The sequence below is a fragment of the Typha latifolia genome, chromosome 3, assembly GCF_019914945.1.
Source record: "Typha latifolia isolate L0001 chromosome 3, TyphaL0001v2, whole genome shotgun sequence".
Classification (NCBI taxonomy): Eukaryota; Viridiplantae; Streptophyta; class Magnoliopsida; order Poales; family Typhaceae; genus Typha; species Typha latifolia.
In genome coordinates, this window is record NC_133088.1 from 7,439,122 (window position 1) to 7,511,210 (window position 72,089).

Consider the following 72,089-nt stretch of genomic DNA (forward strand, 5'->3'; position numbering starts at 1 on the left):
GTGCTAACCACATTTTGATTATCAAATGAATATTGAACTCATTGGCTTTGCCGCAGGACGCTTCTCCCTTGCATGCAACCTCTCTCTCTCGCCGAGCTTCATCCTCGGCCATCGTTAACATTGTTGCCGCCTTTGTCTTACATTAGATTGTCCCCTCTCATCCCTAGGAGTACAGTCTACTTCTCCTCCTGCGTCTAGCTTGATGCTTTACCCCATGACTATTGCCATGTGCACCTTTCAAAACCCAACCCTTAGCCATTATTCCACCTTCCACCTTCCACGTCCATATGGCTATCTACTAACCATTTGTTAGTATTTCTACCATAACTTCTGATCTACATCTCTAATCTTCTTGATTCTAGTTGCATTGGATTTTTGAGTTTTATGGTAACAATGTACCATAATTTTAAGCCTTTTGGATAATTAGATCGGTCAACATTGCCCTCCAAATGTTCGATTCCAAAACTTTCTTGACTGGTCCTTTGTTGTGATCACAACCACCCCGAAGGTCATTGTAATAAACTTGGCATTAGAGCATGTCATTTCTTACATCACACGCATAGATTACAACCATCGATCTAATCTAGATCTGTACTCAACCATGGAGTCCTTCATGCTAGAGATGATAAGGACAAAGAACTGAAATAGTTCAACTCCTTACGCCCAAGGTTGTGAATTAAACGAGAGCGGCGACTAGCAGGATCAAGCCCCAATGCTGCAACCATTAATCCTTACAAGCCGAGGGCATGGTCAGGATTGCAAGAGGAGGATAAGGGTCATCAAGTGAACTAGAATGCTGACCCATTGGCTAGACTCAAATCCGAGTACGAGCACGAGTTAGCCAAACCACGAAGACATGCACCGATTTAGAGACCACTTAACCAGCCACATGTGGTGCATCGGTTGGGTTTAGGTCTGGCCCAAACTGAGAGAACGCACTCAAGTCTCAAACCGCAAGGCTCAACATCTCCAAGTACAATGAAGGTGATCCTTTTGAGTGGATCTTCAAGGTGGAGCAATTCTTCTAATTCCAAGGGATACTCGAGGAACACAAGGTTGTCACGACATCATTCCATCTCGAGGATACCCCACTGCAATGGATTCACTCAACAAGATCCTCTCGGCAATTCCGAACCTAGACCGAGTTCACTGAGGCCTTGTGCAAGTGGTTTGGCCTAACCACATACGACAACTTCCACGCGGAAGAGTTTGAGTGCATCCATAGCTGATGCGATCCACCATAGATCCAAGATGATGTAGTGCCTTCCACTTGGGTCTTCATGGCGATATCCAAGATGATGTTAAGGTCATAAGGCCTAGTACCATGGAGGAGATGGTGGAGGATGCACTACTTACGGAGAAGAAGCACTGCTAGTTAATGTTGCACTAGCCGACGAAGCACAACCATCAGGAATGCTGCAACTGATTGGAGGACACGGATGACTGCTACTACATCGAGGGTTCCCTTAAGGCTCTCTAATGAAGCATCCACTTAGACCCCTTATTAGAGCAGCTCAACTATTTAAAGAGGTCATCTTCCACAAGGGCGCAATGGAGGAGCAGCAACGTCGCTAGCAACATGGTATTTTTCCAAACTCGAGTTACCAACTTTTGTCTACTAAAATTTGGTGACCCGAGGTGGGATAGGTGGGAAAAATGCTCCCTTGTTAGCAAGAAAGACCCTAAGGAGGCATGGCGCCAGATTGAGATCAAGCTTGAGCAGAATCAATTTAAGGCACTAATCCTTGAGGAAGAACCGATGGTGGAAAAGCAAGGAAGCGGTGGCTGCATCGAAGACCGTGTTTTTCCCAAATTTGGGTGTCAATTACCTCAAAGTGCATCAAGGATGGGAGAACTGAGTGGATCAGTTGAGAGAGGAGTTATCGAAGGGAGACAAGGTCTAACCAATTTCTCGGATTAGACCCATGAAGGCAATCAGCTTGGTTGCTTCAAGCCATTTGAAGGGTGCTCAAGAAGATCATACGGCCGGGAGCTCGGAAGAGGTGGCTACGCTGGTGATTGAATGTCATCTCAACTTGGATGGTCAACCATATTCAATCAGCAAAGCATGGGCCATCAAGAGCAGGATAGAAAACCATCGATGGTGACCACCAAATTCGCACCTTGAGGTCAATGTGATAGAAGAGTGATGGAAGGATATGACTAGGGTCAACCTAGTCATCTCAGCTTAACTAGATAAGGGTCGAAACCCCATAGATTGATTAGATTTGTTTGTGTGCTTTTGTAATTTAGTTCTTATTCAAGTTAATCAAGTTGAGCTCTTAAAGTTGGTTGGTTGAGTCAAGTTAGGTAGCAACCAACTTGTGGTGCGCACTTGACCTAGCACTGATGTTAGACTCATTTGCTTTCAGCTTAGTTGATTTGGATTGATACAGTCGAGTTAGCTGAGCCAGTCTGTATTGTAGCCACCTATAAATATTTAGGTGATGTCCGCATTTTGATTATCGAATGAATATTGAACCCATTGGCTTTGCTGCAAGATTTTTCTCCCTCACTCTCCCTCTCGTACAACCTCCCTCTCTCTCATTAAGCTTTATCCTTGACCATGGTTAACGTCGTCGCCGCCCTTCCTTATGTTTGATCGTCCCCTCTTATCCGTGAGAGTACGGTCCACTCCACCCTCTTCCTTTAGCTTTATGCTTTATCCCAACTACCGTTTCCATATCCATCTTTCAAAACCCTAATTTTAGCTATTATTCCACCTGCCACCTTCCATGTCCATATTGCCACCTACTGATGCTTGGTTAGTATTTCTAACATAACTTCCGATCTACACCTTCGATTGTTGTGATATTAGTTGTGTTGGTTTTCTAACCTCTAGGGGAACAAACTACGAGATTTTCATGCCTTTTGGATTGCTAGATCAGTCAGTATTGTCCTCCAAATGTCTAGTTTTAAAACTATCTTGAGTTGTTCTTTTATTGCAATCAGAACCACCCTGAGATTTATCGTAATAAAGTACTCTTCAAGATCGACTTCAACTAGCCCCAAACTCAATTGCATATGCATTAGAATTTTTCTTAGTAGGGTTGTACCATGGTCTTCTAGGTTAATTTGGTAAGGATGGCTTGAAAATCTTCCTAATTAGACGGCCCAAACCAAACACACCAAACTTTCACAAATTTGAAATCGATAGATTTTCTTTGCTACTTGGTACCATCATATGGCCATCTCTACTAAGTGGAAGGAGACCAAGAGGACCTTCTTAACCTTTAGCATTGATGCGAATAAGATTAGATCAGATTGTATCATGAGGACATTGGGCTCGATAGATTGAGCTTATTTATCTTTTAGTTGATTCATGTTTATATAAGCCCATGAGGCAAGTCTAGTTAAGTCATGTAAGCCACAAAGATAAATTTAATTAAGTCATGTAAGCATCTAAAGCAAGTCCTGGTTTGAGTCATATAGGCTTTTAAAGCTAAGTCTGAGTAGGGCTTATTGTACCAAATCTCTATATAGGGGTTGGGCTTCTTTGTTTATTCGTTTAGGAATCCAAGCATCCAAGCATTGATAAATTATTTTAGTTTTGAATTTATTTTAGAAGTAAGACTAAGATAATATGAGAGTAGAAGTAACTCAATCATAGCCATTTATTTTTCTAGGAGTAGATCGAAGTTTTAACCCTAGAAATAATTAACCCTAGAAATAATGAATTCTCGCCGATCGTGTTCGAACACGCATTTCGTGTTCTTTGTCGATACAAACGTATGAAGGAGTTTGCACGCAGGCGATCGAATGGGGTTTGTGCGTTCGAACGCACAATTTGCGTTCTGTGTTGATATGAATGCCTGCAGGCATTTGCAAGGGGTGTTCGAACCGCATCCCCTCTTGCGTTCGAGCGCAACATATAAAATCCTTATTTTTTAGAAATAAATAACTAAAACACAATAAAGAAGACTCCCATAGGGTGTATCGATGCTCAAGACGACTCAATGGGGTCCAAATCACATCAAGATGGAGCACACGACCCTCCTAAGGTCACCATCTCAATCACATCTGCGAGATCCCATGGAGCCTTGTTGATCTACCACAAACCATTGCTTCCATGGTGCAGGCGATGGCAGCAATGCAAGCAACTCTCGCTAACATAAATCATCGTCTACTAGGACATGTACTTGATCTTACCACTTCCAGGATGAACCAACAAGGCGGCACGCCAGCTAGAACCAGCGCACCCATCGATCTAGATCCACCAGCGATGGCTGCAGCTTTTGCGGCTCCTCCACCAACACCAGTTCAACTAGATCGACGTTTGTTCCGTCATGACCATCATCAAAGACTAGAGGAGCTTCCCTTACCAAAGGAGCGAGTCCAGTAAGGACTGATCTTGGCCCCATACCTAGAGGAGGAACCTTGGGAGGAGTGGGAGGAGTCCCCATATCAACCAAGTCCAACAACATAAGCCGCTTCACTGAGGATGCGAGAACGGATGCCATCAAATGCTACAAACCTGAATAGTTTAGTGAAGGCGACTCGTTGGATTGGATCTATAGGCAATTTTTCACCTATCAAGGGACACTTGACCACCAAAAGGTGCTTCTAAGCTCATTCTACCTTTGAGGTGGTTTCAAGCAGCACATCGCGCACTCGCCTTCACTACTTAGGAGTTTTTCGATGCGCTTTGTGTGCATGTCAGATCATTCGACTATGAAGACTTTCAAGTCACCCTATCAAAGCTGACCCAAAAGACATCCGTAAGAGCCTACCAAGAAGAGTTTGAAAGAATTAGCAACTAAGTCCAAGGATGGTTCGATTCAGCCCTCAAAAGCATCTTCATTTCAGTCTTCGACGAGACATACAAGCAGAAGTCAAAGCCACTCATCCTACCACCTTACTAGAGGTTTTCTTAGTGGCACAAATGATGGAGGAAAATATACGAGAGTTGAAGACAATACACCAACCAAAGTGGACCCACATTGGAGTCGACAACTATGGATCAAACGCTGTGGAGCAACTCGAGACCGCCAGCCTCGGGTATGCCATATTTAAGACAGGCTTAGCCAAATCCAAGTGGGTCAGCCCCACCTCGAACTAGACCAGACCCTAAGGATCAGTCGAGGTTGAAGATCGGCGCTCAAAAAGCCTATGCTTCTATTGCGATGAGCGCTTCATACCAGGCCATAAATGTGCTAAATAGCCTGTTACCATTATGCTCATGGAGGAGACAATCAAAGATGATTTGGAGGGCGACATGGAGGACCAATCGTGGGAAGAGCATGGACAAACCGAAAAGGATGCACAACGATGAAGCAACTACATATGGCTTGGAAACCACCATGGACACCTTGAGGACAAAGTGATTAGAAACGTGGTGGATTGAGTTTATTTATTTTATCTTCTCTTATAGTTTAATTAGAGTCTTAGTAGGATAGAACTTTATTTAATTAGTTAAATCTTAGAAAAATATTTAGAAGATATTCTTAACGTCTCCGAATATTATGAAACCACTTACATAAGATCGGCGACATCCTAATTTATAACTTTAACATTTAAGGTTTCTCGAGATTCAGAATCTACCTATGGAGAAATGAAGGGCTAATCCGAAAAGGTTAAGGAAGACTGGTTTAGTAAAGTTTGTTAGGGACTCTTAATATTTTATTCTCTATAAATAGGGTCTTATGGCTTATATCTTAGGTATGCATGAAATAAAGATTAATTAACTTTTGCTCTTGCATCCCTAGTATCTCCCCTCTCAATTTGGCCGCTAGCCTCAACATCTCCCTTCTTCTTCTTTACCAACCAATGCTGCCTCTCCTATCAGAATGGTATCGTCTTACTTCTAATCTCCCTCGTTACCGATCCCCTTAGTCCCTTAGGGAAGGCCTACTTCTCCCCCTTCTTATCTCCTACAGTATCAATCTACCTAACCACCCGGCCATCTCCACTTCTAAACCGCAATCACCACCACACTCGCCACCAGCACCAACATCGACATTCTGTCCAGAGTAGACCCAGATATCATCCTTCTCTGGAAAATGTCTGAATATAAAAAGGCTAGATTCGGAAGTTACAAAATTGTTACAACTAGTTTCGTAATTTTCTGACATTAATAGAATATTTAGTGAATATTCTCCCTCAACTGTGCAGAACTATCTATGATTTGAATCGACCTCAAGTTAGTTCGTATCACACCATCACCTCTAGCAACCACCCTATCTTGCGGCCATCCATTACCATCCTTGGCCATCCGCCCCCACTCAAATAACTGCTGTAATATCGGATATTTACCATTTTGCTCAGTTCTGACCTTGATCCATAATTTTATTTATATCATTTTGTCTTGACCTTTGATTTACATGAAACCAGATCTGCTTTGTATCTTAGTATCAGAGCTGACCCTCTAACCTTCATCCACTTTTCTGAAAATATCTTCTAATCTAGCCATCAGATCTACAAATATCTTTTCCAAGGCTATAACCTATCAAAATTTCATATCAATCCAATGACCAGATCTACAAAAACTCTCTTAAAAAGTTTCATACAAATTTCTATCCAAAAACTGATTTGAATTGCGTAAAGCTGGTTTGTATCAAATTGGTATTAGAGCCAACGTTCCTTAGACAATGGTGAAAACATGATCCAAAGTTAACCTAGGAGAGATCATGGCCATAGAGGACCAAAAACTCATCTCCATCTAATAGGCTCTGATACCACTTGATAAGCTCTGATACCACTTTGATAAGATTTGGAACCAAAGATAGGCTACGCTACGATTTCTTTAAGATTTGAATGTATTACAGGAATCAGTCCGTGTAACTATGAGAAAATATTAGTTAGATATTCTCCAGTAGTTAGAAAATTATGAAACTAATTGGGTTAGATCCATAACTTCCTAATCAACAATTTTTGTATTTATTTCCTTCACAGATTCGAACGGTAGCAGGGACGAAAACATGGAATAACGTGGGTGATGGTGGTGGTGATGGGCGGAGTGGATGTTAGGGTTATGGATAGAGATGGAGGTGAAGGTGGATGGTGGATGTGATTAAGGGAGGTAGACGAAGGGAATGAAGTGGTCGAGATCCCAAAGAATAGGGGTGGCTCGACAATCGAGGGAGATTAGAAGTTAGGAGAAATCTTACCAACTATAGAGGTGGAAGGATGGTAAAGAGGGAGGAGGGAGAAGTCTAAAGAGAAGATAGGAGACAAGAAATCAATAATCCAATTGCATAATAAAGTTGGCTGCCATCCACATATTTATAGAGGCTAGCAACAAGTCTTAAAACAATATGAAACCTTAATTCTAGAGGATTCTCATCGATCGTGTTCGAATGCGCCCGATCGCGTTCGAACGCACTCAAAAAGCTCCATCTCTGTCTGTGCAAACGCGATACAGGCGTTCAAACTCGCTCGACCGTGTTCGAACACACAATATGCGTTTCTTGTATTTGCGAACCTGATGCAGACGTTCGTAAGGGCGTTCGAACATGACCCCTCTTGGGTTCGAACACGACCTATAGAAATTTTATTTTAATGAAAATAAACACCTAATGTAATAAGAAAAGATCCTAACTAAGTGTATCACCATCCCTGTAAAGGTTTCCTCGGCACCACCGGCAACTGTCGGTGATGAGCCACTAGTGTGGGCGAAGACGATATTTAAATAATATTGACCGAATTGAAGGTGAATTTGAAGGAGATCCAAATCCCCAACAAGGACAAGACCATATGGATATCGAGGAGATCCAGTTCGAGAATGACAAAAAGTATGAAAACTATCATGGACATCTTCAGGACAAGGTGGTCAGAAACATGGTGGATTGATGCGAATCAGGTCAGATTGAATCATATTATGAGGACATTAAGCTCAATGGATTGAGCCTATTATCTTTTAATTGATTCAAGATAAGTCTAGTTAAGTCATATCAACCACAAATGCAAATTTAATTAAGTCTTGTAAGCCACTAAGGTAAGTTTAATTAAGTCATATAAGTCTCTAAGGCAAGTCCTAGTTCAGGTAGTATAAGTCTTTAGAGCTAAGTCCGAGTATGACTCATTATACTCGACCTCTATATATATAGGGGTTGGACTTCTTTGTTTATTCATTCAAAAATTCAAGCATCCAATTATTGAGAAATTATTTTAATTTTGATTTTATTTTAGGAGTAAGAATAAAATAATCTAGGAGTAGAAGTAACTTAATCATAACCATTTATTTTTCTAGGAATAGATCTAAGTTTCAAACCCTAATTCTACCTCCAACTTATAGCCAACATCACCTCCAGAAGCTACCCTACTTTATGGCCATCCACCACCACCCTTAGTCATCCCCCTCACCTCCGACAACTACTGCAACATTGGATATTTACCAATCTATCCTATTCTAACATTCATCCACTATTTTATTTATATCTTTTCATCTCAACCTTTGATTTATTCATATCTATAACCATTAGACCCTATCTTCCGAGGCTAACACTATATTTTTTATAAATTTTTTACGTTTGAATCAGTCTATATCTATATCATAATAAGCATGCACAAGTATTTGAAGAACTATTCAATGCGGTAGATCTAATCAAGTGGATCTTCTCACTTCAGAAAATTCAGCCACATGGTTCTCCCTTGGATCCCCATTCCTTGTTCTTCTTCTTGAGGATATGCTCTTCATCATCTGAAGTAGTCACTAGTGGTCCTTGATTTAGGCCATCGAGGCACTAGATCCTCAAGATCTACCCATGAACCATCCTCCTCAAAGTGTGGAATCATTGATGGCCTATAACAGCTCGTCGCTAAATCGACTCTCCTTAGTGTTGGTGTGGACAATGTTGGACTTCTACGGCGTGGATCCATGAAATATTCCTAATTTTCCTCAAATTCAATGGGTGATGGAGGTGGAGGAGCCGTTGCTCGAACTGGGGCAATTGTTATTACATTATGGTTTCGGCCTGATCTAACAGCTAATCGAGGGCTAGCACTTATCACCTATGGAGTGCCTCCATGTGGATCATCAAGATGTCTCCATGTGATCTACAAAAGGTTGTCGTGGAAGTCCAACATCATGGTCTGTAACGTAGTGAAGAAGACCTGACGTTTCTCTTAAAGTCCATATCTAGTTCATAATAAGTCCAACATCATGGTCGCATTGGTGAGGCCAATGGTGACGAAGGCCTCATCATGGGTTCTAAATTGAGTTCTACAACCATGGAATCTCCCCCTATTGTCGAGCAGTCGTAGATTTGGTTGTAGCCATGTGTCTGAGGAACCAACTCTAATACTAGATGATGAAGACAGATCTCGGGGTGTATTCACAATGATAGTGGTGGGCAGTTTGGTGATGACAATGATAGAGATGATGAGATCTAGATGGCAAAGATGGAGGATTAATGGTGTTGAGAGAAAGGATAATGATAACTTCAAAAGGGAAGAGGAGGGAGGAGTGAGCCGGTCCTATGGGAATCATTGGTCAAGGAGGGAGGAGGTGGCATTGGCCTTGGCTTGAGAACATGAGGAGGGCAGAAATGAGAGAGAGAGAGGGAAGAGTTAGGGATAGAGACAAGCTAAATATTCTTTGATACTATAGATTAGGTTGTTCTTCACATATATATATACAAAGACTAAACTAAACTGACTTGAACTCAGATTCCCATTACATCAATCATTTTGACCATACCAAATTAACGATTAAGTTCATATTTGGGAGGTACCGAAGTTTGAAGCTCTACTAAAATAGTAGGTGATCTGAAAATAACAAGTGACTAAACCAAGATAAATAGGTTTATTCCAACAAACCCAATATCTCCCATGGTGATCTTGAGTTCTAGCCACATCAATACATGCTAATAAGCATGTACCTTTGAAGGGTAGTATTATAATTATGATTCTTGATATATGGTCTATACAGCACATTCATTTAGAGCCAGTAAAAATGTATCAACGTATATAAAATTTTTCATAATTCGGTAAATCGGTATTAGTTACATAATTTTTGCCCACATCTTCCCAAAATTGCGTCGTCTAGTCTTAAGCTTAACAGTGTAAGACTCGTAATGCTATTAGCTCTCGTCTAAATACGAGTTTTATTGCAGACGTTGTCGCACGTCCTTTAGGTTCGTCACAATTGAATAGTTTTCCCATCCATTCAGTTTCTTGTAAACAAATTACCTGGACTCTTCTTCTAAACATATCTATTAACTCCATAGTTTTCCCTAAGTCTCTACTGCTCGACTAACTTAAAATTTCTTGATAAAAGTTTTTGCACTAGCTGTCAAACTACATAATTAATCCTCCTCTTATCCGGGATTGGGACTGTAGCATGCGACCAGTTAGGGATATACATGCAAATAATGATCATTGTCTGCACGTAAATTGATAGTTGCAAATGGCATGTTTGAAAACAAACGATTGTGAGTTTATCCCACATTGTTTCTTCACATAAGCATCAGTAAAACCAATTCAGATACATGGCGTCAGTATCAATCAACACGGACCCTCAAGTCTTTGAATTGGACACCAGAATCAGGAAACAAGTAATCATGCACCACTGAACACTAGGATCTTAAACTAAATTATACAAAGAAAAGGTTAATGCTGCTATAACTGGGGCGTAGATATTACGAAGAAGAAATAGTTTCTCATGCTAAGAGAGCACAAGAACTGTAAACATCCCAATATGTAGGCCAAAGCATAGGATTCAAGAAAAGAAAGAAGAAAACTAATCAGTACCTAAAATTGATGAACTTCACTAACAATGTATAATTTAGTCCCCCCCAGCTTATTAATGTTTTATTCGTGTTCAAGCAGTTCAACATCAAGAAAAGATTTTCATGGATCCTACTATGTCATCACTCCAGTGAGAAATCAAAAAGCATCATGTGCTTGTACCTCTCACCAGGCTGAACTACAACAGATGGAAAGTTACGCTGATTTATGGCATTAGGAAATCCCTGAGTCTCTAAGCACACTCCTGAATGCTTTCCATATACAGCGCCACCTTTACCCATAACACCGTTAACATAGTTTCCTGTGTAGAACTGGAGACCAGGTGCATCAGTCCATAGGTTTAGAACCCTTGAGCTTGAAGGATTTCTCAGCTTCACCGCTCGTCTCAAGCCAAACTTCTCTTCTCCGCAGTCCAGCACGTAGTTGTGATCATACCCTCCAGGGATTTCATGAATTCTGCTTCCTATTTTTCTTTCAGTTGTGAAATCAAACGGCGTACCTTTAACTGGCATTATTTCGCCGGTTGGAACTGTGTACGCGTCCACAGGGGTTATGTGACATCCCCATATTTGGATCGAGTGATCCAGGACATTTCCAGACTTGTGACCAGCTAAGTTCCAGTAGGTGTGCTGAGCCAAGGAAATAGGAGTAGCCTTACTCTTGGCCACTGCTTCCATGTCTAGCTTCAGCATCATGTCTGAAGGAAGAGAGTAAGTTGCAGTAACACTGACATCTCCAGGATAACCTGCAACATATACAAGGGCAACGCAAGTCAAAAGTATATTCCCCATCGACCAGTGATTTACTAAATATCTTTTCTTTATTAAAAAAGAAAGAAAATAAATTGGTGTTACCTTCCTTCCTATCTCTGCTGTGATGCATGAAAGTAATTGATGGGATTTCACCATTATTATATTCTGAAACCTCCCATAACACTTTGTCAAAACCCTTAAATCCACCTGAAGAAATCAATGCAATAATATCAAGTAATGACAAAATGAAATTAACCGGATGAAGAATTATTTTATAGCTTAAATACTTGTGAATACAAATTTCACATTAATTAAACACATAAACAGCAGCGTAGGAAATGAAATGACATGGAGAATCTGATGGTTGGCTTGCTGCTAATGATTACTGCATAAACAAAAGCATTAGCTTTCAATGGAGAATAAAGGGAACAATATGCCATGTTTTGGAATATTTTGATTTCACAAACAGCATGATGCAATTGAATTTACTCTATATAATAATCTTTAATTCTATTGTGAATAAGAGAACAATTTTGCCTTCAGAAAATCTACAGAATTTGCACCAGATTTCTCTTTGTCATACATTTGAAAGGAAATAGAGAGAACAGACAGCATCTACTAGGACAATGAAATGTATTCTTCCATGACAATTCTCCAAAACATGAGTTCGTTACCAGATGAAAATATTCATAGTTTATTAAAGGCAAACATCATTGTGGCAAGAGGCTGATGTTCTGATATTTGTTGTTTTTGGAAAACATGATACATGGGTTTCAAGGTACAGTGAATGAGAAAAGATTTACAATTTGCAAGACATATACTTCCCACCTATTGTGCACAGGCTATACAAGTTAACCAACTACGAATACAAAACTATGCACCAGCATTCTTAGTAAATATATCAGTTAGTATCTTGCAATACCCAACTGACATGGCAAATATTTATTCGTTATCGGTGAAATTTTTTCTTATTAACCAGTAACTAATTGAGAAACTTGCAGAGAATGACTAATTTCTTATCACTCTGAGAATGAAAATAAAATCCGTTACATATCGTACCATGAAGACTGTTAGGTGGCCTGTTGAGAGGCAAGGTGTACTCTACTCCATTTAGACTAAACCTCCCGTCCTTAATTCTATTTGCCACTCGGCCTACAATGCAGCCAAAATACGGCGCAACACCTTTCTGAAGAAAATATAATTAACTGTTAGTGTCAAGCTGTAATAAAAGAAAATTACATCAAGTCTATATGCGTGTGTGCGCACGTGCATGCCGGAGGGTGTGTGCAGGTGTACTTGCATGTGTGTATAGATATGGAGATATAAATGTTCTTCTTTTGCCACCATGAGAGCATATAAAATAAATCTTTTCTCCGTAAAATTATTTGATGCCAACTTTATATTATGACTCTCTATTCGTGTGCAGTAAGATCCAGAGTCTTTGTCATAGAAATCTTAATATTATTTGATGCCAACCTTTTCTTTCCTCTTAATTTCTTTTTAAGCCTTGTTAGTTTAGTTCGTCCCTGTTTTTTTTCCTTTTCTTTTTCTTTCTTTGCTGAGAGAAGGGTCATTGCCTTTTTTCTGAATTCAAGTGAGTTAATGAATCAGCTAATTACAATCATGGAATTACAATCTCCATAGGAGTCCAGAAAGAGGACATGTAAATAAATCACAAGGGATAGAGTCACCGTCTTTAACAAAAACAAAAAAACACTGTTCAGTATGTCTTCTATGGTTGACAGCCAAGTCTCTGTTCTGTGTGCCTGCTATGATTTGCAGCTTAGTCTGTCGCAGTATTTTATTCGTGGTAGACATGAGATATAATAACATGGGCTAAGTCTTTGGCCAGTTCTATGAAGAGCCTGACGACATTTTGGATTCGCTGTGGATGCTCCTCTTGTAGTTGAGGATGACCACGGGTGAAGCCGAATCACAATCAAGATATTTATTATGAAAGAAAGATAGCAGATGGGTGGGGAGGGAATGGGGAGAGGATGGGAGAGGGGTTGGTTACATGTTAATGAAGAGGACAATTGTTCAAAGCTAACTAGGGAAGATTAAGGCAGAATTTTCCCCTTTTCACTTAATCCACATTACCTGAATGGCCATTCTGAAATTGGACATGGTCAAGGTCTCCATAAAAAATTTGTTATTTTTTTCCTTCTAAGTAAACCACCGAAGGATTCATAGGCCTCCTTGAGCTTCATTTGACTTCTCAGTCACTCCAGTATTCAACAAGTTCAAGGATCAAATGTTGGTTTAACTCCTACCTTTATCTATTTCTCAAGGCAAAACGCCTTACCCATTCATAACTTAGTTTGGATCATGACTTTCTAGGCAAGCAAAGCAGTACTCATTTAAAAGATTGGTGTGGACATCACATTTAGGCACATGTACTCACGTAGATGCAGGATGGAAGCTCATCTAGAAGGCTTTGGTTAGCTGACGATTCGTGAGGGAGAGATTTCACATGAGGGTATTTTAGTCTTTTGCTTGAGAGGCTTTTTAAGTCTTTTGTTTTTTTACGGTTTGCCTATATAAAGGTGTGTTATGTTATCATTTGGATTGATGAATATTATGATATTCTAAGATTTCTACTTTTCCTTCTCTTTCGTTGGTGAATTCCACACCCTATAGGTGGATTCCATATGTTTGTCATTTTATTCTTCTTTATTATCTTCTTCTTTCTCCAATGAAACTACGGTTCTACATCAATTTTGGTATCAAACCTAAAAGTTCATAGTCTATCAAAGCCAAATGTTAAATTTTGGTCCCGTCTCCCGAATTCTATGCCACGCTACATTTATTCTTTGCTCAATCGATCGCCCCACGAATACCAAAATTACGCACATATAGCATTCACGACCTTTATTATTATGTGTTGATAAATAAAATTCAAACACCAGTATGATTTTAATTATAATTCTTACAACCACTTATGATGAAAAAAACAAGAGCTCTACGAAGTTCAACACACAAAGCATGACAAGTTCCGAATCTGAATTGCACAAGGAGATCACTATTAGAGAATGATACGAAGAATCCATCACCACCACAAAATCTTCATGTGAGACTTCGAAAATCATCAAAGTTGTGTTATTCTCGAAAATCATCAAAAGTTGTTATGTTATTCTTGAAAATCATCAAAAGTTGTTATGTTATTCAATAGATCAATCTCTCTTCTCATTGTAGATTAAAGAAAACTCCAAAATTCAGTTTTATTGTTTCCGTTTATCTCTGAATTTTGAATTTCAAAATTTCAAAAATCAGATTTAGAAGATTTTTTTCCTTAATTATCTCAACAATTTTCTTAATTTTTGGTTAAGTCCTATTTTATCAAAAGTTCCCAAACAACCAAACCATTCAAATAACCTTTTCTTTTCCCTTTTCAAGTTTCAAAATTCAGACCCAAATCAATTCCAACACAAAACCAAAGCCACTAGCCTAAACTAAACCCAATCATCCATTCAAACCAGATTCAACCCATAGCTAAAACCCATCAACTATCGGTTAAGCCAAACCCCCACTCAAACCCACTAACCCAAACCCATCAACACTCACTTAAGCCAACCCCACTTAACCCATTAACCTAAACCTATCAACTTCTCTTCTAACTTAAATCATTAACCCATTAACCCACTCATGTGTTCCACGTGACCCTCAACCCAAACCTCACCTTCTTCCTCCGATCTCCCTTCCCCACATCAACCAAGCCGCCGTTATCCTTCTTCCACCGAGCAGAGTTACCCACCTTGACCCCGCTTCATTGAGTTTGTCATCGGCACTAACTGGCCGAGATCTTTGTCACTGCCAACATCATCGCACCCTCAAACTATACATGATCTTCATCGATGGCCAAGATCTTTATTCAAGGCCAACAAACTTTGCATTCGTTGTACATCTATACATGATTTCCTAGTTTGGGAAATTCACGTTGGTGGTCTTTCAGGACATTTTGGATGGGATAAAAACATGGAAGAAGTAAAATATCAATTTTCCAAAATAATCAGTCAATATTGTACTTGTCAATATGCTAAACATCGCAAACAAAACACTGACCTATACACTCCACTTTTTTTACTCGATCGCCTATGGCAATATGTGAGTATGAATTTGTACTTAGTTTACCATGTACTTTTCGCTAGCATAGATCTATCTTTGTGGTGGTAGATCATTTTTCTAGAATAGCTCATTTCACTCCATGCAATAAATCTCTAACATTTCAAACATTGTGAAACTCTATTTTGATCATCTGATCAAACTATATGGTTTAACTGAAACTATTGTGTTGGATTAGGATGTCTGATTTATAAGTTATTTTTAGAAAATTTAATGGCATATGGTAGGCACAAAACTGATATTTTCAACAGCCTATCATTCTCAAACTGAGAATTAGACAGAAGATGCCAATCGTAGCTTGCGAAATCTTTTATGTTGTCTTGTAGGTGATCATAATAGAAACTAGGATTGCATTCTTTCTATAGCACAGTTTGCATATAACAACTCTATTAATAGGTCTATAGGGCATAAATCCATTTGAGGTTGTCCATGAGTATAAAGCTCATAAAACCTTTAGACTTTCTTCCTATGTCTCCGCATTCTAAATTATCAGAATCTGCAAAAGAATTTGCATATCATATCAATTTATTGCATCAAGAGATTAGTAAGTGAATCAAAACTAGTAATCTTCAATATAAATTACAAGCCGATTTGGGAATTCCGAGTTAGAGATTATGTCATGATTTGTATCAGACCCAAGTGGTTTCCTTTGGGTACCGCGAGAAATTACAAGCCTGTAGTGAAACATGTTGGACATAATACTTATTTATAGATATTTTCTCTGATTATGGCATTAGTTCCACTTTGAATATCGATGATTTTATGGATTATAAACCTCTTGCATCCATTCTCGACGATCTATATGACAACTATTTCTAACCCTCAAGATATGCATACTTTAAACCCTGCCACTTACCCTACTCCATTTGCGCAAAAAGAAAAGATATCATTTTAGATGAACAGGTAAATCTGACGCTAATAGAGGTGTTCATTGATTCCTAGTCCAATAGAGAGACTGCCCAGAGTCTAATAGCACATGAATCACTCGTGAGGAGCTTCAGCAAATAACTCCTAACCTTCAAGTGTTCTACTAGAGTCGCCCTCAGCAACACTCGAGAGAGTCGACTTTTTCTCACCCCGGGGGAGTTGGTGCAAACAACACATTCAGACATGTGTACTTGTGCAAATGTGAGAGGGCAGCTCATCTAGTGATGCTTTGGTTGGGCGACACTTCGTGAGGGAGAGACTTCACATGAGGGTATTTTAGACTTTTAGTCTTTTGTTTGAGGGACTTTTTAGTATTCTCCCTTTTCTAGGGTTTGCCTATATAAAGGCATGTGTTATCATTTAGATTGATGAATATTATGATATTTTGAGATTTCTACTTTTCCTTCTTTTTTGTTAGTGGATTCGAACACCCCGTAGGTGGATTCCATAGGTTCGCCATTTTATTCTTCTCTGTCTTCTTTTTTCTCTATTGAAATTTTAGTTCTATATCAAAGATCTTAGAAGTTGATCTCTCCTCTCCCTTGTTGTTCTCTTTATGTTCTCTTAGATAAATAATCGACCAAAAAGCTTTCGCATTAGGAAACAACTATTAAAGTATTTTGACTTAGCATGGCCAATGAGAAGGGGTGAAAATGGGTCAGATGAACATCCACCCGATCCCTTATCCGACCCGAGTTAGACCAGATTCGAAAAAAAAATCCTACCCAACTCGAATATGCATTCGAATACAAGTAGGCATTTTGAGAAAAGCCCTGATATAGATACGGATACGAGTCAAGTAATTTTTCTTGGATACGGATACAGATATCGGATATCTGTTTACCCGCAATATATAAATAACTCAATACTCCATGCTAGTAAGTTGATTACTTGATACTACCTTGACCTGATATACTAACCCTACCCAGCTCCATTTCTCTCTTCTTGAATCTCTCTTTATCGACCGCCTCTATCACCAAAGAAATGACAAAACCTAGGTCATTCTCATCTCTCCCTCAGAACTCAGCCTCTCTTCATCTTTCGGCTTCATCACTAAGAACAAGAAGGAAGAAGATGCATTTGATTTTGGGTGAGGAGATGGTGAGGAAGGAGGCAGAGGAATGGGGGAGACAATGGCCAATAATTTCTCGAGTGTGGACAGGAGGTGGCGGTGGTGATAGAAGGACAAGAAAATGGGTGACAATATAGGCAAAATGTGTGATTTAGGGGGGGCGCCTGTCGCATGTCGGTGTCATCGTGCCCCTCACCTCGAATTACCTAGGGCTATATTTGGTTTGAGGCTAAGCCTCAAACTTTATTAGGTGAGCCAAATTTAGGTACCTTTAATTAGGCTAAAAAAATAATGAACTAGACTAAAATGTAATTATTAATTTTGATGTGATACGAAAAAGTGAAAAATATTAGTTTTAGAGGAAAATAAATGATATATAAAATTAATGAACAAAAATGCCCTTTGACTTTAATGATAAAAGTGATAGATTTAAATCATGTCAATGGTAAAACTGAAATTAATTTGAATTTATATTATTTATTAGGAGTGAACTTGGTTAGGGATAAAAAAAAAAGATAAAAAGATGTTTAGTTATTGAACTTTGCTAGGGGTCTTTGACCAACTTCAGGGAACCCTCATGAGTTCAAAGCAAACAAGAGCCTATAGATACAGAGACCCGAAGTAGGAATCATGACCAGCCATGCATCTCAATATGCTTGAGATGCACGAAGCCTTATTAATACTCTCTCCGTGTACGATGACAAAAATAAATAAATAAAATGAGAATGTGCTTTATTAAATTTTATAACTAATTGCAATGAAGATAGAAAAAAAAACAATGTTAATGTTTTTGAGTCTCTAAATTGAATAAATAAAACTTCTAATCTAAAGCACAAAATCTAAAAGAGCGGAAAGGTAAATAGGTGAATCATAAGTGGAGGTGGAGTCCGGGTTCATCTCGCTCAGTCGCCCCGCTGACTATTACCTGAAATAAATAACAATACAAAAACAATAGAACCCGCGAGCCAACAATTATAGCTCAGGAAGTGGAATCCACTCGAAAACCAAATAAATTTTAATTCATATTAATGCTGAAAAAATTAAACTAAAAGCAATAATATCCATCACAATATGCAATAGGCATGCTCTCTAAATAATAGCGATGATAACAATAGAGAGATGTCACAACTTGTAACCTTGCACGTTTTCAACATATTAACATCTTTTGATATTTATACTGTCATATGTCTCAATGGGTCTAAACCCTATGGATCCACATCAACTAGAAGTCACCTCGAGATGACGCTCGGGACTTTTCTTCATAGCTGATCCGGTTAGGGTCATCAGAGGGTATCACCCTGTGATTAACACACTCTGTCTTTTCCTCTAACCGTTGAGAGAAGTTAGAGTCACCTAGGAAATTTTTTCATTCATCCTAGGACTGTTCCCTAACCCCGCCAGAGTCACCTAAGAAAGTCACCGCAGTGATCTAATTTAGGACTTTCCCCTGGACTTCCAGATAGACTTGAGTCGCCACGGAAAATCGCAAACGATTTATACTGGGACTGTTCTCTAAGTCGTATCAATACTAGTCTCATTTGTATTTTCACAAATTTCAATATTTGCACGAAGTATGGTGATGCACTGAATATAATAATTAAATGCACACAGGAAAATAAAACAATTAAATTTTCGCACGTACGGATGAAATAAATAGATTTGCCCATAGAAATTGCAACAATTTAATTTTTACATATAAGGGTGAAATAAATAATTTGCACACAGAAAATTTACATGGTCTGACAAAAATACGAAATACAATAAAATAAATATGTGAGTGAACCCACTGACCTGAGTCTAGGTAAGACAACCGAAATCTCAAATCTCTAGCTCACGTACTAAAAATCACCACCTTAAATAATAAATAACAATAACATTTTTAATTAAAACAATTATTAAAAATCTTTCTATAATTTAACCCAAGAATAATTAATTTGGGCTAAAATAAGCCCAAATCAATTGGGCTGGGCTGCAGTTGGCCCGCAGCCCACCCCAACTATTTCTTAAATGGATTGGGCCAAGGCCCAATCCAATTAGATAATGGAACATGGTCGGGTTCCTTGGATTCGGATCCAACCCGACCCGAATCCAAACACTAAAAGGGAGAAGATTAGACTCGGGCAACACGAGTCTGTCTTCTCCAAGCCGAAGAGAGAGAGAAAAAGAGAGGAAAAGAGAGGAAAAGAGAGAGAAAGAAAAAGAGGAAGAGGAAGACGCCGGCGGCCGCCGCGGCGAAGGTTCGCCGGCCGCACCCTTAGCTCCCCAACACCCATATGGTACCGCCATCCTCGCGAGGTGGAGGAGAACCCGCGAACGGTGGTCAATCCCATGACCGACAGCGACCGGAGCCACGAGGGCTCCAACGGTGACTGCCCACGGCACGAGGCCAACGACAAGGTGCTTCCAGAGGTAACGGCTGTGACTCGAAGCCGCCGTCCAGCCAGATTTGTCGATGAAGCCGAAGAACCCCCAAATTAGGTATTTTCACTAAACCCTATTATTCTTAAATTAACTTTGAGGGGTGAGAGAAGGCTTACAAAGAGTCATGTGGTGGTCTCCGCTGGCTCCGACGACGCTCCGGCAGGCCGATTCCACGGCGTGACTCCGTCGGTAAAGGAGGAAGAAAAGAGAGAGGAGAGGGCTGAGATCGTTAAGCAGGGAGAGAGAGGGAAGAGATTAGAGTTTAATTTATAGATTAGATGAGGATCAAATCTAATCCGATTCGGATTAGATGAAATCCCCCCCCTAACAGCGCCTCGTCGCGTGCTGGAGAGGAGAGCGGAGGGGCTGCACGTGCATAGCACGTGCACCCTCCTCTCTCATCCACAATTTTTTTTTTGATTCTGACATGCATACTTATATATCTATGATTCTAATGTTACCATGAGATGCTTTCTTTGAATTTATGTAATATTTGGTGTAGTGAGCAAAGGGACTCACAGTTCTCAGTCTTTGATTTCTCTCATATAGCAAAATCTATAAAGAACTTCTCTACCAAGAACAAACTTATAGGGTGGTTTGGACCATGGTTTCCAGTTTCGACCGATCTCGATCCTCGTCGAAACTAGTCGGTTTGCTAGTTTTGGCTGGGGTTTGGTCGAAACCCAATCCGTTTCAGTTGGGATCGGCTGTTTTCCAACCGAAATGGGTGGGAATGGGTCGGATCCGACCCGGGGGACATCAATAATTGATGTCCCTGCCCCCCACCTGCCTCTCTCCCTTTTCTCCCTCTCTCTTTTCTTTTTTTTTCTCTTTTCTTTCTTTCTCTCTTTCTCACGGGTCTCTTTCTCACCGGCGACTGAGTAGATCTCCGATGACCTCGACCTCCGACGACGTTCTCCAATGAAGATTCGACGACTTTGGGTAAGTTTTTTTTTTCAGTTTTTAATTTTTTTTTCATTGTGCTACTGCAGCAGCAGCACCACTGCTGGTGCTGTGCAGCACCAGCAGTGGTAGCAGCCACCTAGTGCTGCTGCAGCTGATGCTGCTTATGCAGTTATGCCTCAGAAATTTTAAACTATTTTTTATTTTATTTTGATTTTTGTTTATGTTTTTTAGTTGCAGAGTTAAAATATTAATGGCTCCAAAAGAGAAGTCATATGATATCGACATTGGGTGGCAACATTGCAGCATTATTGGGCAAGATAAAAGACGTTTTAAATGCAACTGGTGTGGAAAAGAAATGAGTGGTGGTGTCGGCCATTTGAAAGAAAATTTAGTTGGAAGACAAGAAAATATAGCAGCTTTCAGTCAAGTGTCCTTAGAAGTTAGAAAGCAGATGTTGGCTCATTTAATTAGTAAAAAGAAGGATAAACAATCTGCACAACAAAGAAAGTCAATGGTTCGTGAAGAATTGATGCATAATCCTATACACATTGATAATGATAGTAGTGAGCAAAGTGAGGAAGATGATGAGGAGAGACAGATGAGGAGGGCAATGAAAGAGAGAAAAAATATGCATAGAGAAATATAGATTAAGAGCTGGGCAATTCAGTAATACTAAAGTTGCTGCAGCTATATCTAATAACACTCCAGCTGAATGGTGGTCACTCCAATGTGAAAGAAATTGGACTACTTTCTCCTTAATCCACACAAAAATACACACCCGATTGATAATGGAAAGATTAGAGAAGTTAGTTTTTTATTATTATAATATGAGATTGAGGGAGAGAAATTTAAGAAGAAAGGCAGAAAATGAACAACTGATTGATTTAAATCATATTTTTGATGAAGAAGACCTCTTGACTCATAGTTAGATGAGATATTGAGAGAGACCACGATGAGAGCATAGACTGGTACGAGTCATTTAGCAACGAGAGATAATATACCTACTAATACTAGTCATAGTCCTGATGATACATATAGTGGTGAGATTGTTCCATCTACATTTGTTGAGGAAAGTCAATGAGGCATAAGGATTAAAGATACAGAAACTGAAGATATATATGCATATCAGCGACGTCGTCATGAGATGCATTTTGGTTCCTATGATTATGGTACATCGAGTATTTATTGTTTGGAGCTATCACAAGATCTATATGCTAGTTATTATCCTTAGTATCCTTAGTATTCTCAAGCACAAGATCTAAATGCTGGTTATTATCATTCTCAAACGCAAGTCACACAACAAAATCCATACAATATGACTAGTATAATGGAATCACTTTTTAGAGCATCAGGTCCCAGACATCAATATTTATAAACTTATAGTGATTATAATGATGAAGACTATAGAAATTTACAAGAACCAGCTCAGTATTCAACAAAGTTTTAAATTTTGAGTAAGGTAATACATTTTTTAAGTTTTTAGACTTCATACGTGAGTACTTTTTTTTTCTTATTTTTTTGTCATTTTTTCTAAATTTTTCAGCATTTTTAAATAATATTTAAAATTTTATATAATTAAAAAATAGTCTGATCCGATACAACTGATATGGCCGATATGACCGATACGGCCAATACATATCATTTTTCTGGACAGCCGATATCGATCCCGATCCCGATACTTGGAACCTTGGTTTGGACCAATCTACAAGGTATTATCTCCTTTGAACATATTCATGGTTTCTTATAAATTGAACTCTTCATTAGATGTCTTTTTTCTTTCAACACAGTAGCTTTTAACTAGATTTTAAATATGAGTCGATTGATGGATAATAAGTAGTATGTAGGCATGAGCTAGAAATTTCAATATCAGTTTTCACTTTGGAGACTTCCCTTTTCATATTTATATGGTGTGGTTACTTTCAAACAACCATGCCCTACATTTCAAAGGTAGGTTATACTTATTTATTACCATTATAAATTTCACAAATAATATGATGTCCTCATGTAATACTTATCTGATGACCATAAAAGTAATGGGATGATAATAGATTTTGTTTTCTGAGGAAGCCATTTGAGTTGAAAGATCTGATTCGTATTCGTATCTGTTTAAGATTCGATCCATATCCGACCTTCATCGGTATCCATTTAGTTACAATAAGATTTTAAATTTTGTTATCTATCTAATATCTGTATTTGAAACAAAAATATTAGTCCAGATATAGGTTGAGCATTATTTAATTGTATCTTATCCATTTTCACCCCTACCCACTAGGCAAATGATAGATAAGAGCAACGTTCTATCTTCTAAGTATAGAGATTGTTTTCTCACGTCATAAAAGATAGTACGTACCCACAGCAGCCACTTTAGTTTCGAGCTATCTTTCAATTGCATAAAATTATAAAATAAAAATAAAAATTTGGGTAAATATTCTAAACTCAAAAAAGTGATAGAAAATTATGTTGGTAATTTCATGTATTTGACATGAATTTTTTATTAACTTTGAGCTAAGTTTTAAGTAGGGCCCACGCATTATTAATGATGATTTAATGGTGAAATTAATTTAGCTCAAAATGTACTTTATTGTCATATATTCACTTAATTAAATCCATGAAGAGAAGTGAATGAAAATTGGCTCTAAAGTGAGTATCATGGCAATGGAAAAATAAAGAAAAGTAAGTTTAGTACCATATTAGATATTTGAGAAATGTTAGTATAGTATATAAGTAACAAAACCTATTTTGTGGGTAAAGGTTACTATGCAATTTAACTCACACGCGCACACCGCCCGGCGCGGCTCGGCTCGGTTCAGTTCACACACACGGGTCAAGTCCAATTTTAATTTTCTGGTTTATTTATAAAGTCGAGTCCTGCATATTTTTACTATAGAGAGAGAGAGAGAGAGTACACCACAGTTCAATCGAGGCATTAGAAAGCTGCTTCCTTCCAGTGCAAGGCAGTCGTTGTATCCTGGGGGACCGACGTCTGCTGTTCCAGAAGCAATCGGTGGAGGGCGAATTGGTCTTAAGAAAATAGTGTCCAACACTAGACTCGACTATTCAAAATTTTATATTCTGTAAGTTCCGGATTTGTTTTTTAACTCTTTGGAATTAGATTGTTATCGCAAAAAAAAAAAGAGTACTATTCCCCCTATCACTACTACTCCAGTACCTACAGTTCATGGAGAAAAGCTTGAGAAGTTCTGTGGTGTAGAATTTAAGAGATGGCAACAGAAAATGCTCTTTTATCTAACCACCTTGAATTTGGCTAAATTCTTACATGAAGATGTGCTCGAACTCCGAAAAGAGGAAACTGATAGGCAAGTAGTTGCTGTAGTGGATGCGTGAAAGCATGCCGACTTCCTTTGCCGAAACTATATCCTCAATGGACTGGACAACTCGTTGTATAACGTGTATAGTTCACTAAAAACGTCTAAGGAATTATGGGAATCTTTAGATAAGAAGTACAAGACAGAAGATGCCGGTGCAAAGAAATTTGTAGTTGGTAAATTTCTTGAGTACAAGATGGTTGACACTAAACCAGTGATTAACCAGGTGCAAGATCTTCAAGTAATAATTCATGAGATTCATGCGAAGAGATGGTGATTAATGAATCATTCAAAGTGGCGGCTATTATAGAAAAATTACCACCTTCTTGGAGGGATTTCAAAAATTACCTAAAACACAAGCGCAAGGAAAATGTCACTTGAAGAACTTATTGTCAGATTGATGATTGAAAAAGACAATCGTATTGCTAAAAAGAAAATTGGAAGTCAGTACGTGTCAAAGGCAAATATTGTGGAGTCCATAAAGGACAAGAAAAAGGAAGCATACCGGCGAAGGCTCTAAAATTGGCAATGCAAAAAAGTTCAAGGGCAAATGTTACGTCTGTGACAAGCAAGGGCATCGTGCTCAGGATTGTCGCTTGAGAAAAAAGAAGGAGAACTCTGAAAAGAAGAAGCCACAAGCCAATGTAACTGAAGTGGAACACCTTCGTTCTGATGTCGATGACATGCACGTCTCCACTATTGTCTCGGAAGTAAACCTGATTGGTGGTAATCCTAAAGAATGGTGGTGATACGATCACACCTCTAGCTATGGAGCTCTGATACCAGCTTGATACGATCTCTCCTTTAGGGCTAAAGATCGATCTTTTCTAATTCTCAGATCTGGACTAGATCTTGCACGGAACTTTGAAATAAGATCCCGAAATATTCTGCCGTCGGATCGACGTGAAATTTGATATGTTTTAAGCCCAGAAAAGAGATTTCCAATAAATCAAGTTTCAGGCGAATCGGAGTTGGGGATCTCGAGATATTGTTCGTTTAGTGGACGAACGTCAGGATGCTCTGTTTTGGATCCGTGGATGGAGGCACGAGATCTTAGGTAATGGTGGATGGTGGAGGACCGGCATTAATGTGGTGGCACTGGTGAAAAGTGATGGTGGAAGGGTTGTGGTTGATGGAAGGATTAGGGCAAGTGTGGGATAGATTGGACGAAGGGGGAGAAGAGGGCCACCCCTAAGGGACTAGGGTGATTAGCCGGATGAGGGAGGTTAGAAGCGGCGTCGCCGGGGATTGAGAGAACGGGAGCGAAGAAGACGAAAGAGGCAAGGCAAAACTCAATCTCAATAATCAATAATCAATTTGGTTGCCTACCACATCCTTTTATAGGCTAACCAACAACTCAAATTAACCCTAAAAACATAATTTTCATCGACCGCGTTCGAACTCACTCCACCCGCGTTCGAACGCGACTTACAGAAAACTTATTTTAATGGAAATTAAACACTAAAACATGAAACAAAAACACTCCTAAAGTGGATCCATGCTCGAGACGACGTCGGTGAAGTCCGAATCGTATCAATCCACCACGCTTTCACAACCTTGTCCTCAAGGTTTGAAGTTTGTGAAGCGATATTTGAACTCTAGCTCAAGCTCCTCCATGGTATGATCTTCTGCATTGGTTCCCCACATATCTGAAGATATAGGAAATGTTGGTGCTGAGAAAGAGGCAAGCTCACTCGTGTTAGGTTGGCGCGAAAGGGCATCAACCGCTCGATTCTCGATCAGCAAGTTCCAAGTCAAGCTCGGTCCTATCCGTCACCGCGAGTCTTTCGGGCACGCAAGAGAGGGGTAGTGCGACCATAACCACCTCAAAGGGGTTCATCCTCAGTCGAGCTTGGATACTTGTACTCCAACTAACCCAAGGTGGAATTCGGGTCGATCTACATTGAGTCCACTTGGTCTCGGGTGGTCGAACCAATTGACTCAATGTCAGTTCAGCAATAGAAATCTGGTGCATCCGATTGCGCTCGGGAGGTCGAGTTAGATGCAGTTGGTGGATCCAGATTAGGTTCTCCTAGTGACTCAAGTTAGGTTCAGCTAGCCAAACTGATTGTTGGTTGTGCTCATAATCATTCTGCCCACTCCATGGATTAGGATCCGAGTCAAATGTATCCTGGTATAAGCAAACTCGTCTTAAGTCAAGTAGAGGGTTTCTGATCATGTCCCTTATTTGACTTAACTGAGTCCCGAAGTCCAGAGATGACTCCCACTTGACTTGACCCCTTTGGCTCTTAGGTCCAACCCAACTAATGTCTAGCAATTCCACCTAGTCAAGCCCAACAATGTAGCCTTCTTAAAATTCTAACCACTTAGAGTCTTCAAAAAAATTTGAAATCCCTAATCTTTCTCTCTTAGTTCCATCTCCATCAGCCATTGCCATAGGAGTTGCCTTAGCACGTGGCAGCCTTGGCTGAGTAGTGACCACCTCCAGTTGTTGCTTAAGTAGGGTTCCCGACGATGTGGCAGTAGTCGGCGGCGATGGAAGGCCGAAGTTGGCCCAAAAAATAAAATCTTCAGGTCCTTCTCTGTCCCATTGCAACCATGGCAAGGAGCCTTTGGTCATCCGGAATACTACAATAGTTCTTTGGTGAGGCCCTCTTGGGGTGGCGACGGTTGACCGCCGTGGAAGGCCGAGGTTGACAAAAACAAAATCTTCATCTCCTTCTTCATTTTGTCGTAGCCATGGCAGGGAGCTTTCGATCGTTTGGGTGAGAAAATTATTAGCCCACAAGGTCTTTACGAGGCCGTCGAGGCCGGTGCCGCCGTGGTTGGAAGATTGCGGCCTTCTCCTTCGAGTTGTAGCTCGGCGGGGAGGTGCAACGTCATCGCCGGTGATGGCACTATCGCAGCCGACCGTCGATTGACCGAGGAGAATGGTGGAAGGTCACTAGAGGCCATACATGATTTCTTCATAGTTGCCGACGCCGTGGTTGCAAATGAAGGTGGTGTAAGGCGGCCCAAGTGCCGGAACTTGCGGTTCGGGATCATCTCCCTCACCACCGATGAGGATTCCCGATGAGGAATATCCGGCGGCCACGTGTGGTCTTCCTCCATTCAACGGTGGTTCGCACGGTTGTTGACTCGTCGAAGAACTCCGTTCGACATCAAAAGAACATTTCCAACCGTCGAGCTTGCCAAAGGAAACCGCTGCCTTGAAGCTAGATTCTTCGCCGTTTCTGGCAGGATCAGGAATGGTGCAGCCAGCCCTTCACAGTTTGTCGACGAGGTCTCCGATGCATGGGAAGATGTGGAGGTTCTGAGGGCTGCTACAATGGTTGAGGATCCCATTGTAGCCGACAGCCGTTTGTTGCAGCTAACCATGGGTCGAGGTGTAGAAGCTCGATCTTGCCTGATAGCCGAACTCTCCCCAACTTTTGTGATGAACGGGGAGGCCGTGGAGGATGTTGGGTATGTTGTAGAGGGTTCCCCATGCTGCCTTGTGATTGCCCTACTTGTTGAAGAAGGTTTCGGCCACGCCCGTATTTCCCACAGCATCTCCATCATCATTTGATTATTGATGGCCATCTGTCTGGAAAGAGACCCCAACACGGCTTGAATACTAGGTTCCTCCGTATTCCGATTAGATCGGGCGGTTCCACGGGTGGAAGTCCTTGCAATCGTTTCTCCCTCCTCTATTGGGAGAATCTCTTCTTCATCATCTCGCCGTGCAGCCATGGATCTGGTTGTCGTAATTGGAAGCGCTTGTCCGAGGAAAGGTGCCTCTGATACCAGCTTGATACGATCACACCTCTGGCTATGGAGCTCTGGTACCAGCTTGATATGATCTCTCCTTTAGGGCTAAAGATCGATCTTTTCTAATTCTCAGATCTGGACTAGATCTTACACGGAACTTTGAAATAAGATCCCGAAATATTCCGCCGTCGGATCGACGTGAAATTTTGATATGTTTTAGGCCCGGAAAAGAGCTTTCCAACAAATCAAGTTTCAGGGAATCGGAGTTGGGGATCTCGAGATAGCGTTCGTTTAGTGGACGAACATCAGGATGCTCTGTTTTGGATCCGTGGATGGAGGCACAAGATCCTAGGTAATGGTGGATGGTGGAGGACCGGTGTTAATGTGGTGGCACCGGTGAAAAGTGATGGTGGAAGAGTTGTGGTTAATGGAAGGATTAGGGCAAGTGTGGGATAGATTGGACGAAGGGGGAGAAGAGGGCCACCCCTAAGGGACTAGGGTGATTAGCCGGATGAGGGAGGTTAGAAGCGGCGTCGCCGGGGATTGAGAGAACGGGAGCGAAGAAGACGAAAGAGGCAAGGCAAAACTCAATCTCAATAATCAATAATCAATTTGGTTGCCTACCACATCCTTTTATAGGCTAACCAACAACTCAAATTAACCCTAAAAACATAATTTTCATCGACCGCGTTCGAACTCACTCCACTCGCGTTTGAACGCGACTTACAGAAAACTTATTTTAATGGAAATTAAACACTAAAACATGAAACAAAAACACTCCTAAAGTGGATCCATGCTCGAGACGACGTCGGTGAAGTCCGAATCGTATCAGGTGGGTAGACACTAGAGCTACTTGACACATTTGTGCCAATAGGTGGATGTTTTCGTCTTATAAAAAGCAACAGATGAAAAACTTTACATGGGCAATTCAGCAACTTCCAAGATGGAAGGAATAGGGAAGGTTGTGTTAAAATTGACTTAATGAAAAGAACTTATTCTTAATGATGTAATACATGTGCCTGACATTCGAAAGAATCTGGTTTCGAGATCATTATTGAGTAAGAAAGTTTTAAGTTGGTGTTTGAGTCTGATAAGTTTGTACTTATCAAAAATGACTTGTATGTTGGAAGGGGCTACTTGTCAAATGGCCTCTTTAAGATGAATGTAATGACTGTAACTCCAAAAATAAATAAAGAGGAATCTTCTTCTTACTTGCTTGAGTCTTGTGAAACTTGGCATGGTAGATTAGGACATGTTAATTATGGTACAATGCGTAGATTAATTAATCTTAACATGTTGCCTAATTTTCAAATTGATTTAAATAAAAATTGTGAAATATGTGTTGAAGCCAAATTGGCTAAGACTTCGTTTCATTCCATTGAACGAAGTACAGAACCTCTAGAACTTATATATATTGATATATGTGATTTGAAATTTGTTTAAACTAGAGGTGGAAAAAAGTATTTTATTATTTTTATTGACAATTGCACAAGATACTATTATGTGTATTTACTAAGAAGCAAAGATGAGGCATTAGAAATGTTTATACATTTCAAAATTGAGGTTGAGAACCAACTTAGTAGAAAGATTAAAATGCTAAGAAGTGATAGAGGTGGTGAATATGAGTCACCATTTGCACAAATATGTGCAGAAAATATAATTATTCATCAAACAACGGCTCCTTACGCTCCACAGCAAAATGGTATTGCTGAACGTAAGAATAGAACTCCGAAAGAGATGATGAATGCCATATTAATAAGTTCTGGTTTACCCCAGAATTTGTGGGGGAAAGCTTTGCTTTCTGCTAATCACATTCTCAACCAGTTACCCCATAAGAAATTGGACAAAACACCTTATGAGTTATGAAAAGGTCGAGAACCTAGCTATAAATTCTTAAGAGTGTGGGGGTGCCTAACAAAGGTTGCAATTCTAGTTCCTAAAAGAACAAAAATTGGACCTAAAACTATTGATTGTATATTCATTGGTTATGCTCATAATAGTAGTGCATATCAATTCCTGGTTCACAAATCAGATAATTCTGAGGTACATGAGAATACAATTATTGAGTCTAGGAATGCATCATTCTTTGAGAATATATTTCCATATAAATATACATCAGAAGTAAGTTCTCTCAAAAGAACTTATGAAAATAAGTAGGACCAAGAGTCTATGCAAGAAGGAAATGATAATGAACCTAGACGAAGTAAGAGGGCAAGAACTTCTATGTCTTTTGGTCCTGATTTTCTAATATATTTGTTAGAAAAAGAGCCTCAGAGTTATAAGGAAGCAATGTCTACTCCCGAAGCTCCTTTATGGAAAGAAGTTATTAATAGTGAAGTTGAATCCATTTTGCAAAATCATACCTGGGAATCGGTGGATCTTCCACCAGGGTGTAAATCTTTGGGTTATAAATGGATATTCAAAAGGAAGATAAAAGCAGATGGTTCAATTGAAAAAATACAAGGCGAGACTTGTAGTTAAAGGATATAGACAGACAGAGGGAATAGATTACTTTGATACATATTCATCTGTAACAATAATAACGTCTATCCGATTAATAATTGCTCTTGCAGCATTATATAATATGGAAATACATCAGATGGATGTGAAAACTACATTCTTGAATGGTGAATTAAATAAATAAATCTATATGGAACAACCCAAAGGGTTTGTGACTCCAGGACAAGAGACAAAGGTGTGCAAATTAGTTAAGTCTCTTTATGGGCTTAAACAAGCACCTAAACAATGGCATGAAAAATTTGACTTAGTTATGATGTCAAATGGTTTTCACATTAATGAATGTGATAAATGCGTTTATGTGAAATGCACTTCAGATAATTATGCCATTGTATGTCTATATGTGGATGACATGATAATAACTGGTAGCAATATTAATGTCATTAAAGCTACCAAGAACATGTTGGCTAACAAGTTCGATATGAAAGATATGGGAGTTGCAAATGTGATTCTTGGTATAAAGATAACTAAGGCAACTGAAGGGTATGTTATATCTCAATCACATTATATTGAGAAATTACTCGATAAATTTGATAAAGATAATAACAATATAGCTAGAACACCTATAGATGTAAATCTTCATCTCACAAAGAATACAGGTGAATGTATATCTCAGTTAGAATATTCTCAGATAATAGGCAGTTTTATGTACGTCATGAATTGCACTCGTCCGGATATTGCGTACTCCGTGAGTAAACTAAGTAGATATACAAGTAATCCAGGGAGTGATCACTGGAAGGCGATAGTTAGGGTACTCAGATATTTGAGATACACCACTAAGTATGGATTGCACTATTCAAGATGTCTTTACTCTTGGAGGTGCATCTATTTCATAGAAATCTTCTAAACAAACATGTATAGCTAGATCTACTATGGAATCTGAATTCATAGCATTAGATAAGACTGGAGAAGAAGCATAATGACTTCAAAATTTCTTAGAAAATATTCCTATGTGGCCAAAACCTGTGTTCGCAATTTGCATACATTGCGATAGTCAATCGACTATAGGAAGGGCACAGAGTCAGATGTATAACGGTAAGTTAGGACATATATGTCGTAGGCATAATACAGTGCGATAGTTGATCTTAAATGGTATAATATCCATTGATTATGTAAAATCAAATGATAACATCGCGGATAACTAAGGGTTTAACAAGAGATCAAGTATATTGTTCATCGAGGGGAATAGGTTTGAAGCCTACCACCTAGAGTAATGACACAACGGCAACCCAACCTAGTTGACTGGAGATCCTAAGATCTAGGTTCAAAGGGACAACCGAGTTGTAGGGGCGTTCTCTGAAATCACTAAGGAATTAAATTTCCTACAACTTTCCTATGATGACATAGTGATAAACATGTACTAAGTGTTAGGGTAAGCAATGCTTTTAATGACTCTTATACTTTGGAAATCCAAGTGGAGTATGGCAGGATACTCTTAATAAGAGGTCACCTATATGAATGTGAAGTGGGCCGTTTCTATGAGATGACTAGGCTAAATCTCTAGAGCACTCAAAGAATTACCAGACGCGTCCAGGGCCGAAATGGACACAACATATAGAACCAACTGTGTTGAAAAGAGCTGTGTGCGTATTATTGTCTTGGTTTATATAAAAGCTGAACAGTTCAAGACATCATGTTCACTGGTTAGCGAATAAATTCAATAATACTTCACTATGGACGGTTCAAAGCCAAAAGCTACCTATCCTGATGTAGTAACTTTTCATTGTACTCTCGATCAAGTCTGCATTTCATATGCATTTTCAGCCAATTCATTCATGTGGGGGATTGTTGGTAATTTCATGTATTTGACATAAATTTTTTATTAACTTTGAGCTAAGTTTTAAGTGGGGCCCACATATTATTAATGATGATTTAATGGTGGAATTAATTTAGCTTAAAAAGTACTTTATTATCATATATTCACTTAGTTAAATCCATGAAGAGAAGTGAATGAAAATTGGCTCTAAAGTGAGTATCATGGCAAAGGAAAAATGTTAGTATAGTATATAAGTATATAAGTTAGTATAGTATATAAATAACAAACTTCTTATAGGCTTTGGGCCCCAAAAGGGGTACCTATTGTGTGGGTAAATGTTATTATGCAATTTAACTCACACGCGCGCGCCGCCCGGCCTAGCTCGACTCGGTTCGCACGCACGAGTCAAGTCCAATTTTAATTTTTTTTTTGCCTGATACGGGATCTGGTTTGGTTCGGATCTAGTTTGGTTCGAACCCGAAATGATGCATCCCTTCACAGTATAACTGTTACCTTTTACATCTTTTCGCTGTTTAATAGGTTTGGGTTCATTTATAAAGTCGAGTCTTGAGTCTACATATTTTTACTAGAGAGGGAGAGAGAGTATAGCACAGTTCAGGTTCAATCGAGGCATTAGAATGCTTCCTTTCCAGTGCAAGGCAGTCGTTGTATCTTGGGAGACCGACGTCCGCTGTTCCAGAAGCAATCAGTGGAGGGTGAATTGGTCTTAAGAAAATAGTGTCCAACACTAGACTCGACTATTCAGAATTTTATATTCTGTAATCGGTAAGTTCCAGATTTGTTTTTTAACTTTTTGGAATCAGATTGTTATTGCAAAAAACAAAAATAAGATTAATATGAAAATATAGAGTAATATAAGACAGTAGAAAATCATATGAAAATTGTTAATACTCAGAACCATCTTTGTCAGTGGCAGCGGTGGTAAATTAAAAGAGAATAGAGGAAAAGAGGAGCAAACTTACAACCACTTGGAAAATTGACTCCGGTGACTAAATTACTGTACAAGTAATTATACATACAAATGTCTGCGTGTTGAGGGGAGAGCTTACGATATATGGCTCCATTGTGTCGAAACCCAGAACGACGTCGGCGGCGTTTCCTGAAACCAAGTGAAATTGACCAAATAAATAAATAATTTTAGAAGAGATTTAGAGATGAAGGGAAAAGAGATCTGGTGATGGTGGCCGTGCCGATATTACTCACCATGAGCATCGGGGACGAGAAGGGAGGTGATGGTGGCGCCCCAGTTGCTCACTTTCACCTTGATGTTGCCTCTGGAGAGCTCGAACACCTCCACTTTCGTCTCGTGTTTCTCCGCCATGATCTCTCTGCTTCCTCTATAGTTCCCTTTCGTTCCTTGCTACTCGATCGTATTTTTGGGACTTCCTTTTCGGTTACGGAAGACGTACGAAGGGACCGGCATAATTGCCAGGTGGAGAGATGACAGAGACGACGGCTGTAACCGAGGCTTGTAAAGTTTTGAACACTTTCTAATTATGCCATTAGAGAGGGAAATGTTTTTGCAAAATGAGCTTAGTTTCTAAACTGGTTGAAGGAATAGGTCTACTTTCGAACTACATTGGAAAACATGGTTGCGAGGCTCAATTTTTGAAAAAAAAAAATCAGGAGACAAAATATTTTTCTTTTTATTCGGGTTGAATTTTGGAGAGAAACAGGAGAAAAAAAAAATCTCTAATTGTCATTTTCTTCTCTTTACAAATATTGAGAGAAAGATAGAAACATAAACATGGACTCTTTTTATATTTTAATATTCTAAATTTGCCCCTATTCTATTCTACTATTTATCTAAATCTTTTTAGATTCTATTAACAAATTTAAATGAGAATGATAAAATATTAGATATTATAGTTTGGGACATTATTACTTGTGGATTATATAGCTCCTGTATGTTACTTTTATTTTTATTCTTTTATCATAATTTTATTTATTTTAAGGAGTAATTTTATGGATTTTATAGCTTGTTTTTAAAAATTAAATATTAGATGAAGGGTATAATTGTAAAACATATTATTTTGTCTTTTTTGGCTCTCTTTAAACCCAATATTTTTCTTCTCTCAATTGCATCCTAACAAGATGAGAGAACATTATTTCCTCTCATCTTTTCTTAGGAGGAGCTGCAAACATTATTTCAGTCCTTGCTTTAGTAACATTTTCTTTTCAGCTTGTGACTTTGTGACTCCAATTCGAACGGGTTAGCTAAATTGACTTGACGATAAGCCACCTATATAATATTGTGGCGCGCATGTAATTAGATTATCGAATAAATTAGATTCTTTCACCCTAGCTCTCTTTCTCTCCTCATTTTTCGTTCTCTCTACCCACCACAATAGCCACCCACGACTTCGCCGTCTCTAACCTCCTTTGACTAGTCACCACCCTAGCTTAGCTCACTCCTCCCCCATCTCTCTTCTCTCGACAAATGCCTTATCCATTTTCACATTTCATAACATTTCATCACCACCATCCTTTCTAGTACCATCCCATTATCGTTAATCCACCACCTCCATCCGACACATAGGAATCTGTGTCTCTACTCATGGAATACACAAATCAACTTAATATCTTCAACCCATAGGTCTACCCTCTCCGACCTTTGGTCAGTATTTAGACAATAATATCTCCATATCTAGTTAGCCAAACCTCAAGACCTTAGATCCGTTGGAAAGCTACTTCGAGAACGGCATCAATTCAAATTTCAATAGGTTTCAATTGGTAAATCATCACTACAGCAATAATATGATTTTGCGAGACTTCTTAATGGTATTACTTACTAATGCTGCTAATATATTCTTTTGGTGACATTAGGCAACAAATGCTAGTGTCTATATTATTATAAGAACACTCATAGCTTAATGCCACAAAATATATATTTTTTATGTACACTTGTTACTTAAGGTTGTCAGATATAAACTTTTAGTAGCTTTTAATGACATGTCAGTAAAGTAAATACTAAAATTAGAGGACGAAAGGGTGTGGGAGCAAATTTTTGGTTGAATATAGTATTTTAGCGGCATTAGTCAAAATATGCTTGCCTATCTATTAGCACTCATAGCTTAATGCCACAAAAAATATATTCTTATCTACAATATATACATCATCATACAACTGTGCGAAAATCATGAGCCGTCTCTTATTGACGCCATCACTCGCGCTATCGGGTAACTGCTAAATCTACGTCATACTACCATTCTCTCTCTATCTTAAATATCTTAATTAGTATGAGTCTCGTTGATCGACAATAAATTGCCCATCACCTAGCAAAACAACTATTTGATTGTCTACGATCAACAAACTAAGACTTCAAATGTGGGTCATAATATATATAAGTATAATAGTATCCCCTGCCCCTAACTCTAATTAGAAGATGTCGGGTACTATCGAGATACAACACTCACCCCTTTTTGGTCATGCACGTGCACAAATGGCATGATATTATATAGCACAAAAAGCATAATAGAACACATTATTATCATGTTCTTGATATACTTAGTTAGAGTCTTTTCTTACTACATTAGTTATTTATTTTTATTAAAATAAATTTTCTATAAGTCGCGTTCAAATGCGGTTGGGGCGCGTTTGAATGCCTTTGTGAACATTTGCATCAGGTTTGCAAAATATAGAGAATGCAAAATGCGTGTTCAAACGCGATTGGGCGTGTTCAAACGTTGCATTCAAACGCGATCGGGCGTGTTCGAATGCCACGTTCGAACGCGATCGGGCGCGTTCGAACGCCGCATTCGAACGCGATCGGGCGCGTTCGAACGCCGCATTCGAACGCGATCGGGCGCATTCGAACGCCGCATTCGAACGTCTACATCGCGTTCACACATACAAAGAATGCCTTTAGTCCATTCAAACACGATTAGGCACGTTCGAACGCGATTAGGCACGTTCGAACGAGATTAGGCACGTTCGAACGCGATTAGGCACGTTCGAACGAGATTAGGCACGTTCGAACGCGATCGGTAGGATTCCACTAGGATTAGGATTAATTATTATTATTAGGGCTTGTTGGCTAGCCTCTATAAAGATGTGGATGGCAGCCAAATTCATTATGCTATTGGATTATTGATTTCTTGCATCCTATCTTCTCTCTATTCTCTCTACTCTAATCTCCCTCTTCCCTCTTTACTAACCTACCACCTCTACCATTGGCAAGTGTTAGGTTTTTAATTATTGGCAATTGTGTACAAAATATTCTAAGTGTATTTTTAGATGTATATGAGCTTTATACAAGTCTAGAAAATCTCTAGTTTGAAGAATTACAAGATTATTGGAGAAAAATTTATGAGTTAACATCGCGTTCACACTGCGTTCGAACGCGAGCTCATGCATTCACACAGACTAAGAGCTGCGTTCACAAGCGCGTTCGAACGTGGGTACATGCGTTCACATAGACCGAGAGCTGCGTTCACAAGCACGTTCGAACACGAGTACATGCATTCACACAGATTGAGAGCTGCGTTTACATATGCGTTCGAACACAACCTAAAAAATTCAAATTGTCGTGTTCGAACGTACTTGGGCCCGTTCGAACGCACCTGAGATCAAGTCAGGTTGCGTTCGAATGCACCCGGGCCGCGTTCGAACGCACCAACAAAGTTTAAAATTCTTGGACTTTTGTGAGTTCGGATAAGACTTGGATTTGGCTCTATCTTGGAGATCATATATAAGTATTGTGATGCCCTAACTCTAGGGTAGTTGATGAAGCAATTTTGAAAGAGACTTCTTGAGGCTACATCGGTTCTTCAACTAACAAGGTTCTACTCTTCTAAATAGTTTAATCTTTCGTCTTAAGGGCTAGCTAGCCGAAAGATCAATCTCGAGGGCTACTGAGGTTGGACATCAATCATGAGAAGTAGTGAATCATGAGTTCTAGCGAGCAAGACTGAGAGGAACAAAGTCGTTTAGATCGATGGGTTGTTTTGTGAGTCAGTCTTATAACTATTACTATCCTAGTGATTGGTTTTGATCCGAGTTTGGATTCAAGGTTTTTTCCCGTTTGAGTTTTTTCACGTTAAAATCTTGGCATTCATCTCTGCTTTCGTTTTTAATATTTTTTCAGACTTTTACTTAAGCGAACGAGTGATATCATTGCCTAGTATATAGATACATACTTGTGTCTAGGGATTTTTTCAATTAGTATCAGAGCAAGTTCTCTCACCCGTAGAGAGAGATCAGATAGGCATGGATTTTTATAGAGATGGACCATTGTCTATTAGACCTCCTATTCTAGATGGATCAAATTATGGATATTGGAAAGCTAGGATGAGAGCTTACTTGAAATCTATAGACGAGCGAGTATGGTTTGCCATTGTGAATGGTTGGAATCCACCAATGTACATAGTGGATGATAAACTTGCTGAAAAACAGATAGAGTCATGGGATATGGCAAATTATGAAAAAGTTGGACGGAATAGTAAGGCAATAAATGCAATGTTTAGTTGGGTTTTCTCGAAAGAATTTAGACAAATTTCTACTTGTGAGATAGCAAAAAACCTATTCAAATGAACAAAGATGACTGCAACATACCAGAACTATCTGCCAGAGTGAAATTAAATCATCCACTATCACAAATGATCGGAGACGTGAATGAACCAATGAAGATAAGATGATAAATCTAAAGTGAGGTATCATTTACTGGTTATACATCTTCTTTTGAACCTAAAGATGTGAAGGAAGCATTGTTAGATGATTCTTGGGTTAATGCTATGCATGAGGAATTAGAGCAATTTTCTAGGAATGATGTTTGGTATTTAGTTCCTAGACCGAAGAATGTGAACGTCATTAGAACTTAATTAAAATAAAGCTAAACTAGTAACACAGGGATATACTTAGGTTGAGGTATATATTTTGATGAGATATTTGCTCCTGTTGCTAGATTAGAGTCTATTCATATACTGCTTGGTATTGTTTGTCATTTTAAAATTTAAATTATTTTAAATGGATGTTAAAAGTGCTTTTTTGAATGGTACTCTGAATGAAAATGTTTATGTGGAACAACCTAAGGGATTCGAAGATCATAAATTTCCTTCTCATGTGTTTAAATTGAAAAAGGCCCTTTACGGGCCAAAACAAGCTCCAAGAGCTTGGTATGAGAAGTTGACCACTTTTTTAGTTGTTAGGTTTTTAATTGTTGGCAATTGTGTACAAAATATTCTAAGTGTATTTATAGATGTATATGAGCTTTATACAAGTCAAGAAAATCTCTGGTTTGAATAATTGCAAGATTATTGGAGAAAAGCTTTTGAGTTCACATCGCATTCACAAACGCATTCGAACGCGGGTAGGTGCGTTCACACAGACTAAGAGCTGCATTCACAAACGCGTTCGAACACGGGTACTTGCGTTCACACAGACAGCGAGCTGCATTCACAAACGCGTTCGAACACGGATACTTGCGTTCACATAGACCGAGAGTTGCGTTCACAAACACGTTCAAACGCGGGTACATGTGTTCACACAGACCGAGAGCAGCGTTTAAAAACGCATTCGAACGTAACCTAAAAAGTTCAAGCTGTCGCGTTCGAATGCACTTAGGCCCGTTCGAACGCACCTGAGATCAAGTCAGGCCGTTCAAACGTACCCGGGCCGCGTTCGAACACACCAATGAAGTTTGATATTCTTGGACTTTCATGAGATCGGATAAGACTTGGATTTGGCTCTATTTTGGGGATCATATATAAGGATTGTGATGCCCTAACTCTAGGGGGGTTGATGAAGCAATTTTGAAAGAGACTTCTTGAGGCTACATCGGTTCTTCAACTAACAAGGTCCTACTCTTCTAAAAATCTTAATCTTTCATTTAAGGGCTATCTAGACGAAAAATCAATCTCGAGGGCTACTAAGGTTGGACTTTAATCATGAGAAGCCATGAATCGTGAGTTCTAGCGAGCAAGACTGAGAGGAACAAAGTCGTTTGGATCGACGGGTTATTTTGTGAGTCAATCTTGTAACTGCTACTATCCTAGTGATTGGTTTTGATCCGAGTTTGAATCCGTGGTTTTCTCCCATTTGGATTTTTCCACATTAAAATCTTAACGTTCATCTCTGCTTTTCTTTTCAATATTTCTTCGGACTTTTACTTAAGCGAACGAGTGATATCATTTCCTAGTATTTAGATACATACTTGTGTCTAGAGGTTTTTCAATTGGTATCAGAGCAGGTTCTCTCACCCGTAGAGAGAGATCAGATAGGCATGGATTTTTATAGAGATGAACCATCGTCTATTAGACCTCCTATTCTAGATGGATCAAATTATTGATATTGGAAAGCTAGAATGAGAGCTTACTTGAAGTCTATAGACGAGCGAGTATGGTTTGCTGTTGTGAACAGTTAGAGTCCACCAATGTACATGGTAGATGATAAAGTTGCTGAAAAATCGATAGAGTCATGGGATAGGACAGATTATGAAAAAGTTGGATGGAATAGCAAGGCAATAAATGCAATTTTTAGTTGTGTTTTCTCAGAAGAATTTAGAAGAATTTCTACTTGTGAGATAGCAAAAGAAGCTTGGACGATTTTAGAACTACTCACGAAGAAACTATGGCTGTAAAAACTTTCTAAATTTCAGAGATTGACTACTAGTTTTGAAACTATAAGTATGGAGGAGAATGAGATATTTGATGAGTTCTATGCAAAGCTGAGTGATATAGTCAACTCAAGTTTCAACCTAGGAGAGAAAATTCCTGAAAATAGAATTATTCATAAAATCCTTAGGTCTCTTCCAAAAAAAAGGTTTCAGGCAAAAGTTACAGCTATTGAGGAAAGTAAGGACATCGATTCTATGAAAGTTAAACAATTGGTAGGAAATCTACAAACATTTGAGTCCAGCCTTTCGAGACCGAGGAAGTCCAAAGGGATTGCCCTATCCAAAGTTGAACAAAATATAGAGGAGTCTGATGATGAGGGTGATTTAGATGTTGAGATGTTGGCTATATTCATCAAAAAGTTTAATAAATTCTTTCGGAAGCCAAACAAATTGAATGCTGAAAAATTTGAGAAGAACAAAGCTTTTGTGAAAAAGAAGAATATTATGAGTTCGAATACAGGGGTAAGCAACAACAATGTCAAACAAAAAAATAAGAATTATGAGAATAAAGTTCGATGTTTTGAATATTCTAGCTTTGGACACATTGCACAAGAATGCCCTAATCATCTTAAAAGGAAGGATAAAACTATGAAAGTCACTTGGGATGACTCAGATGGATCTAATGATGATTCTGAGAAAGACGAAGAAAATTTTGTAGCTTTTGCCTCCTCTCTTTTTAATACTGACTTTGTAGTTGATACTGATAGTATAGATGATCTAGATATGTTACCAGTTGAGGAAGATGAATCTAAAATACAAAAGGCATATAATGAGTTGTACTTGGAGTCATTTAAACTTAAGGAAAGTAATCTTAGACTACTTCAACAACTCAAGGTAATTGAATTAGAAAGAAATCAATTTGAGGACAATAACAAATTAGAACTTGAACGTATCAAAAACCTTTCTGAACAATTTGACGATGCGAAAAATAAGATGAAGACTAATGAAGTTGAGCTAGAGGGATTGCAGAAAGAAGTGATATTTCTCAATGGGAAGAACAAACTAGACGAGATTTTAAAAGCTCAGATTTCTGGAAAAGACAGGTATGGTATTGGATACTCTAGTAATTCAAATAATAATAAAACTGTCTTTGTTTCTACAGGTATACAAAATGAAGATAACTTGAGGTCATCGACCTCATTTTCAAGGCAATCTTGGATAAATGTCTCTAAACTGATGTTTAATCAATAATCTGGTAATACTTTAGCAGCGCCAAAGGTAAACTTTAGTCACACTCCTCAAGAAAAAATGAGTAAAAAAGGGTTTGTTCCGACATGCTTTCATTGCGGCATTCTAGGGCATATTCGACCTCATTGCAAATTTTTACGAAAACCTAGAAATGCTTTTATTTATGGGATGAAAACAAAGACCATATGGGTCAAAAAAAGTGATTTGAAATATTATGTTGTGCATATAACCTTGAAAGCTTTAAATTTTGATTTGTGGTATTTAGATAGTGGTTGTTCTAGACATATGTCGGGTGACAAGTCCTTATTTTCTAATCTCAAAGAACATGAAGGAGGAGTTGTGACATTCGGAGATGGTAATTCATCCAAGGTAATAGGTAAAGAAAAAGGTAAGTTCTCCAGGGGTTCCTATTCTTGAAAATGTTATTTATGTTAAGGGCTTGAAAGTAATCTACTGAGCATCAGTCAATTTTGTGATGAAGATTATGAGGTAAAATTCTCCAAAACTGATTGTACTATTCTAGATCATAATGGTAATATTATATGTTGTGGATCTAGAACATCTGATAATTGCTATGTTGTTGGAACTTCACATAAATTGAAATGTAGCAGTGCCTCTTTTGACATTGCAGATCTTTGGAATCAACGTCTTGGACATGTGAATCACAAGAAATTATTTATTCTGTCCAAATAAGAAGTGGTAAGAGGATTTATCTAAGATGAAAGAAATGTCAAAAATAGTGTGCGGTTCATGTCAAATTAGAAAACAAATTAGGATCTCATATAAGAAGGTAAATGCAGCTACCACTGACTGTGTGCTATAATTAGTTCACATGGACTTAATGGGTCCAACAAAAACGGAAAGTCTTAGAGGTAAACGCTATATATTCTTAATGGTCGATGATTACTCCAGATATACTTAGGTTGCCTTTTTACGTGAAAAGTATGAAACCTTTGAAGTTTTTAAATCACTATGCTCAATTTTGCAAAAAAAAAATCTACTACCCTAGTTAGGATTCGTTCTGATCATGGTAGAGAATTTGAAAATGAAATTTTTTTCATATTTTGCAATTCTCTTGGTATTCAACATGAATTTTCAGCTTCTATAACTCCACAACAAAACAGGATTGTGGAAAGAAAGAACCGAGTTGTGTAGGAAATGGCTAGGGTTATGCTTCACGCTAAAAATGTTACTCAAAGGTTTTGGGCAGAAGCGGTCAATACAGCGGTACATGTGATAAATCGTGTTTATCTAAGACCAGGTACAAAAATGACTACATATGAAATCTGGAAAGGTAAGAAACCTAGTGTTAAATATTTTTGAGTTTTTGGTAGTAAATGCAATATCTTGCGTGATCGAGAATATTTGACTAAATTTGACACTAGAAGTAGCGAAGGCATCTTCTTAGGGTATTCTAATAATAGCAGAGCTTACAGAGTATTTAATCTTGACACTTCTACTATTATGAAATCTGCTAATGTTATGATAGATGAATCCACGATAGATATAACTAAAGCTACTCCTATTTTTGTTTCTACAGGTATATATGACGAAGAAATTGGAAAGGAGCTTGATTTGGAAATTGAGAATTAGGACGGGGACAAAGTTGAAATGAATAAAGATGACTGCAATGTACCAGAACAATCTGTCAGAGTGAAATTAAATCATCCACTGTCACAAATGATCGGAGATGTGAATGAACCAATTAAGACCAGACGACAAATCCAAAGTGAGGTATCATTTACATGGTATGAGAAGTTGACAACTTGTTTAGTGGATGCGGGGTTCACTCGAAGGGGAGTGGACAAGACATTGTTTATTAGACGTGTGAACAAGTGTTTAGTTGCGGCACAAATATATGTGGATGACGTTGTCTTTGGGGCAATGATTCAATCTTTAGCTAAGGAGTTTGCAGATCTCATAGATAGTCATTTTGAGATGAGCATGATGGGTGAGTTGAAGTTCTTTCTGGGACTTTAAATTACTCAATTGGAAAGAGGGATATTTATCGCTCAAACCAAGTATGCTAAGGATCTTGTGACTAAATTCGGTTTAGAAAATACAAAACATGCTAGAACTTCTATGAGTACAACTACCAAACTGGGTAAGGATATTTCAGGAAAAAGTGTTGATTAGACACTATATAGGAGCATGATTGGTAGTCTTTTGTACTTAACTGCTAGTAGACCAGACATTGCATTTAGCATCGGTGTGTGTGCTAGGTTTTACTCTGAACCTAAGGAGACACATTTGTTTGCTGTGAAACGTATCATAAAATTTGTCGGTGACACATTTGATTTAGGTATCTGGTTTACTTATGACTCGGGAGCTATCATATCTAGATCCATGGATTCTGATTGGGCAGGTTCATGTGATGACAGAAAAAGTATCTCAGGTTGATGTTTTTATATTGGAAACAATCTGGTTGCTTGGCAGAGTAAGAAACAAAACTTGATATCTTTATCTATTACGGAGGCTGAGTATATGCATGTTTTGGCCTCCAGCATGATTATATGATTTTATCTAGAGATGATTATAGTCGAGCACATTTTATCATGCATTCGATTATGCTGATTTGGAATATGAGTACATTGGTGATATATATAGAGATGATCAGAGATGATTCTACTGTTATGATTGTTTACCGAGTTGATCTGTAGCATGAGTATGCATGTAATAGATTTGGGTGAGTATGCATGTAATAGATTTGCACGAGTATGCATGTAATAGATTAGCATGAGTATGCATGTGTTGACGATACAGTTGGAGACTACATTGTATCATTTTCTCTTGATTCCTATTCCACCTAAATTCCTGTTATGCATTGACTTGTTATCGTACTAGATATATGCATATGATCTGTCATTTTAGGAAAGCGTGAAATGTGATTGATAGGATAGTTGATAGAAAGCGTGAGGATACCCGAGTGGGCGCGAGGGTTAGGGCGTGCCTGGAGATGATTGATCGCTCGACATAGTCGTGATCCTATTGGACTTATGTCTGAGGTTGTTAGAGTGGTATCAGAGCTTAGGTTTGTTAAGTATCTGGCATATCATCAAGAGCTTCTGTACATTGTCACCTTGAGTCTAGGAAAATACTGCGGTCTTAGGGTTACGCAAGAGATAAATTTTAGAATTTTACTTGATCACTAATTAGTTGATGAATTTGATCATTTCTACAGAAAGATGCCACCCCGTCGTAGAGGTTCACAGTCTAGGGCGACCTCCACAGCTGAGGCCCCTACTGACACTCTAGAAGTTCCTCCATCCGTAGAGGAGCGTGATCCTATTTCGCGCCTTCTGGACAGTCAAGAAAGACTTATTGAGGAAATCCTTCGAGGTAGAGGAGCTGGCATATCAGCAGAAAGTTCTGAGCCGCCTCCTACAGCGGGCATCATGTTAAATAAGTTTATGCAGTTGACCCCCTCAATTTACAGTGGAGGTGTTGATCCACTGGAGGCCAGTGGATAGTTATCAGACATAGAGAAAATGTTGGATACTTTAGGATGTAATGATCAGCACAAGGTAGCCTTTGCTGCCTTTATGCTCAGAGGTGAGGTAGAACAATGGTGGAAAGCTACAAAAAGACTGATAAAATCAAGGATAGAGGACGCTGTCATCACTTAGGAGTTATTTCTGGATGCCTTTGATCAAAAGCATTTTCCATCTTGGAGGAAAGAAAAAATGGAAGAAGAATTTCTACATTTACATCAGGGTCCTATGACGGTGGTAGAGTACGAGGTCAAATTTAATGCTTTAGCCCGTTTTGTACCCCATCAAGTTCCAAATGAAGCAGCCAGAACTCGACGCTTCAAGCATGGGCTGAATTAAGCTATACGTCAGAGCTTGGAGGCAGCAGGCCTCATCCCTTATGCTGATACAGTAGAGAGGGCGATGACACTTGAGGGGGTGATTCAGGAGAAGAGGGTTATGGAAGCTCGGCGATCTGGGGCACAGTTTGGGCGAGGCGGGAGGTCAAGAGTTCCTTCTACTAGCCAGAGCCTACCGCCTTCACAGTCACAGCGTCGCCTTTCTTACCATCCTTATCGAGGAAATTCTAGCGCTGGTTCATCTGCTAACCGATCTGATTCACGGGGATCTGGAGGACTTAGCCAAGCAGTGTCTCAGGTTAGTGTGACTGGACCGCCTTCTATTGGTAGAGGGGGTGGATCTACTGGAGGTCAGACTACTTGGAGAAGTCACTGCTTTGGGTGTGGGAAGTTTGGTCACCATCTTCGAGATTGCCCTAACCCACGTTTGTGCTTTGAGTGTGGATGGCCTGGTCATATCCGTCGTGACTGTCCGCACGCTGCAACCGCCCCGATTTTCGCCGCTGCAGCATCTTCTAGAACTGCACCTCTTGGGGTTTCTGCTACAGCTAGCCGAGGCAAAGGAGTTAGCAGGGCAGCTTTCTTTCAGTCGGGTCGAAAGTCTAGAGGTGGTCGGATCTTCACGATGACGGAGCACGATGCTTTGGCATCTAATGATGTGGCCACAGGTACTCTGAATTTATTTTCTCGTACAACAAGAGTTTTGTTTGATCCGAGTGCCACACATTCTTTTATTTCTAGTTCTTTTGCTTGCCATTCTGATATTCAAATGGAACCTTTAGAGGATATTCTATTGATTGCCACACCAGTAGGAGAGACAGTTGTTATTGATTCGGCTTATAAATCTTGCACAGTTAGTTTTGGTGATAGAGAGTTCAAAGTAGATCTTTTGCCACTAGAGCTGATAGATTTTGATGTTATCTTAGGGATGGATTGGTTAGCTGCATATCATGCCAACATAGATTGCTATAGAAAGGAAATTGTAATGAATTTAGCTGATGGAGCAGAATATAGAATTAAGGGCAATAAATCCAGCAACCCTATGAAGATAATCTCTGCATTTGAAGCCTATAGGTTACTAAAGAAAGGATGTACAGGTGTTTTAGCTAGTCTATCAGGGGATACTGATAAACAGATTAAATTAGAAGATGTTCGAGTTGTTAAAGATTTTCCTGATGTTTTCCCAGATGATCTCCCCGGATTACCCCCGGACAGGGAAGTAAACTTTTCAATTGATCTAGCTCCTGATACCTCATCTATTTCTAAAGCTCCCTATAGAATGGCACCAATAGAATTGAAGGAACTTAAGGTACAGTTAGAAGAACTACTACTGAAAGGCTTCATAAGACCTAGTGTCTCTCCTTGGGGAGCACCTGTTCTTTTTGTTAAGAAGAAGGATGGGACACTCAGGCTGTGTATAGACTATAGACAACTGAACCAAGTGACAATAAAAAATAAATATCCTTTACCGCGCATTGATGATTTGTTTGATCAGTTAAAGGGAGCTAGAGTATTCTTTAAAATAGACTTGAGGACTGGTTACCATCAGTTAAAAGTTCGTGAGGAGGATATTTCTAAAACTGCCTTTCGTACTAGGCATGGACATTATGAGTTTTTGGTCATGCCATTTGGATTGACCAATGCTCCAGCTGTCTTCATGGATCTGATGAATAGAGTTTTTCAACCTTATTTGGATCAGTTTGTAATATTTTTCATTGATGATATACTAATATATTCAGCTAGTGAGGAAGTACATGAGTATCACTTGAGGTTAATTCTCCAGATCTTGAGAGAAAAGAAGTTATTTGCCAAATTTTCAAAATGTGAGTTCTGGTTAGATCAGGTAGTCTTCCTAGGACATGTTGTATCACAGGAATGGATCAGTGTGGATCAGTACAAAATAGATGCTGTATTGAAATGGAGTCAACCAACTAATATCACGGAAGTGCGTAGTTTTCTTTGTCTGGCTGGATATTATAGGAGGTTTGTAGAAGGATATGCAAAAATAGCTATGCCCCTTACTAGGTTGACTCGGAAGAATCAAAGGTTTGAGTGGAATGAAGAGTGTGAAAATAGTTTTCAAGAATTAAAACGAAGATTGACTCGTGCACCAATTCTGATTATTCCTTCCAATGGAATAGGATTTCAAGTGTATTGTGATGCCTCACGTAAAGGATTAGGTTGTGTTTTAATGCAGAATGGTAATGTAGTGGCTTATGCATCTAGGCAGTTAAAAGATTATGAACAGAATTATCCTACTCATGATTTGGAATTGGCTGCTGTAGTGTTTGCTTTAAAGATTTGGCGACACTATCTATATGGGGAAAAATGTGAAATTTTTACAGATCATAAAAGTCTTAAATATTTGTTTACTCAGAAAGAACTTAATTTGCGACAAAGGAGATGGTTGGAATTAGTGAAGGATTATGATTGCACTATAAATTACCATCCTGGTAAAGCAAATGTTGTTGTAGATGCCTTAAGTAGGAAGTCAGCTGGGAGTCTAGCATTTTTAATTACCCAACAAACTATGATACTTAAGGATCTGCAAAGGCTAGAAGTTCCAATTGTGGCCAAGGGTGGTGGAGTTGGTTTACTTGCACAATTTACTTGTCAAACCTACATTGATAGATAGAATTAGTGCATCTCGTAAGACCGATATTAAGGCTATGCAAATTGTGAAACAAGTGCAGAATTCCAAGAAACCAGATTTCTCTATAGACTCTTTTGGGATACTTTTGCGTTTTAGAGGCAGATTATATGTTCCTAATTGTGAAGGACTTAGAAATGAAATTTTAAATGAAACTAATGCTTTTGCTTATGCTATGCACCCCGGGGGAACAAAAATGTATCATGAGTTGAAGAAGAAATTCTGGTGGGAAGGAATGAAAAGAAATATTGGGGAATTTGTAGCTAAGTGTTTGACTTGTCAGCAAGTCAAGATTGAGCATCAAAGGCCTGCAGGCGCACTACAACCTTTGCAGATTCCTGAATGGAAATGGGAACACATTAATATGAATTTTGTGACAGGATTACCAAAGATAGAGAAAGGGAAGAATGCAATTTGGGTGATTATTGATAGATTAACCAAGTCAGCACATTTTTTTACCAGTTAGTACTACTGATTCAATGGAAAAATTAGCTATCTTGTTTAGAGATGAAATTTTTGCTCACCATGGAATTCCTGTTAGTATCACTTCCGATAGAGATCCTCGTTTTGTGTCTAGATTTTGGAAACAGTTTCATCAGTCATTTGGAACAAAACTACAGTTCAGTACAGCTTATCATCCTCAGACAGACGGTCAATCTGAGCGTACTATTCAATCATTAGAGGATATGTTGAGAGCTTGTGTAATTGATTTTGGTTTGGGCTGGGACAAATACTTACCCTTGATAGAGTTTGCTTATAATAACAACTATCATGCTAGTATTGGTATGCCTCTCTATGAAGCATTCTATGGCAGGAAATGCAGATCACCAATCGATTGGGAAGAAGTTGGAGAAAAGAAGGTTGAAAACTCAATACTAGTGCAAGCTACAGTTGAGAAGATAAAGATAATTAGAGAACATATGAAGGTGGCACAAAGTAGACAGAAAATTTATGCTGATAATAGAAGGCGTGATTTGGAGATAAAGTGTTCTTAAGAGTTTCACCTTGGAAGGGTGTGTTTCGCTTTGGAAAGAAAGAAAAGTTAAGTCCTAGGTATATAGGACCTTATGAGATTCTTCGACGAGTGGGGCCTGTAGCTTATAGAGAAGCTTTACCCCTTGATTTAGCACAAATTCATAATGTGTTCCACGTGTCAATACTAAGGAAATATATATCAAATACTTCACATGTGATTCATTATGAACCAGTTCAGCTACAGCAAAATTTATCATATGAAGAGCAGCCTGTGAAGGTCCTTGCTAGAAGAGATAAAGTACTAAGAACAAATGTTATACCCATAGTAAAAATCCTGTGGAGGAACCATGCAGTAGAAGAGGCTTTTTGGGAACGTGAAGATGAGATACGATCCAAATATCCATAATTGTTTAGAGGTATGTAAATTTCGAGGTCGAAATTTTTATAAGGGGGGAAGGAAAATGTAATAACCCAAGGTTAAAAAAAAATATTAATTAATTATTCCTGCATTGCATGGCACGACAGCTCGTGCCATGCAGTGGCAGCAGAGATGGGCGCCACGCGCCCCAAGCGCTGGCCCGGCCAAACTGGCCGAGCCACCTGGCGCAGTGGGCCCCCGCCGCCGCAGCCTCCCTCCCCACTGCCTCTCTCTCCCTTTTCTTCCTCTCTCTCTCTCTCTCTCTCTCTCTCTCTCTCTCTCTCTCTCTCTCTCTCTTTCGAGCTCTCTCTGACCTTTCTCTCTTTCTCTCTCTCAAACACTCTCTCTCTTTACCCGCTGCCGTCGCCACCTCCTCTAGCTCCGGTGAGCCTCCCTCTCTCTCTCTCCCTCCCTCTCTCTCTCTACCTCTCTCTCTCTATTTCTCTTTTTCTCCTTGTCGGTTTCCTCTCGAAACCGCTGGAGGATTGAGCCGTCGGCGAGAGGCCGGCCGCTGAGTGACCACCAGCGGCCGCACCATTCCCCCATGGCCCAACCCTCTTTTTCCTTTTTCTTTCTTCTTCTTCTTCTTCTTCTTCTTCTTCTTCTTCTTCTTCTTCTTCTTCTTCTCTTTCTTCTTCCTCTCCTCCTCCTCCTTCTTCCCTTCTCTCCTCTATTTGCATCCTACAAGTGGTGCTGGGCTTGACTCAGCGCCTTGTTGTGCATGGTGCTGGGCTGAGCCCAGCACTATATGCATTTCTATATTTTTGTTTTTTTTTCTCTCTCTTCTCTTTCTATATATATATATATATATGCACAATTAGTTTAGCTTAGTTAATTGAATGTGATTAAGTTATACAAATTAAATATAATTATATCATAGTTAGTATATAGTTCTAATTATACCATGTTTAGCAAAATGCCTGCAATATAAATTACTATTTTAATCCTAAGAAATTTTTAGGGTTATGTACGTATATTCTTACGTAATTAATTACAGTAACTTAAATTTTATTTTCTTAATTATCAAAGAGAATAATAGACAGATAAAATATATTCTAAATACACAAATAAATAATATAATTATGATTAATAAATAACAAAAACAAATATAGAAATGAAGAGTACATAATTACAATAAGAAACTATTCTTTTGTCTGGTTAATTTTAATTAATAGAAAGACTGACATATTTGTTATAAATAATTTCATATCTCGACCCCCCTGTTCAAGATTCTGTGGACTTAGCTATCGAGGCGTGATCGTTATCGTAGTAGCGTGAACGAGTGGTGGTTTGGTATTTGCAGTGGGGTGAGTAATCTTATCCTTTAGACGCCTTTCTCAAATTAGGTTATATTATATATTTGTGTATATGCATGTTTTGGCCTCCAGCATGATTATATGATTTTTATCTTGAGATGATTATAGTCGAGCACATTTTATCATGCATTCGATTATGCTGATTTGTAATATGAGTACATTGGTGATATATATAGAGATGATCAGAGATGATTCTACTGTTATGATTGTTTACCGAGTTGATCTGTAGCATGAGTATGCATGTAATAGATTTGGATGAGTATGCATGTAATAGATTTGCACGAGTATGCATGTAATAGATTAGCATGAGTATGCATGTGTTGACGATACAGTTGGAGACTACATTGTATCATTTTCTCTTGATTCCTATTCCACCTAAATTCCTGTTATGCATTGACTTGTTATCGTACTAGATATATGCATATGATCTGTCATTTAGAAGGAAAGCGTGAAATGTGATTGATAGGATAGTTGATAGAAAGCGTGAGGATACTTGAGTGGGCGCGAGGGTTAGGGTGTGCCTGGAGATGATTGATCGCTCGACATAGTCGCGATCTTGTTGGACTTACGTCTGAGGTCGTTAGTCTGTGTGCGCAGCAGACATTCGGACACATGCCGTTCGCCAGGGCACATGTGGCGAGTTATCCTCACGAGGTTTCTATCAACTATGTGGGTGTCCGGTCCGGATGGATGTTGATACCCTAGCGGGTGGTGGGGTATGGTTATATTAGAGATACTCTTGCGGGTGGCGGAGTATGCTCTGAGCCTTTGGACATGATGTTGAGACCGGGTACCGGGTATTGACTGTGCATAGTGGTCTAGTATGATGATATTATACCGAGATGTCGGTGATGATCGTGATGTTGAGAAACGCATATGATTTCATTATTATCTAGCATACCTGATTATTGAGTGGTCAATATACATCACATATGATTGCATTTGATATCATAGCATTGTCATGGTCGGCATGCGTCATATATCATATTTGAGGGAGAGTTATGATGATCATACGACGTGGTGACCTCTTTATTCATGGTCGAGGATTACGTATTCTTATCAGTTATGACATGTTATTTATATTTCATTTATGTAGTATTGAGGACACATTCATTTACTCATTCATGACATGATACTCTTGCTGATTCATACTATCCAGTACTTGATTTACTCTCTATTTGGTATCACTGATTCGGGGTAAGGTCTATTCATTGAGCCTTTAGCTCATGACTCTCTTGTTTTCTCCTTTCCAAAAACCTAGGTGAATGAGAGGAGCAGGATACTCCCTTAGAGGTCTTGCTAGTGAGTGAGGAGTAGAGTGTAGTTAGTGTTGTATGCCAGATGAGTTATCTTATCTGATGTAATATTTGACATCCTCCAAAGTGTATCTGTATCCTTGTCTTATATTTTAGCAGGTGACTTTGTACTTGTATAATTATGTATATACCTCTGTTGTGTATATGTAGTTGTAAAAAGCTCTGGATGATGTGTTGTGGCCTGTGTAGGGCCCATGTAGGGTTATTTATATTTGTTGTGAGTTAGACTTGAGTTATTCTTAATTTAGATATTGTGGATAAAATTTTGATGTTGCTACAGGTTTATTTGATTGTCTGTAACAAACCGATTGGTCAGGTGCTATGCACGTTCCGTGTGGGCTCGTGCTATGCACGTGTTTAGAGTGTGGGTGTCACATATTTATCGCTCAAACCAGATATGCTAAGAATTTTGTGACTAAATTCGGTTTAGAAAATGCAAAACATGCTAGAACTCTTATGAGTACAACTACCAAACTAGGTAAGGATATTTCAGAAAAAAATTGTTATTAGACACTATATCGGAGCATGATTTGTAGTATTTTGTATTTAACTACTAGTAGACCAGACATTGCATTTAGCGTCGGTGTGTGTGTTAGGTTTTAGTTTGAACCTACGGAGACACATTTGTTTATTTTGAAACGTATCATAAAATATGTCGGTGGCACAATTGATTTAGATATCTAGTTTACTTATGACTCGGGAGCTATTATATCTAGATACACGGATGGCAGGTTCATGTGATGATAGAAAAAGTACATTAGGTAGATGTTTTTATATTGGAAACAATATGGTTGCTTAGCACAGTAAGAAACAAAACTCGATATCTTTATCTACTGCGGAGGCCAAGTACATTACAGCGAGAAGTTATTATTCTCAGTTACTCTGGATGAAACATATGGTGAAAGATTATGGCATTCAACAAGATACTATGGTGCTTTATTCTGACAACATGAATGCTATTAATATATCAAAAAATCCTGTTTAGCACTTGCGTACAAAACATATTGATATCCGACATCATTTTATACTCGAGTTAGTTGAAGACAAAATAATAGCACTTGAACATGTTGGGAGATTTGTTTACAAAACCTTTGGATTTACAGAGATTTGAGTATCTTCGTACTTCTTTAGGGATTTGTGCTTTGGACTGATTTTTTTGTGGTTTGGTTTGCCTGTTTTTTTTTTCATTTAATTTTTTTAGGTTTTCTTTTACTCTGAAATTTTCTCTTTGTTTTTAGTTTTAGATTTATCGAGAGTTTTTGTTATAAAAAAAAATTTGATGCACTCCTAGATTCAATAATATATTCTTGACATATAATATAATTTTTTCTTGATTATGAGTTATTATAGTCAATTTTGTCATCTTGTAGTATATTGTATCATTTCTCATTTATTCACGCTCTGGACTTCTATGATAATTAAAGTAAATTTAATGCACTCATAACATGTGTATATTCTTAAGTGAGCATGACATCATGAAATTTTTTTTTAATAGCTCACTATTGACTTTGTTAGGTTTTTATTTGTTGGCAATTGTGTACAAAATATTCTAAGTGTATTTTTTCATGTATATGACTTTACACAAGTCTAGAATATCTCTGGTTTGAAGAATTGCAAGATTATTGGAGAAAAACCGTCGAGTTCACACCGCATTCATAAACGCGTTCGAACGCGGGTACTGCGTTCACACAGACAGAGAGCCGCGTTCACAAATGCGTTCGAACGCGGGTACTGCATTCACACAGACAGAGAGTCGCGTTCACAAACGCGTTCGAACGCGGGTACTACGTTCACACAGACCGAGAGCTGCGTTCACAAATGCGTTCGAACGCAACCTGAAGAATTCAAGTTGTCGTATTCAAACGTACTCGGGCCCGTTCGAACGCACCTGAGTTCAAGTCATGCCGTTCGAATGCACCCGAGCCGCATTCGAACGCACCAACGAAGTTTGATAAAATTTGACTTTCGTGAGTACGGATAAGACTTGGATTTGGCTCTATCTTGGAGATCATATATAAGGATTGTGATGCCCTATCTTGAGTGTGGTTGAAGAAACTTTATTGAAGGAGACTTCTTGAGGCTACATCGGTTCTTCAACTATGAAGGTTCCACTCATCTACAAAACTTAATCTTTCGTCTTAAGGGGTATCTAGGCGAAAGATCAATCTCAAAGGTTACTGAGATTGGACTTCAATCACGATAAGCAGTGAATCGTGGGTTCTAGTGAGCAAGACTGAGAAGAACAAAGTCGTTTGGATCGACGGGTTATTTTGTGAGTCAGTATTGTAACTGCTACTATTCTAGTGATTGGTTTTGATCTGAGTTTGGATCCGTGGTTTTTTCCCGTTTTGGTTTTTCCACGTTACTTAAGCAAACGAGTGATATCATTGCCTAGTATTTAGATACATACTTGTGTCTAGGGGTTTTTTCAATTGGTATCAGAGTAGGTTCTCTCACCTTTGAGAGAGATCAGATAGGCATGGATTTTCATAGAGATGGACCATCATCTATTAGACCTTCTATCCTAGATGGATCAAATTATTGATATTGAAAAGCTAGGATGAGAGCTTACTTGAAGTCTATAGATGAACGAGTATGGTTTGCCATTGTGAACGGTTGGAGTCCACCAATGTATATGGTGGATGATAAACTTGCTGATAAACCGATAGAGTCATGGGATAGGTCAGACTAAGAAAAAGTTGGATAGAATAGCAAGGCAATAAATGCAATTTTTAGTTGTGTTTCCTCGAAAGAATTTAGAAGAATCTCTACTTGTGAGATAGCAAAAGAAGCTTGGACGATCTTAGAAACTACTCACGAAGGAACTATGGCTATAAAACTTTCTAAACTTCAGAGGTTGAGTACTAGTTTTGAAACTCTACGTATGGAGGAGAATGAGATGTTTGATGAGTTTTATGCAAAGCTGAGTGATATAGTCAACTCCAGTTTCAACCTAAGAGAGAAAATTCCTGAAAACAAGATTGTCCGTAAGATCCTTAGTTCTCTTCTAGAGAGGTTTCACGCAAAAGTTATGGCTTTTGAGGAAAGTAAGGACATCAATTCTATGAAAGTTGAATTATTGGTAGGAAATATACAAACATTTGAGTCCAGCCTTTCAAAACCGAGGAAGTCCAAAGGGATTGCCCTATCCACAGTTGAACAAAGTATAGATGAGTCTGATGATGAAGGTGATTTAGATGTTGAGATGTTGGCCATATTTGTCAAAAAGTTCAATAAATTCTTTCGGAAGCCAAACAAGTTAAATGCTGAAAAACGTTAGAAAAGAAAAGCATTTGTGAAAAAGAAGAATACTGTGAGTTCAAACACAGCTGTGAGCAACAACGGTGTCAAACAGAAAAATAAGAATTCTGAGAATAAAGTTCGATGTTTTGAATGTTCTGGTTTTGGACACATAGCACAAGAATGCCCTAATCGCCTTAAGAAGAATGGTAAAGCTATGAAAGTTACTCGGGATGACTCAGATGAATCTGATGATGATTCTAGAAAAGACAGAGAAAACTTTGTTGCTTTTGCCTCTTCTCTACTCAATATTGATTCCGTTGTTGATACTGATAGTACAGATGATCAAGATATGTTACCAGCTAAAGAAGATGAATCTGAAATACAAAAGACATATAATGACCTGTACCTGGAGTCGTTTAAACTCAAGAAAAGCAATCTTAGACTACATCAACGACTCAAGGTAATCGAACTTGAAAGAATTCAATTTGAGGAGAAGTACAAATTGGAACTTGAACGTGTCAAAGACTTTTCTGAACAACTTGATAATGCAAAAAATAAAATGAAGGCTGATGAAATTGAACTAGAGCAACTGAATAAGGAAGTGACATTTCTAAAAGGAAAGAACAAACTTGACGAGATCCTAAAGGCTCAGATCTCTAGAAAGGACAGGTATGGTGTTGGATACACTAGTAATTCAAATAATAATAAAACTGTCTTTGTTTCTGCAGGTATACAAAAGGAAGAATATCTGAAGTAATCAACCGTATTTACAAAGCAATCTTGGATGAATGCTTCTAAACTGAAGGTGAATCTACAAACTGGTGAATCGTCAATGGCACCAAAGGTAAACTTTAGTCACACTCCTCGACAAAGGTGAGCAAAAAATGGTTTGTTCCGACATGCTATCATTGCGGCATTCTAGGGCATATTCGACCTCATTGCAAATTTTCGCAAAAACCTAGAACTGCTTTTATTTATGGGATAAAAACAAAGGCCATATGGGTCAAGAAAAGTGATTTGAAATGTTATGTTGTGCATACAGCTTTGAAAATTTTAAATTCTGATTTGTGGTATTTAGACAGTGGCTGTTCAAGACATATGTCGGGTGACAAGTCATTATTTTCTAATCTTGAAAAACATGAAGGGGGAGTTGTGACATTCGGAGATGGTAATTCATCCAAGGTAATAGGTAAAGGAAAGGTAAGTTCTCCGGGGGTTCCTATTCTTGAAAATGTTTTTTATGTTAAGAGCTTGAAAGCAAATCATTTGAGTATCAGTCAATTTTGTGATAAAGATTATGAGTTAAAATTCTCCAAAAATGATTGTACTATTCTAGATCATGGTGGTAATGTTATATGTTGTTGGAATGTCACATAAACTGAAATGTTACAGTGCCTCTTTTGATATTGCAAATCTTTGGCATCAACGTCTTGGACATGTGAATCACAAGGAATTATTTACTCTGTTCAAATAAGAAGTGGTAAGAGGAATACCTAAGTTGAAAGAAATGTCAAAAAGAGTGTGCGGTTCGTGTCAAATTGAAAAACAAACTAGGATTTCACACAAGAAGGTAAATGCAACTACCACCGACCGTGTGCTCCAATTAGTTCACATGGACTTGATGGGTCCAACAAAAATGAAAAGTCTTGGAGGTAAACGCTATATATTCTTAATGGTCGATGATTACTCTAGATATACCTGGGTTGCATTTCTATGTGAGAAGTCTGAAACCTTTGAAGTTTTTAAATCACTATGCTTAAAATTGCAGAATGAAAAATCTATTATCCTACTTAGGATTCGTTCTGATCATGGTAGAGAATTTGAAAATGAAATTTTTTCCATATTTTGCGATTCTCTTGGTATTCAACATGAATTTTCAGCTCCTATAACTCCACAACATAACAGGATTGTGGAAAGAAAGAACCAAGTTGTGCAGGAAATGGCTAGGGTTATGCTTCACGCTAAAAAGATTCCTCAAAGGTTTTGGGCAGAGGCGATCAATACAGCGGTACATGTGATAAATCTTGTTTATCTAAGTCCTGGTATAAAAATGACTGCATATGAAATCTGGAAAGGTAAGAAACCTAGTGTTAAATATTTTCGAGTTTTTTGTAGTAAATGCTATATCTTGCGTGATCAAGAATATTTGACTAAATTTGACACTAGAAGTAACGAAGGCATCTTCTTAGGGTATTCGAATAATAGCAGAGCCTACAGACTATTTAATCTTGACGCTTCTACTGTTATGGAATCTGCTAATGTTATGATAGATGAATCTACTACTGATTTAACTGAAGCTACTCCTATTTCTGTTTCTGCAAATACATATGACGAAGAAATAGGAAAGGAGCTTGAACTAGAAATTGAAAATCAGGACAAGGACAAAGTTGAAATGAACAAAGATGACTGCAACGTACTGGAACCATCTGCCAGAGTGAAATCAGATCATCCACTGTCACAAGTGATCGGAGACGTAAATGAACCAATTAAGATAAGACGACAAATCCAAAGTGAGGTATCATTTACTTGTTATACATGTTCTTTTGAACTTAAAAATGTGAAGGAAGCATTGTTAGACGATTCTTGGGTTAATGCTATGCATGAGGAATTAGAGCAATTTTCTAGGAATGATGTTTGGTATTTAGTTCCTAGACCTAAGAATGTGAATGTCATTGGAACAAAATGGATTTACAAGAATAAATGTGATGAACATGGCAATATAGTTCGAAATAAAGTTAAACTCATAGTACAGGGATATACTCAGGTTGAGGGTATATATTTTGATGAGACATTTGCTCCTATTGCTAGATTAGAATCTATTCGTATACTGCTTGCTATTGCTTATCACTTAAAATTTAAATTGTTTCAAATGGATGTGAAAAGTGCTTTCTTGAATAGTACTCTGAATGAAGATGTTTATGTAGAACAACCGAAAGGGTTCAAAGATCAAAAATTTCCTTCACACCGCGTTCACAAACGCGTTCGAACGCGGGTACTGCGTTCACACAGACAGAGAGCCGCGTTCACAAATGCGTTCGAACGCGGGTACTACGTTCACACAGACAGAGAGTCACGTTCACAAATGCGTTCGAATGCGGGTACCGCGTTCACACAGACCGAGAGCTGCATTCACAAACGCGTTCGAACGCAACCTGAAGAATTTAAGTTGTTGCATTCGAACGCACTCGGACCCGTTCGAACGCACCTGAGTTCAAGTCATGCCGTTCGAACGCACCCGGGCCGCGTTCGAACACACCAACGAAGTTTGATAAAATTTGACTTTCGTGAGTACGGATAAGACTTGGATTTGGCTCTATCTTGGAGATCATATATAAGGATTGTGATGCCCTATCTTAAGTGTGGTTGAAGAAGCATTATTGAAGGAGACTTCTTGAGGCTACATCGGTTCTTCAACTATCAAGGTTCCACCCATCTACAAAACTTAATCTTTCGTCTTAAGGGCTATCTAGACGAAAGATCAATCTTGAGGGTTACTGAGATTGGACTTCAATCACGAGAAGCAGTGAATTGTGGGTTCTAGTGAGCAAAACTGAGAAGAACAAAATCGTTTGGATCGACAGGTTGTTTTGTGAGTTAGTCTTGTAACTGCTACTATTCTAGTGATTGGTTTTGATCTGAGTTTCGATCCGTGGTTTTTTCACATTTGGGTTTTTTCACGTTAAAATATTGGCGTTCATCTCTGGCTTTCGTTCTTGATATTTTTCAGACTTTTACTTAAGCGAATGAGTGATATCATTGCCTAGTATTTAGATACATACTTGTGTTTAATGGTTTTTTCATACTTTGATTTGTACAGTTTGACCACATGCTTAGTCATCGAAAATGTGTTCATAAAAGATCAATGAAAATGACCATAATAAGTCAGTTTGAAAGCCATCTTGTTTAGAGTTCAGTTTGACTCCATACATTTTTTGCAAATTAAATAAATTTTTTTTGATATATGTGAATATTTTCTAGCACATTGTTTAATATGTGCTAAGAAAAGGGCTACCTACTCATGTGTGAAAGCCATCATTGCATCTATATGGTTTTATTATAAAAAAAAATTACAGGAAAAATTCATGTTCTATTATGGAGAATAAGTCAAAAAGTGTAAATTTAAATACTAAGTCGGCTTGACTACTCTGTTGTATCATTGTTTAAATAAGAAAGTTTATTTAAGAAGAATGTTTCATGTTATCTATGCTCAACTTGCATATACATATTGTTATGATCAATCAAGATTAATTTAATTTTGAGTGATGCATTAGAATTGATTATAATATGCTTTTGGTGATTTGATTGATCTGCGTATGACTTATTTCATTTTATTGTCATATTTTATGTCTTGAATCTATTTTGAGTTTCTAGAAGTGCATCTCAAAAAAGATTTTATTTATTTATTTTCTTAGATTTTTTACTTTATAAAAAAGGGCATTCGAACGCAGATTTTTGAGTTCGAACGCGGTGACTGGCGCGTTCGAACACGTAGACTGGTGAGTTCGAACACACTCGAGGGTTCTTTATATAGTGCGTTCGAACCCAAGGGTTTTCATCTTCCATCTTCCAAACCCTAGAAACCCTTCATTTTCTCCCTCCCAAATCTTCAAGATCTTCATTTTTCTTCATCAAAATTTTAACTTCAAACCCTTTTAGAGGGTAGTTCTCCTCCGGATCTAGCGTCTTTTGGCTAAAACTTTAAGTTTTTCTTCTTTTTTTGTGAGGTATGATCATCCATCAATTTTCTTATTTTTTATTCAATTGAGTCTCTTGATCTTGATTGATTTCGTGCGTTTTCGAGTTTTGATCACGTTAAAGTTAATATCTTGATGTTTCTTGTGCGATTGAACGTGATAACTTAGCTTTTTCAAGTGGAAGATGGATTTCAGTTAGGGTCTTCATGGTTTCTAGAATTTTTTTGATTTCTTGTTATTTTTTGTATGCTTTGGGCATGTGTTGAATTTTGTGACTTATTTCTTTCTCTAGAATGCCTAAAAAAGCTGCAGTCACCATCTTCGGCTCCCAAGTTTTCTACATCTACTGCTGCAGGGCGATATAAACATAATTTTGGCACTTGACCTATTATCTGTGAACGACCAGTTGTCATTTTTTATTTTTGCACCTTAGGGATCGAACAAATATTTACTGAGCAAGGATGATTGTCTATGTGTCGGATGAACGGGACAGCATATGTGGAGGTTGTCAGGGAATTTTTTAGCAATGCTACTATTTTGGAATGCTATATACGTTCTATAGTCCGTGGGGTTTCAATATATTTGGACTCTGATATCATTCGTGCTGAACTCCAACTTCCTGATGGCGAGTTCTAGTATCCATCTTCTGATTCCCTTCCTGATGTTAAAGACTATGCTGATACTGTGTTAATCAAAGTGGAACGTTGGAAAGGAAACATGATGCCTCATGCGTAACTGACGTCAGTGGCTCGCATGGTACACCTGTTTTGTCTTTACAATGTCACCCCCAAGACTCGATACTCAAGTATTAGTCCGGATCATGCCTTCCTCCTTCATGCGATGCTGTCGGGGATTTCTATTAATTTGGCTGTTGTAATATACGATTTCATTTTGACAGCTGCACAGAAAAAAGCGCCTCGTGAAGGGTTGCCGTTTGGTATTTTTGTTACCAATTTGTACAGTCAAAGTGGGGTGTGAGTGGATGCCTCAGAAGCTTCGCTTATTGCTAAAAAATCATTGGATCGGATAATACTTAAGCGGAGTCAAGCTCATTATCAGCCGTCTCCTCTCAAGTCGTCCTCCTCTTCCGTCGTTGGACGTCCATCACACCTCGATAGTTCTGACAATGATTCATCTCATCCTGAGGGGGAGTTACCACAGTTCTCTGACCGTTTTGATCAACTTAGCACTCAGGTGCAGGACTTACATTCGGCCGCGAATGATTTACGAGCTGAGCAAGCTCGTCAGAGGACCATGCTCGACTCCGTGTTGTCGATTCTTCATCGTTAGTTTCCTCCTAGTTCTTAGTTTTTAGAATTTGTGTCAAAAAGGGGGAGAGGTTAGATGTTCAGAGTGAGTTAGGAGTTTAGGAGTTTACTAGTGTAGGGGGAGTTTACTAGTTTAAGTTTACTAGCTAATAACTTTGCTTGAAGAACTTGTGAACTTGTGTTTACTTGAAGATTCTGTGAACTTGTGCTTGCTTGTGAACTTGTGAACTTGTTTGAATTATTTTTTCACTTCTAGTTATTTTCACTTGATCTTGGATCGGTATATTTTTATTTGCAGGGATTGATGTACTAAATATTCCAGACTTGTTGAATGCTCATTTTGAATCCTTGTAATATCTTGTAATCTAGGATTTTTGTCACAAATTGCCAAAGGGAGAGATTGTTAGCTTTTTAATTGTTGGCAATTGTGTACAAAATATTCTAAGTGTATTTTTAGATGTATATGAGCTTTATACAAGTCTCTGGTTTGAAGAATTACAAGATTATTGGAGAAAAGTTTATGAGTTCACATCGCGTTCACACCGAGTTCACACTGCGTTCGAACGCTGGCTCATGCGTTCACACAGACCGAGAGCTGCGTTCACAAGCGCGTTCAAACGTGCGTACATGCGTTCACACAGACCGAGAACTGCGTTTACAAGTGCGTTCGAATGCGAGTACATGCATTCACACAAACCTGAAAAATGCGTTCGAACACAACCTGAAAAATGCGTTCGAATGCGAGTACAAGCTGCGTTTACAAATGCGTTCGAACACAACCTGAAAAATTCAAACTGTCACGTTCGAACGCACTTAGACCCGTTCGAACGCACCTGAGATCAAGTCAGGCCGCGTTCGAACGCACCAATGAAGTTTGAAATTCTTGGACTTTCGTGAGTTCGGATAAGACGTGGATTTGGCTCTATCTTGGAGATATATATAAGTATTGTGATGCCCTAACTCTAGGGTAGTTGAAGAAGCAATTTTGAATGAGACTTCTTGAGGCTACATTGGTTCTTCAACTAATAAAGTTTTACTCTTCTAAAAAGCTTAATCTTTCATCTTAAGGGCTAGCTAGACGAAAGATCAATCTCGAGGGCTACTGAGGTTGGACATCAATCATGAGAAGTAGTGAATCGTGGGTTCTAGCGAGCAAGGCTGAGAGGAACAAAGTCGTTTGGATCGACGGGTTGTTTTGTGCGTCAGTCTTATAACTACTACTATCCTAGTGACTAGTTTTGATTCGAGTTTGGATCCATGGTATTTTCTCGTTTGGGTTTTTCCACGTTAAAATCTTGGCATTCATCTCTGCTTTCGGTTTTAATATTTCTTCAAACTTTTACTTAAGCGAACAAGTGATATCATTGCTTAGTATTTAGATACATACTTGTGTCTAGGGGTTTTTTCAGCAAGGTCTAATCTCCCTCGTCTATCAAGTCCTCCCCTTCTTTGGGATTTCGACCACTTCTTCTCCTTTGTCTTTATCGCATAAACAACATCAACCATCCATCTTCATCTCTATTACCCTCCATAACCCTAACATCCACTCCACCCATCACCACTACCATCATCCACACTAAATCATAATTTAGTCCCTATTTCAATTTGAATCTACAAAGGGCATAAATAAAAAATTGTAGATCAGAGAGATATGGATCGATTCCATTTGGTTTCATAATTTTCTAACTACGGGATAATATTTGGTAAATATTTGCCCTCGGTTGCGCAGACTACTTCCTACAATAAGTCCAGATCTTGAAGGAAATGTTTCGTAGCCTATCAATTTGCTATCACAGCCAGGCGAACCTCAGACCTCCATTAATGGTTGAAACAAGGAAGATGACGTCGACAAGAAGACTAATGGAGAGCACACATTGATGCGAACCGGGTTAGATCGAATCACACCAAGGGGAGATTAGACTCAATGAATTGAGTCTAGTTATCTTATTTGCTTATTTGGTTTAGTTAGAAGGTTAGGATTTTATTTAATTAGCTAAATTCAGCTCTGCACAGTTTCGGTAAAATATTCGCAGAATATTCTACAGACATCCGAATAATATCAAACTAGCGGGATAAGATCTCTATCTACAACTTTGGTATTCACAACTTCTCCATATTCGGAATCTAACTATTGCAAAATGAAGGATTAATCCGTGAAATATAAAGAGCGCTGATTTAGTTAGTTAGCTAGCTTTATCTTGTTGTTTGAATTTTAAATAAATCGGATAATCCACATATGGATTTGATCCGCTATGGATTTTTACTCCTATAAATAGGAGTGGACATGTATTGATAATTATATGAAAGTGTATAGAGAGAAATCTGAGTTTAGCCAGTTATTATTCTCGTCCTTATCTTTTTTTTATTAGCCGTTAGATTGTCTTTATTTTTATAGGAGTAGATTATAACCATAGATCCCCTTCAAGCATCCAAACCCTAGCCACTTCCTACCTCCAGCAGCCACCCTACAATATGGCCATCCACCACCACCTTTGGCCGTTCGCCACCCTTCGACGACCGCCACAACATTGGAAATTACCATTCTGCTCTCTCTGACCTATCTCCACTATTTTATTTTTATCGTTTCATCCAGATCTCCGATTTAGGTGAAACTAGAGCCATTAGAACCTAACTCACGAGGCTACCTCCACTTAAATTTTCATAATCATCCAACAGACGGATCGTTCCAGATCTGGTCCATAACATTGAAACTACGTAGAGCTGGATTTAGCTAATTAAATAAAATCCTAACCTTCTAACTAAACCAAATAAGAAAATAAGATAACTAGACTCAATCCATTTGCTTTCGATGCGATGAACATTTCACCCCCGGTCATCGGTGTTCCAAATCGATTAGGAGTGTGATGCTTATTGTCGGTCTCGAGGAGGACGATGAGGTTGTTGGTGATGGAGAGTGTTCAGAGGAGATCCATGATGAGGCCGTTGAGGAGGGCGCAGAGGAAGGTATTCAAGCTGAAATATTGATGCATGCATATTCGGGTACTTCTGCGCTGAGGACGTTATGGGTAGACAAACTCGTTAGAAAGAATTGTTTGTATATTCTCATCGATTTCGGGAGTACACACAACTTTCTAGACGAGAGGTTAGTGAGGAGATTAGGCTTGGATGCTGAACCGACGACGGAGTTTGACGTTGCTATTAGAGACGGCATGAAGCTTAAGGCGGAGAGCTTGTGTCGCCGGGTCGGTATACGAGTGCAAGGACACGACATTATTGTGGACTTGTATCCGTTGGCGCTGTGATTAGCGGACATTGTCCTTAGCACTCAGTGGTTAAAAAGCTTGGGACCCATCACTTTTGATTTCCGGAGCATGTGGATGAAATTTAAGTAAGGAAACAAAGATGTGCGGCTTGATGGCGTTCGATCTCCGTCGATTCCTCCGATGCAGCTAATGTTGGGGCTACCATGTGCAAGTGATTTGGCCTATCTTCTTTAGTTAGGACTAGGAGGAGACGAGCCTCAAATGAGTCCAGATACTACCATCAAGTTTTTTAATTTATTAGACAAATTTGCTAAACTGTTTGAGGAACCAAGAGAGTTGTCACCAAGAAGAACGACGGACAATCGCATAGAGATTGTGCCCGGGGCTGCATCGGCGAATATAAGGCCATATCGGTATCCACATGTGCTAATGGAAGTTATCTCCAAGATGGTAGCTAAGATGTTGGAGCAAGGCCTCATTCAACCAAGTCATAGCTCATACTCATCGTCCGTGCTATTGGTGTGAAAAAAGGATGGGACATGGCATTTTTGTGTCGACTATCGGGTACTAAACGCTATTGCCATCAAGGACCGGTATCCCATTCCGGTTATAGAGGAGTTACTAGACGAGCTTGTAGGGGCGACTATATTTAGCAAACTTGACTTGAGGGCCGGGTATCATCAAATTAGAGTTCACCCTGCAAATGTGCACAAGACTGCATTTCAGACTCTTTTAGATGGATGGATGAAGCCATTACAACTTTTGAAAAACTAAAAATAGCAATGACGACGGTGCTAGTTTTAGCGCTATCAGACTTCACCAAAGAGTTCATTGTGAAATGTGATGCGTCGGAAATTGGTATAGTAGCTGTATTAATGCAAGGAGGACGTCCCATAGCCTTTCTTAGTAAGGCTTTATCACAAAAAATCTCAGCAATTATCGACTTACGAGAGAGATGTTGGCAATTGTACATGCGGTGACAAAGTGGAGGCCTTATTTGACCGGTAGGCGATTCATTATCCAAACCGATCAAAAGAGCCTTCCATACTTTATGGGACAGCGTATACACACTCCAGCTAGTAGAGATGGGTCATAAAATTGCTAGGGTATGATTATGAAATTCAATACAAGAAAGGAACGAAAAATAGAGCAGCGGATGCATTATCATGCCAACCCAATACCGCCGAGCTTGCAGCCTATAGTTCTCCCACTTTTCCTTTTCTTGATGAGCTGAGGTATGCATGTACATCTGATCCAGATGTTTCGAGATTGTTATAGGAGGTGATGGATGATCCGGAGCGCCTTCTAGAGTTGGAGAACCGAGGCGGTTTGTTGCTGGACCGCGAATGCATTCGGGTGCCCGCAAATGATGGATTGCGGCAAAAATTATTGGAGCACTTCTACCAAACTCCAGAGGCTAGTCATGAGGGTGTCTGGAGGACTTATACAAGGATATCTGAGAGTTGCACATGGCCAGGATTGAGGCGGGATGTAAGGAGTTTTGTCCGTACTTGCGAAGTCTATCAAAGGGCTAAGGCAACCACATTGAAACTGGCCAAATTACTACAGCCTTTACCTATACCGGACCATGTTTGGAGAATATTTTTATGGATTTTATAGAGGGTATTCCGCTAGTACGTGGTTCTTCTATTATTTTTGTGGTGGTTGACAGATTGAGCAAGTATGCGCACTTTTTGGCATTGTCACATCTATTTTTAGCCAAGTCAGTGGCTAAAATTTTTGTCAGAGATGTTGCTCGATTACCATGGCATGCCATGGACTATTATCTTGGATCATTATCGTGTATTTATGAGTGACTTTTGGATGTAGTTTTTCAAATTGTAGGGGACTCGATTGAACTTCAGTTCGGCCTACCATCCACAGACGGACGGCCAAACCGAGGTGGTTAATCGAGGCATTGAATAGTACTTGAGGTGCTTTGTTGGAGAGATGCTGAGACAATGGTTGGAGTTTTTATCATGGGCGGAGTGGTCTTACAACACCGTCTACCATAGTAGTATAGGCATGACTCCATTTGAGGTGGTGTATAGACGCACGACTCCGACATTATACGCTAATAATCCGGTGGCATCTGCAGATCGGACGGAGGTGGATTTAGCATTGATGGATAGAGACGCCACATTAAGGAGGTTGTGTGCCCATCTTAAACTTGCTCATAACCGCATGAAGCAAGTTTATGATCACAGCCATAGGGAGCAGTAGTTCAACATTGGCAGTTGGGTGTTTGTGAAGCTGCAACTGTATCAATAGGTGACCTTGTGTCCGATACGAAACCAGAAGTTAGCACATCACTAGTTCGGTCCATTTTGGGTGTTAAAGCGTATTGGTCCGGCTGCATATCGTTTGGAGGTGCCGGAGGGGTTGGGAGTGCATCATGTTTTCTATGTTTCATTGCTGAGGGAGCGGATTAGATATCATGAGGTCATTGGATCAGTTCTACCGGAGCCATTGGAAGGGACAAAGTTTATAAAGCTAATTTGTGTACTTGCTAGGCGCCGACGACGACATGGTACCAGATTAGAGATGGAGATTCTAGTTGAGTGGCTTGGCAAGCCATTCGATGAGGCGACATGGGAGTTGGAGACTAATATTTTGGAGCATTTTCCCGACTTTTCACCTTGAGGAGAAGGTGGGGGAAGCGTGGTGGGTTGATACACTTAGTTAGAGTCTTTTCTTATTGCATTAGTTATTTTGTGAATATTTCCTCGGTTGCAATAGGGATGAAATTACGCCCTTTACAGAAGCGAATTGCAACAGGGTTGAAATTACGATTTAGTTTGGATGGTGGTGACGGGTGGAGTGGATGTTAGGGTTATGGAGGGTAATAGAGATGAAGGTGGATGATTGATGTTGTTTAAGTGATAAATACGAAGGGGAAGAAGTGGTCGAGATCCCAAAGAAGAGGGAGGACTCGACAGATGAGGGAGATTAGAAGTTACGAGAGACCTTGCCAACAGTAGAAGTGGTAGATTGGTGAAGAGGGAGGAGGGAGATTAGGGTAGACAGAACAGAGAGAAGATAGGAGGCAAAAAATCAATAATTCAATAGCATAATAAAATTAGCTGCCATTCACACCTTTATGGAGGCTAGCCAACAAGCCCTAATAATAATTATTAATTCTAATCCTAGAGGAATCCCGCCGATCTCGTTCAAATGTGTCCGATCACGTTCAAAAGCACAAAAGGCATTCTCTATATGTGCGAACACGATGCAGGAGTTCGAATGTGCCCGATCATGTTCGGACGCACATTTCGCATTCTTTGTATTTGCAAACCTGATGCAGGTGCCCCCAACTGCGTTCGAACGCGACCTATAGAAAAAGATCCTAACTAAGTGAATCAGCCCACCACGCTTCCCCCACCTTGCCCTCAAGATGAAAAGTCAGGGAAACGCTCTAAAGTATCAGTCTGCAACTCTTATGTCGCCTAATCAGATGGCTTGCCAAGCTAATCAACTAGAATCTCCATCTCCAATCTGGTACCATATCATCGTCAGCGCCTAACAAGTACACGAACTGGCTCTACAATCTTTATCTCCTCCAATGGCTTCGGTAGAACTGATCCAACAATCTTATGATCTCCAATGTGCTCTCCCAACAATGAAACATGGAAGACAGGATACACTCTCAACCTCTCTTGTAGCTCCAAACGATATGCAACCGGACCAATACACTCCAACACCTGAATGCATCCGCGATATAGCAGCAAACCGCCTCGATTCTCCAACTCTAGATGGCACTCCGAATCATCCATCACCTCCTGCAACAATCTCAAAATATATGGGTCAGATGTACATGCATACCTCAGCTTGTCAAGGAAGGAAAAGGTAGGAGATGAATAGGCTGCAAGCTCCGCGGTATCGGGTTGGCGTGATAGTGCATTCGCCGCTCTATTTTTCATTCCCTTCTTGTATTGAATTTCATAATCATACCCCAGCAATTTTGTGACCCATCGCTACTGTGCCGGAGTGTGTATGCGCTGTCCCATAAAGTATGGAAGGCTCCTTTGGTCAGTTCAGATAATGAATCGTCTACTGATCAAATAAGGCTTCCACTTTGTCACCGCATGTAGAATTGCCAACATCTCTCTTTCATAAGTCAATAATTACTAAGATTTTTACAATAAAGCCTTGTAAAATAGGTAATGGGACATCCTTCTTGCATTAGTACAACTCCTATGCCAACACCTGATGCATCACATTCAACAATAAATTCTTTGGTGAAGTTCGGTAGCACTAGAACAGGTGCCGTCGTCATTGCTGTTTTTAATTTTTCAAAGGCTGAAGTGGCTTCATCCGTCCATCTAAAAGAATTCTTCTTCAGCAAAGAAATGAGAGGATCAGCGATCTTGCCATTACCTGGCGATGAATCAACAATAATAACCAGTCAGCCTCAAAAATCCTCTCAATCCAGTGGTAGTAGTAGGAATAGGCCAAGCGGTAATATATGCAACCTTTTATGGATCCGCTGCTACACTATTTGCTGAAATGATGTGGCCTAAATACTCCACCTTTGGTACTCCCCATAGGCACTTGGACTTCTTGATCTTCCATTGGTTTTGCTCCAACAAATTTAGCAGGCCCTCCAATGCCGCCAAGATAACTTCTTTTTGCACATGAGAATACCGATATGGCCTCACATTCACCGGTGCAGCCCCAAGTATACTCTCTATGGGATGGTCCGCACTCTCCTTGGTGGCAACTCCTGCGGCTCCTCAAACAGTCATAGCAAAGAAGAGGGATGATTAAGAGAAGTTGACGAGGGGAACGAAGTGTTCGAGATCCCAAAGAAGAGGGGTGGCTCGACAATCGAGGAAAATTAGAAGCGAGGAGAAACTTTGCCAATGGTAGATGTAGAAGGATGGTGAAGAGGAAGGAGGGAGAAATCTAGAGAGAAGATAGGAGGTAAGAAATCAATAATCCAATAACATAATGAAGTTGGTTGCCATCCACATATTTATAGAGAATAGCCAACAAGTCCTTAAATAATATGAAACCCGAATTCTAGAGGATTTTCGTCAATCACGTTAGAACGCGCCCGATCGCGTTCAAACGGCACTCAAAAAGCCCCTTCTCTGGATTTGCGAACGCGACATAGGCGTTCGAACGCGGGCGTTCACAAGGCATTCGAACGCGAGCGTTCATAAGGTGTTCACAAGGGCGTTCGAACGCGAGCGTTCATAAGGTGTTCACAAGGGCGTTCGAACGCGACTCCACTGCGGCCTGAACGCGACCTACAGGAATTTTATCTTATTAAAAATAAATACCTAATGCAATAAGAAAAAATCCTAACTAAGTGTATCCCCTTCACAGATTCGAACTGTAACTAAGATGGAAACATGATATATTGCAGATGATGGTGGTGGTGATGGGTGGTGGTGATGGGTGGAGTGGATGTTAGGGTTATGAAAGAAATTGGAGATGAGGGTGGATGGTTGATATTATTTAAGGGATAAAGAGAAAGGGGAAGAAGTGATCGAGATCCCTAGGAAGAGGGAGGACTCAACAGACGAGAGAGATTAGAAGTTAGGAGAAACCTTGCCAACGGTAGAGGTGGTAGATTCGTGAAGAAGGAGAAGGGAGATTGGGGTAGAGAGACTAGAGAGAAGATAGAGAGGCAAGAAACTAATATTCCAATAGCATAATAATTTTGGCTGCCATCTACACCTTTATAGAAGCTAGCCAATAAGCCAAAATAACAATTATTAACCCTAATTCTAGTGGATTTTCGCCGATCACGTTCGAACACACAAACGACGTTCTCTGTCAATACAAAATTTATGCAGATGTTTGGATGCGGTGTTCGAACGCACTCCATTACATTTGAACACGCATTTCACATTCTCTATTTTTGCGAACCTGATCTAGGCGTTCGCAAAGACGTTCGAATGCGCACCCAATTGTGTTCGAACATGACCTACAGAAAGATTATTTTAATGAAAATAAATATCTAATGCAATAAGAAAAGACTCTAACTAAGTGTATCAGCCCACCACGCTTCCCCAACCTTGTCCTCAAGGTGTAAAGTCGGGAAAACGCTCCAAGATATCCGTCTCCAATTCCCATGTCACCTCATTGGATGGCTTGTCAAGCCACTTGACTAGAATCTCTAGCTCTAATCTGGTACTAGGGCATTATCGGCACCTAGCAAGTACACGAACTGGACCTACAATCTCTATCTCCTCTAATGGCTTCAGTAGAACTGATCCAATGGCATCATGATCTCTAATTTGCTCCCTCAGCAATGAAACATAGAAGATAGGATGCACACTTGACCCTCCGGCAGCTCCAAATGATACGCAGCCAAACTGATACACTCTAACACCGGAAATGGACTGAATTAGCGATGCGCTAACTTTTGGTTTTCATCGGACGTAAGATCACCTATAGATATGGTTGCACTCTCATGAACACCCAACTACCAATGTCGAACTCCTGCTCCCTATGGCTATGATCATAAACTTGCTTAATGCAATTTTGAGCAAGTTTATGATGGGCACACAACCTTCTCAATGTGGCATCTCTATCCATCAAAGTTAAGTCCACCTCCGTTCGATCTGCAGATGCCACTCGATCATAAGCGCGTAATGTCAGAGCTGTGCGCCCATACACCACCTCGAACGGAGTCATGCCAATGCTACTGTGGTAGGCGGTGTTGTAAGACCATTTCGCCCACGGTAAGAACTCCAACCATCGTCTCGACATCGCTTCAACAAAGCACCTCAAGTACTACTCAATGCCTCGATTAACCACCTTGGTTTGGCCGTCCGTCTATGGATTGTAGGCCGAACTGAGGTTCATTCGAGTCCCCTATAATCTGAAAAACTCTATCCAAAAGTCGCTCATAAATACACGATCATGATTCGAGACAATCGTGTGTGGCATGCCATGCAACCGAGCAACATCTCTAACAAAAATTTCAACCACTAACTTGGCTGAAAATGGATGTATCGATGCAGAAAAGTGCACATATTTCCTCAACCTGTCAACCACCACAAACATAATGGAATAACCATGTACCAGTGAAAGATCTTCTATGAAATCCATAAAATTTTTTTTCCAAGAACCTGTAGTAATCTGACTAGTTTCAATGTGGTTGCCTTAGCTCTTTGACAAACTTCGCAAGCACGAACAAAACTCCTCACATCCCGCCTCAATCCTTGCCACGTGCAACTCTGAGATATCCTCCTATAAGTTCTCAAGACACCCTCATGACCAGCCTCTGGAGTTTGGTGGAAGTGTTCTAATAATTTCTTCCATCATTTGCGGGCACCGGAATGCACCCGCGGTCCAGCAGCAAACCGCCTCGATTCTCTAACTTTGGATGGCGATCTGGATCATCCAACACATCTTGTAACAATCTCAAAACATCTGGGTTAGATCAACATGCATTCCTCAGCTCATCAAGAAAAGGAAAAGTAGGAGAAGAATTGGCTGCAAGCTCGGTGGTATCGGGTTGGTGTGATAGTGCATCTGCCGCTCTATTTTTGGTTCCTTTCTTGTATTGAATTTCATAATCATACATTAGCAATTTTGTGACCCATCTCTGCTGTGCGGGAGTGTGAATCATACCAAGCGGAATCGACTCGTAACTCCCATTGTCACAGATTTGAACTACTATAGGCCGAAAATATGATATATTGCAGATGATGGTGGTGGTGATGAGTGGAGTAGAAGTTAGGATTATGGATGATAATAGAGATGAGGGTGGATAGTTGATGTTGTTTAAGTGATAAAAATGAAGGGAAAGAAGTAGTCAAGATCCCAAGAAAAATGGAGGACTCGATAGACGAGGGAGATTAGAAGTTAGGAGAGACCTTGCCAACGGTAAAGGTGGTAGGTTGGTAAAGAGGGAGGAGGGAGATTAGGGTAGAGAGGAGATAGGGAGGCAAAAAACTAATATTTCAATAGCATAATAATTTTGATTACCATCCACACTTTTATAAGGGCTAGCCAACAAGCCAAAATAACAATGATTAACCCTAATTTTAGAAGATTTCCATCGATCGCGTTCAAACGCGCCCGATCGCGTTCAAACGTGCCCGATCACGTTCGAACACACAAAATGTGTTCTCTATCAATGCGAACGCGATGCAGGCATTCTAACGCCGCGTTCGAACA

The 72,089-nt window shown here is 39.2% G+C and overlaps 1 protein-coding gene across 1 annotated transcript; it reads right to left on the reverse strand.

Moving 5' to 3' along the window:
• Nucleotides 1–10,712: 10,712 nt before the first annotated feature.
• On the reverse strand, nucleotides 10,713–33,624 carry LOC140784838 (uncharacterized). Its single transcript, XM_073132427.1, has 5 exons — nucleotides 33,421–33,624; nucleotides 33,267–33,316; nucleotides 12,498–12,624; nucleotides 11,541–11,645; nucleotides 10,713–11,431 (listed from the first exon to the last, which is right to left on the reverse strand). Exons 1-5 carry the CDS (start codon nucleotides 33,536–33,538, stop codon nucleotides 10,809–10,811), a joined length of 1,023 nt encoding a protein of 340 aa, XP_072988528.1. The 5' UTR covers nucleotides 33,539–33,624; the 3' UTR covers nucleotides 10,713–10,808.
• Nucleotides 33,625–72,089: the final 38,465 nt, after the last annotated feature.

Coding starts and splice junctions, on each gene's coding strand:
- LOC140784838 (XM_073132427.1), bottom strand. CDS start 33,538: ATGGCGGAGAAACACGAGACGAAAGTGGAGGTGTTCGAGCTCTCCAGA. Junction 33,317..33,420: donor TCTCGTCCCCGATGCTCATG/GTGAGTAATATC, acceptor ACTTGGTTTCAG/GAAACGCCGCCGACGTCGTT. Junction 12,625..33,266: donor ACACAATGGAGCCATATATC/GTAAGCTCTCCC, acceptor TATTTTCTTCAG/AAAGGTGTTGCGCCGTATTT.